The sequence below is a fragment of the Bubalus bubalis genome, chromosome 9 (assembly GCF_019923935.1).
Source record: "Bubalus bubalis isolate 160015118507 breed Murrah chromosome 9, NDDB_SH_1, whole genome shotgun sequence".
In the NCBI taxonomy this organism is placed as follows: Eukaryota; Metazoa; Chordata; class Mammalia; order Artiodactyla; family Bovidae; genus Bubalus; species Bubalus bubalis.
This window is the reverse complement of record NC_059165.1, coordinates 91,304,817-91,365,764: the sequence shown is the minus strand read 5'-3', so window position 1 is coordinate 91,365,764 and position 60,948 is coordinate 91,304,817. Positions and strand designations below refer to the sequence as shown.

The 60,948-nt window shown below is 48.5% G+C and overlaps 3 protein-coding genes across 9 annotated transcripts in view; 2 read left to right on the top strand and 1 right to left on the bottom strand.

The window, feature by feature from the left end:
* Positions 1-6,724: 6,724 nt before the first annotated feature.
* Positions 6,725-15,028, top strand: SIRT6 (sirtuin 6). Of its 2 annotated transcripts, XM_006042523.4 has the most exons (8): positions 6,725-6,872; positions 10,526-10,653; positions 11,929-12,111; positions 12,450-12,509; positions 13,044-13,139; positions 13,214-13,294; positions 13,898-14,021; positions 14,108-15,028. In XM_006042523.4, the coding sequence occupies exons 1-8, from the start codon at positions 6,807-6,809 to the stop codon at positions 14,447-14,449; spliced, it is 1,080 nt and encodes a 359-aa protein (XP_006042585.3). In that variant the 5' UTR covers positions 6,725-6,806; the 3' UTR covers positions 14,450-15,028. The 2 variants fall into 2 exon arrangements, with proteins under 2 accessions (XP_006042585.3, XP_006042587.3); XM_006042525.4 differs by lacking the exon at positions 10,526-10,653 and having other exon boundaries at positions 6,740-6,872.
* A 749-nt stretch (positions 15,029-15,777) lies between these two features.
* Positions 15,778-26,989, bottom strand: CREB3L3 (cAMP responsive element binding protein 3 like 3). 4 transcript variants are annotated; one of them, XM_006042526.4, is made up of 10 exons: positions 26,834-26,989; positions 26,200-26,328; positions 25,458-25,749; positions 24,501-24,613; positions 22,928-23,065; positions 21,772-21,878; positions 18,335-18,403; positions 17,088-17,172; positions 16,791-16,887; positions 15,778-16,601 (listed from the first exon to the last, which is right to left on the bottom strand). In XM_006042526.4, exons 1-10 carry the CDS (start codon positions 26,858-26,860, stop codon positions 16,288-16,290), a joined length of 1,371 nt encoding a protein of 456 aa, XP_006042588.4. In that variant the 5' UTR covers positions 26,861-26,989; the 3' UTR covers positions 15,778-16,287. The 4 variants fall into 4 exon arrangements, with proteins under 4 accessions (XP_006042588.4, XP_044803889.2, XP_044803888.2 ...); XM_044947954.2 differs by having other exon boundaries at positions 16,791-16,843; XM_044947953.2 differs by having other exon boundaries at positions 22,928-23,062.
* A 29,590-nt stretch (positions 26,990-56,579) lies between these two features.
* MAP2K2 (mitogen-activated protein kinase kinase 2) overlaps positions 56,580-60,948 on the top strand; it is a 23,090-nt gene continuing 18,721 nt past the window's right edge. Inside the window, exons 1-2 of one of the 3 annotated variants that reach the window (XM_044947947.2) lie at positions 56,580-56,997; positions 60,611-60,821. In XM_044947947.2, the coding sequence (XP_044803882.1) occupies positions 56,906-56,997; positions 60,611-60,821 (303 nt within the window). In that variant the 5' untranslated portion in view covers positions 56,580-56,905. The remainder of the gene's footprint in view (positions 56,998-60,610; positions 60,822-60,948) is intronic. The other 2 variants (XM_025293222.3, XM_025293223.3) reach the window with 2 other exon arrangements.

Genomic DNA, 60,948 nt, shown 5'->3' with positions numbered 1-60,948 from the left:
CCATGTGATTGATACTTGGATTCCTGGTTTCTCTGAATAGAAATTGTAGATAAAAAATATGAGATGCTCTTCCTGATTAAAAGCATTCTCTCAATTTACAACAAAATTAAAAACCAATGATATGGTTTGGTCTAACACTGACTTCAAGTTCTCAGGAATTCTTAGGGGTAAATGTGAACACTAACTAGGAATTGATTCCAAACGGAATGAAAATTGTAGGATCAGTCTGCAATACATGAAGCTGAAAAGAAAGTGAAAGTGTTAGTCACTCAGTCGTTTCCAACTCTTTGTGGCCCCATGGATTGTAGCCTGCCAGGCTCCTCTGTCCATGGAGTTCTGCCAGGTAAGAATACTGGAGTGGGTTGCCATTTCCTTCTCCAGGGGATCTTCCCAACCCAGGAATTGAACCTGGGTCTCCCCATTGCAGGCAGATTCTTTACCATCTGAGCTACCAGGGAAGCCCCAAATGAAGCTGACCCCATGCCAGATTTTGTAGGGATTAACAAGCCATTTATTCCTTGTTCTCTTTCTCTCTCCCACCCCAGTCCCTCTTTCTCTTAATCAGTGCACTTTCCTCACAGTTAAGGCCCTATCCTGCTCCTAGTAACACAGCCCAGGGAGAAGGCGGGCCTCTCATTTGCTAGCTGTGTGACCTTGGGCAAGTTCCTTAACCTCTCTGAGCATCCTTTACTCATTTAAATAGTGGAGATAATAAAAGCTCTCATCCCACGTGATTGTTACGAGGATTAAATAGACTGACGTCTGCCAAGCACCTGGAAAGTTCCTTATAGTGTTTGAAAATAAAAACAAAAATAGGATGAAATAAATAAAAATAAATTCAACAACATGAAGTTTAAATTTTAAATAAATAAAATGAAGGAATGTTAAAATTGATAAATAATAAAAATACATTTAAGAATTGGTTGGGAGGGCAGAATTTCCTGCTCTGAGTTTCCTCTACAGGGGGTACAGGTTCAGTTCCTGGCCAGGGAACTGAGATCCTGCAAGTTTTGAAGCACGGCCCAAGTAAATGAATTAATGAATAAAACTAGGCTTTTTCCTCTGCCCCATTTTTTATGTCACTTTGTCGACAAAGGTCCATATAGTCAAAGCTATGGTTTTTCCAGTAGTCATGTACAGATGTGAGTGTTGGACCGTAAAGGAGACTGTGCACTGAAGAACTGATGGTTTTGAAATGGGGTGCTGGAGAAGACTCTTGAGAGTCCCTTGTACAGCAAGATTGAACCAGCCAATCCTAAAGGAAATCAACTCTGAATATTCACTGAAAGGACAGATGCTGAAGCTGAAGCTCCAATACTTTGGGTACCTGATGTGAAGAGCTGACTCACTGGAAAAGACCCTGATGCTGGGAAAGGCTGAGGGCAGAAGGAGAAGGGGACGACAGAGGATGAGATGGTTGGATGACATCATCGACTCAATGGACAAGAGTTTGAGCAAACTCTGGGAGAAAGTGAAGGGTAGGGAGGCCTGGCATGCTGCAGTCCATGGGGTTGCGAAGAGTCGGACACAACTGAGCAACTGAACAACAACCGGCATGTTCCTCTGCCTGGTTTTCGACATTCTCTGCTCCAGCCAAAAGAACTTCTTCATCATCCCATAATGCCTCTGTATCAAACAGGCTCAGCCCAGCCTCCAAACCTTTGCCCATACTGGTCCATATCCTCATATCCATATCCATATCCATATCCATACATATCCATATACCTCCCCTCCCCCTCGCCCGCCATGGGTCTTCACTTGTCTGAATCTTCCCTGTCTTTTGAGGCTCTGCTCCAGCACCACCTACTCCAGGTAGTCTCCCAGATTGCCTGGGGCCACACCTGGCTGATGGGGAGGCCCCATCATGGTAGAAAGACTAAGGGCTCTGAAGTCAGACACGTGTGGGCTTAAATCTCCCTGTTGCTGCTTTGCTCTGTGACAAGAAAGTCAAGTTAACCTCTCTGGAACTCAGTTTCTTTGTGCTGTTATTGCAGAGTTTAGCCTGACAGAGGGCAGCCACAAAGACCAGTGCTCAGGAAGGCTGGCTGCCTGACTGTGTGTGAATTCGCACTCAGCTTCCATCACTCTGCCCTGGACTGCCCTCCACCCTGGCAGGGACTAGGGAGAGGAGAGTTAGGAGGGAGTAAGGATGACTGAGGAAGTTCATAGTCCATGATAGAGCTGCAAGGGATGCCAACTGGATCCTGACTCAGGGCCTTTGCACTGGCTGTTCCCTCTGCCTGCAATGCTTGTCCTTCAAATACACACACAATTTCCTCCTCCTTTCCCCTCTGATCTTTGCTCTTGTATTAGCTTCTTGGTGGGGCCTTTCCTGACAACCTGCTTCATTTTTTAAATATTTATTTATTATTATTTTATTATTTATTTTGGCAATTTATTAATTATTATTATTTTTTTTCTTTGGCTGTGCCGGGTCTTAGCTGTGGGACTCAGGATCCTCGATTTTCACTGTGGCATGCAAACTCTTAGCTGCAGCATACGGGATCTAGTTTCCTGACCAGGAGTCAAACCCAGGCCCCCTGCACTGGGAGCGTGGAGTCTTAGCCGCTCGATCACCAGGGAAGTTCCCCGACAATCTGCTTTAAAACTGAAACCATCTCCACTCTCCTGGATGCTTCTAATTCCCTTTCTTTACTTTCTTTGTCTGCCTGGTACAAAGCATGCCTTTTCACTTATTTATCTTGTTTATTAACAGCATCCATCACCCACACGCGGCTGTCAGCTCCACAGGGGCAGGGGTTTCTGTTTGCCCTGTTTACTGCTGTCGCCTTTGTGTCTAGAACAGCACTGGATACAAGTATTTGCTGAATACTCAACAGCAAGATATCCGGATCCCTGCGAAAGTGAGACCCCAGAAGAGCCAATGGTCACTGTATCTGGGAGTAGAGATCTCCCAGAAGAAATGTTCTTGGAGCCAAATTGTGAAGAGTGGGGAGGATTTGATGGGGAGCAGTACAGGGAAAGGCCAGATGGAGGGAACAGCCTGGGCAAAAGCATGGTGGCTGGAAAGCTTGAGCAGGAGGCAGTGTGGAGATGAGGGCAGCAGGGGGCAGTAGAGAGAAACGGGAGAGGTGGCCAGAGGATAAAATGGTAAACTTGAACCTGTGGCTGGTAGGGAACCAGGGAGGGGCTTGGTCATAAGGAAGTTGCCAAAAGAATGTGATGAGTGACACAGGACAATGGTGCAAAGGCCCAGTGGATCTTCAGCCAGGTCCTGGGAGACAGGAGTCTGAAGTTGAGAGATAGCGGGCATCTCAGTGGCCTCAGACTCACCTCTGTCTTCTTAAATCGTGCCCGGAGGGTCTTCATAGCTAGCGTCTGGTGTTTCTCCTCTCCCCAGGCCTCCTGAGAAAAGCCAGGAGGTGAGGGACGTCAGTTCTGGGGGCAGGTGGGTCATCTGCCTCTCACTCCTCAAAAGTACCACTTCCTCCTCCCCAGGCCATCCCAGCCCTTAGAGCAGGTCACAGACCTATCTCATCTTCTAACTGCTCTGTGTCCTTCATCGGGTCACCTCTCCTCTCTGAGTTTCACATCCCTCTTCCTTAAAATGCAGGAGATAATTTCCTCTGCTTTCCCATGAGGTCTCTAACATAGAGCCTGGCAAACAGTAGGTGCTCAGTAAATTCATCCTACCAGTTTTCCCTGTTGCCCAAGTAGGTACAAGCTTTTTCTGGTCTTCAAGCTTTTATCTGTGCAGTTATGTCTGCCTTGTCCCCACCCCTCCTCTGGTGAACTCCTATTCATCTTTCCCAGCCTAGTTCCAAAATCCTGTGGTGTTCTGATCAGCTTTGCCTCTTACTAATGGGCAGAACTCTAACTCCCAAATTGGGTCCCTTCAGCTCTTCTTCTGCTCCATCCTTGGCTCCAGAGGCTAAAAGTGTCTGGACTGGTTCTGTTTTCCTGAATACTTAGTGGATCCTCAGGGGCCAGGCACAGAGTTGACGCCTCTTAGTACAGAGCATGTTCTTTGGGAAGTCAGAGAGAACATCCTTGAGACTAAACCCTTTACACCAGCCTGGTTCCTGCGTGAATAAGAGCACAGAGGCAAGTCGCCCGAGGTGGGCGGAGGTCTAGAGTGATTGATGGCTCCATGCATGTGTGTGCACAGCTCAACACAAGGTATGTCTGTACACGCATGTCTGTCCAGCTTAGCCTGTTCTGTGTTTTGTGCACCTGCAGGTACAGAGGTCAGGCAGTGATCTCAAGGGGGTGTTTTGCTGGGTGTCTGGCTAGGAATTCCTTCCTATGTCAGAGTGGGATTGCTGTAAAGGTGTATCCCTCAGCTTTCACCTGCCCACCTGCCCATGAATTCTCCAAGCCTTCCTTCCACCCATTCACTCACCTATGCACCCATCCTCCCACCAATCATTTCTACATCCACCTACTGTCCACCACCCATCCAACTCATATTCTCATGGTTTTCTGTGCACCCTTCAACCGTGCTTTATCCACCACCCACCCATCATCCACCTGCCTACCCACCCACCTACCTACTCACCCATCCATCCATCCATCCATCCACCATCTACCCACCCATCCATCCAACATCCACCCACCATACACTCACTCATTCATTCATCTATGCAACCACTCACTGGCCACCACCCATCCACTCATCCACCCAACTCATCTTTTCATGGTTCTTCATGCACCCTTCAACCATGTTCCATCCACCATCCACACACCTGCCTATCCACTCACTCACTCACCTATCCATCCATCCATCTACCATTGACACACCCACCCATTCAACATCCACACATCCACTTGTTCATCCACCCACCATCCATTGATCCATCCACCCACCATCCAGTCACCCATGCATTCATCCATCCAACCACCCACTGGCCACCACCTATCCACCAAACTCATCTTTTTATGGTTCTCCATGCACCCTTCAACCATGCTTCATCCACCACACACCCACCATCCAGCTGCCTATCCACCCACCCAACTAGTCATCTATCCACCTCAACTATCCAGCCAGCCAGCCAGCCAACACCCACCTACCAGCTACCCACCCATCCATCCACCCTCCCATCCATTCATTCACCCCTTCAATTTACCCCATTCATCAATGTACACATTCACCCACCACCATTTTTCTTTACTCTTGTCTAACAGACTCAATCACACCTACAGCAGGGTGTAATTGACACCCAAGAGAGGAGTCCACAGGTTGTCTGGGCAGAAGGGAATCTGCCGGCTTGGGGGAGGGGAAAGTGCCCTCATCTAGGGAGCTGCTTCCGGGAAGAGGTGATGATATATCCACAGGGCCTGCTGGCCGGGCAGGACATTGAGCTGCAGCAGCAGGAAGAGAGGGTACGAATCCTAGACAAAGAAGTAAGAGGTGCATGCATGAATCAGCGCGCGTGCGCGCGTGTGTGTGTGAGAGACGGTGCCTCAGCGTGGCTAGGACACACTGGCCTTTCCTTTCTCCCACCTGCAGGGCTTGCGGGGCAAGGAGCCTGAGGCCCTTAGGGGAGCCTCCATCCTGGGCCTCCCTCACCTCCTTCCCTCCTACCTCCTGCAGTTCCAGTGCCGCCAGCACTAGGCCACGGTGTCCACTGCCGGCTCTGGTTACCTGCTCCCAGCCGGGCCACCAGCTTGCACCCGCAGCTCCCAGCACTCAGCCCTGACACCTGATCAGCTCTGAGCAAGCAGCTGCCCCAGGGGGCCCGAGGATGAGCAGAGGGAGGAGACAGGGTGGCAGCCGGGCTGTCTGTTGGCCAAGGGGCTCTGGCGGGAAGACACGGAGGTTCTTCCCTAACATCGCTGGACTTATTTCAGTTTCTGGAATGAGCCACCTTCTTTCTCTCCTCTCAGCCTTTGTACTTGCAGTTCCTCTGCCAGGAGCCTTCTTTCTGTACCTCCTGTCACCTCCAACTGGCTGATTCTCACTGGTACTCACTGTTCAGATAGTTGCCGCAACATCCCTTTTCCAGGAAGCCTTCCTGGTTGCCCCCAGGCTGGGTCAGGCGCCTCCTTGGAGCCCCTTCATTGTCCAGGGCCCTCATTACAAGCCAGTCACACCAAGTCACCATTGCCCCATCACAGCGGGCTGCCTGTGGTCTCCAGCGTCTCGCCAGCACACAGTAGGTGCTCAATACATTTCCTGAATGAGTCCTCAAGCCTCCACAACAAGGACATAAGCAGTTTCTCCAGCCTCTTGGTGCGGTCAGGACTTGTCTTGCTGAGTGATTATCACACATCTGGATAACGTTCAGGTAACTTAGAACGGCGTCCGTGAGCCTCCCTAGTGAGGGTCCAAATTGCCTCCTGACTCCAGCGCACATGCACAGGAGCCCTGAATTTGTATATTTATAAACTTCTGAAATATGCAGGGGGAAGAACCTTGGATTGGAAGCAAGAGTTTGGGTTTCCTCTCTCAGGCTCTGTCCTGGGATTGGGGGACGCGGGGAGGGAAGTGGGCGTCAGTTTACTCGTTTTCAAAAGGGGAAAGAGGGAACCGATCGCTTGCGCCCTTCATTTTACAGGTGACTGGAGAACTTTCACGTGGGCAGTCCCCTAGTATCCAGCCCGGGTCATTGAACAACCCTTTCCCAGGCCCCCACCCCACATGACCAGCGTATAAGAACCCGCCAGGCCATTGCCAGCAGTTAATATGGCGACTGCGGCGACAGTGTATGGCGCATGCGCCTTGCGAGGAGCGGCCGGGTACGAAATATGAGAACACGGCTCCTCCTTCTTCCTCGTCCCACCCTATTTCCGGCGGAAGCGGCCGCAACAAGGGAAACTTTATTGTTCCCGTTGGTGCAGTGAGGATGTCGGTGAATTACGCGGCGGGGCTTTCGCCGTATGCGGACAAGGGCAAGTGCGGTCTACCCGAGGTAAGCACAGCTGGGGGTCCCGACGGCAGCCGTCAAGGCCGTGGGCTGGGCGGGACCGGCTGGCAGTGGAGCATTGTGGGAATATCAGGAGACACTGAGGCTAGACAATGGGAGGGACTTCCCAGTGAGGAGGGGGCGGGAAGTGACGACCCAGTGCGCCTGGGGATGCGACCACGCCCAGCTCCGGGTCGGTCCGGCAGGGGACGGAGGAGAGGACCCACTTCGAGAAGTCCTGAAGTTCTGATGGGGGAACAAGGCTTGTAGTTTCAGGAGGAAGGCACCGGGGCAAAGGCGGGAGGTGGCAATAAACAAACTTGGAGGGCAGATTTGGGCAGAGAGGTTTCCAAAATTGGGGCAGGATGGGCCTCACGTGCCAAGTTGAGGACCTGACACTATTCTGAGGCTGGTGAGGATTTTTAGTTGAGGAGGAACCTGGAGGATGGAAATCAGAGCCTTCCAACCTCGTTGAGAGAAGTCCCCGCCATGCACTGAGACCTTGGCGGGATCCCTTCGTTCTGGATCTCTTTCCCTCCTGTAAACTGGAGAGAAGCTTGCCCCCTCCCACAAAGGTTGGTCCGTTCCTTCTGAGTCAGTCATTCACGCGCTCTCAGATGGTGTGAAGCCCCACCCTTCTCTCCTGCCAGTTTTTTCACTTTATCCCACAAACATTTATTAAGCACCTACGTTCACCCTGGGACCACATGGGGAACCAGACAGGCCAAGCCCCCTCGTTCCAGCTGGGAGACAGATGAGCAGCAAATAAATGTAAGGAGTCAGTCAGATAGTGGTCAGCGCTAGGCAGAAAGGTAAAGCGGATAAAGAGAGCTGGGGGCTGCATTGCAAACTAGGTGGCTGGTAATAGCCATCACTAAGATAACTCAGCAGTATGAAATACATTTAATGTTATGCAACCATCATCACCATCCATTTACAGAACTTTCTCCTCTTCCCGAACTAAAACTCTGTCCCCGTTAAACAGTGACTCTCCATCCCCTCTCCCAGCCCCAGGCCCACCATCTACTTTCTCTTTGTATCTGACTCCTCTTGGGACCTCACATAAGTGAAATCACACAGTATTTGTGTTTTTGTGTCTGTCTGATTTCACTGAGCGTGATGTCCTCAGGTTTCATCTGTATTGAATAATGTGTCCAAATTTTCTTCCTTCTTAAGGCTGAATAATATTCGATTGTATGTGTTGCTGTTCTTCAGTCACTCAGTCATGTCCAACTCTTTGGGACCCCATGGACTGCAGCACGCCAGCCTTCCCTGTCCTTCACTATCTCTCAGAGTTTGTTCAAACTCATGGCCATTGAGTTGGTGATGCCATCCAACCATCTCGTCCTTTGTCATCCCCTTCTCCTCCTGCCTTCAGTCTTTCCCAGCATCAGGGTCTTTTCTAATGAGTTGGCTCTTCGCATCAGGTGGCCAAGTATTGGAGCTTCAGCTTTAGTATCAGTCCTTCCAATGAATATTAAGGGTTGAGTTCCTTTAGGATTGACTGGTTTGATTGTACGTGTAGACCACATTTGTTAGTATCCATTCATCTGTTAATTGACACCGGGGTTGCTCCCATATTTAGCTACTGTGAATAATGCTACTGTGAACATGAGTGTGCAAATGAGATAGCTTTTGAGCCAAGATGGAGAGGAAGTGCAAGGGGAGTCATGTAGGTGTCTGGGCAAAGGACATTCCAGGTGGAGGGCTTTGCCTCTGCAAAGCCCTGAGGCTGAACTGTGCCTGGTGTGTTGGAGGAACATAAAGGAGGCCTGTGTGGAGTGAATGAAGGGGAGAGAGGGAGGAGGGGAGAGCAGGAATGGGGCAGGTCCTGCAGGGCCTTGTGGGACTTGGTGGGGACTTGGGTTTTTCCATCGAGAGAGGTGGGAGCCCTGGAGGGCTGTGGGCAGAGAAAGGATGTGATTACAAGCTGCCTTTTCCCACCCATTCCCCTCCTCCTGGGCAAGGCAGTCTGTGGCTTGTGGGCTTGCCCACTGTGGGACATGTTGTAACTTCTCCTGAAACCATGAACTTGGAGTGGGATTTGAACCCACGGTTCAGTTGAGATCACACCCTTGTCTTAGGACTTAATGAAGCTCAGTTTCTTTATTTCTCACTGCAGAAAGAATTCAGTGCGAGACAGAGATATGTGCATGCATGCATGTTAAGTTGCTTCAGTTGTTTCTGACCCTTTGTGACCCTGTGGGCCATAGCCCGCCAGGCTCCTCTGTCCATGGGATTCTCCAGGCAAGAATACTAGAGTCGATTGCCATTTTCTTCTTCAGGGGATCTTCCCAACCCAGGGATTGAACCCGTGTCTCTTAGGTCTCCTGCATTGGTAGATGGGTCCTTTACCACTAGTGCCACTTGGGAAGCCCCAAAGTGATAGGTAAGAAGTGGATTTATTTAGAGAGAAACACTCTCCGCAGACAGAATGCAGTCTGTCTCAAAAGGTGAGAACAGCCTTGGGAGAAACACTCCACACACAGGGTGTGGGCCATCTCAGCAGGTGAGAGGTTCTGAAATATGGTGTGGTTAGTTTTTAGGGGCTGGATAATTTCATAGGCTAGTGAGTGGGAGGATTATTCCAATTATTTCAGGGAAGGGGTGGGGATTTCCAGGAATTGGGCCACCACCCACGTTTTCGCCTTCTGAACTGTCATGCCATTTATCATGCTGGTGTATTACAGTGAGCATGTAATGAGGCTCAAGGTCTCCTGGAAGGCTCGTCTTCCGCCATCTTGGACCTAGTTGCTTCTAATCAGTTTTAGTCACACTTTATTGATCTCAAATGGCCTGGGCCTAAAACTGCTTGAAGCGGGGCTTGAGTTCCCAGCCAGAAATTGAGGCTTGGCCAAGGTGGTGAAAATACTGGATCCTAACCACTAGATTAGTGGTCAGTGACAAGGGCCCTGGTCCTTCAGCTTTGCAGAAAAGAGTTTCCACAAAGACAGAAAGTAGTGAGGAAGCAAGTAGAGTATTTATTAGGAGGAAAAAGAGTACAATACCTAAGGATAGAAACACAGGCAGACTCAGGGAGAGTCCCTGAGTTGTGCTCTTGTGGTAGTTTAAATCACTTTTATGGGGCATTTCTTCTGGATTTCCTTTGGCCGGTCATTTTGATTTGCCTGGTTCAGAGTCCATGTTTGGTATATCTCAGGCTCCTCCCATATGTGCACGTGCATCTCTTAGCCGAGATGGATTCTACTATGAAGGCCCATGGGTCGATTATCCTTTGGCATCATTCACCTTTGACCTCCAAGGAGCCTTTCTGCCCACGTGTGATCGGTGAGGTCTCTTGACTTTGAGAATGAGAAATATGTGATCTGGGCAGGGCCCAGTGTCCTACCTTAATTGTCTTGCTGTTCTCACCTTAGAGTTTCTTTGGAGCACTGGGAATGAGTCTCCAATCGGTTAACCGTTAAGGTGGCGGTGGAGGGGGTTGGGGGTGGGCATGTACCTCCTGCCTCACTGTGGCTCTGTCATCTTTGTAGGAAATGGCAGCCCCCTCCAGTATTCTTGTCTGGAGAGTTCATGAACAGAGGAGCCTGGCAGGCTGCGGTCCATGGGGTCGCACAGAGTCGGACACGACTAAAGAGACGTAGCACCTGCCCCACTCCCTTCTGTTTCACTCCCTGCTGCTCTCCCTCACCCAACAGGTCTTCGACCCCCCCGAGGAGTTGGAGCAGAAGGTGTGGGAGCTGGCACAGCTCATCTGGCAGTCTTCCAGTGTGGTGTTCCACACAGGCGCAGGCATCAGCACTGCCTCAGGCATCCCCGACTTCAGGTCGGTGGGCAGGGCGGGAAGTTGAGGCAGGGCCTGCCAGGCTGCCACAGCCTTCCCTGTGAGCTCGCCAGATGAACAGGCATCAAAGCCCATCCTGCTGCCCTCCCTCCCACTGAGTCTAGGGTGACCCGTCAGTCCCCTAGGGTGTTGGGGATGTGTAAGACCCTTCCTTCAAAGCAGGTCCCTTTATATCACACCCAACATTGCCTTTCATTGGTGAGAACTGGGTCATGTGACTATACCTAGTTGCAAGTGGTGCTGGGAAACATAAGTCTTTTGTCTAGGCCCACTGTGCATGGCTAAATATTGGGTTCTATTATTACCATAGAAACCATCCAGACCTCAGTTTCCTAAACTGCAAGTGAGGGTGTGAGACCAGATAATGTCTAACTTCCCTCTACTTCGGGCAGCCTGTGTTAGACAAGGGTCTCATTGCTGAAAAGCAGGGGTCTCAAAATTGTGGCCTCCAAGTGGCCCCTGTAGGTGTGAAGTTTGCAACCCCACCCAGATGGGCAGGTCTGTTGCACTTGTATTCTCTTGCTGAGGCTTCTCAGGCCCCCAGCATAGACTCTCACAGCAGAAGAGCAGATTCCTCATCTGGAGGAGTGTTAGAACTCTAAGGTGTGAATCTCATCCCCCTTCCATAACCTGCCATCGCTCCCCATTGCCACACTTCAGAGTTCCAAGCACTTCGGGCTAGAAATTAAAGCCTTTCCCAACCTAGCCTTGGTTCAGCTCTCCAACCTCAGCCCCAGCAGCCCCCAGACTGTCTGAACAGCCCTGCCCTTTCCTCTCTGTTCAGAGACAGCTCCACCTCCTCCAGGAAGCCTTCCCAGAGTCCCACAAAGAGCCCTCACCACTTCCACTGGACCAGCCCAGCCCTGGGTTGCTCCCTCTGCCCTGGCCCCCAGAGGGTCTGTGTCCACCTGTGTCTCTCCCTCACAAGATGGAGACCTCCCTGAGGGCAGGGCCTAGGTGCACTAGGGCCCCGGCATCACCCTGTGCAGGGCCATGGACTCCCTGAGGGCAGGGCCTGGGTGCACTAGGGCCCCAGCATCCCCCAGTGCAGGGCCATGCCAAGTGCAGCAGCAGTAAGTGCTGGGCGAGTTGAATAGTTAATATCTCCTGTTATGTACCACGTTCTCACTGTTTCCTACCTCACCTCCTTTGTCTATATCGATCTCTCTGACTTTTTCTCTGCCTGTTTCTCTCTTTTTCTGTTCTCTCTCTCCTTGGTCTCTAAACTCTCTCTGTCTCTTCCACCTGCTGCCGCAGGGGCCCCCATGGCGTCTGGACGATGGAGGAGCGGGGCCTGGCCCCCAAGTTCGACACCACCTTCGAGAACGCCCAGCCCACAAAGACCCACATGGCGCTGGTCCAGCTGGAGCGTGTGGGCCTCCTGCGCTTCCTGGTCAGCCAGAACGTGGACGGACTGCACGTGCGCTCCGGCTTCCCCAGGTGCCCCCAGTGTCCAGCCCCCTGCCCTGCCTTGAGCAGGCCACCCCTCTCCCTGAGCCTCAGTTTCCTTATCTAGAAAATGGACATTGAAAAAAAAAAAAAAGAAAATGGACATTGATGGCAGCCCCTCCCTCTCCAGGCCCCTGGGGCAGTTCAGCGAGGCAGCCAGGGAGGGTTGGCGCTCAGCTGTCAGGTCTCTCAGTAGCACCTGGAGAGCTGGGCGGGATCCCCTCTTCCTGGTCCTGGGAGGATTCCAGCCCTGAGCCCTCTGGATCTTGGCTGGCTGGGGATCTGGGGATCCTGCTTCTCCACTGAGCCTCTTCCTTCTCCTCCCACAGAGACAAGCTGGCAGAGCTCCACGGAAACATGTTTGTAGAAGAATGTGTCAAGTGTAAGACGTGAGTGCCACTGCGGGAGGGGGTGGGACACAAGGCATGGATGACCCAGGTCGGGCTCCCCAAAAGGTCCTGGTGAGCTAAGCCTGCTGCATCTAGAGTCAGGGGTGTGACCCTCCCAAGGTGGGATCTGGGAGTGTATTTTCCTCCTGGGAGGTGTGTTCATTTCCTGCAGCTGCCAAAACAACCACAAACCTGAGTAACTTAAAAACAACAGAAATTCATAATCTTATGGGTCTGGAAGCTACAAGTCCAACATCAAGGTGTTGGCAGAACCATGCTCCCTCCACAGAGTCTTAAACACTAACCTACCAGGGAAGTCCCCAGGCCAGCTTTTTCATGGAAGGCCCCCTCTGCTTCCCCATCCCCAGCCCCTGCTGGGTTTGCCAGCTGTCACCTCATGTTTAGATTCTGGTCTTATGCTCCCGCACTTTCCTGGGAAAACAGCTCTGTGTAAAAAGCATGAGCTGCCCAGGTGGGCTGCAGGGTGGCTGCCTGGGAACCAGCAGTGAGCCGACCCTTTCCTCCTCGGCACAGGCAGTATGTCCGGGACACTGTGGTGGGCAGCATGGGCCTGAAACCCACGGGCCGGCTCTGCACCGTGGCCAAGTCCAGAGGGCTGCGGGCCTGCAGGTGAGTGACCCCTCCCCATGCCCTGGACCCCAGGGGAGGCCACCAGTCTCCTGACTCCCCTGCCCTTGCTACAGGGGGGAGCTGAGAGATACCATCCTGGATTGGGAGGATTCCCTGCCTGACCGGGACCTCACCTTGGCCGACGAGGCCAGCAGGTCTGACCCCAGTGGGTCCCGGGTGGGGTGGGTGAGGGAGGGGCAGAAACACAGCCAGCTCCAGCCCCGAGGGACCTCAGGAAAGGATTCCAGAGAGGAGTGATCAGCACCCTGTCTGGGCCTCACTTTGCTCGTAATAGCTCTTGTACTGAGCCCTCACATACCATCCTTACCACACCCCAGGGTGGGTGCTGCTCAGGCCCATTTCACAGAGGAGGAAACTGAGGCTGGAGCAACTGGACTCCTCTATCCAGGCTGCCCAGCCCAGAAGCGACTGAGCCAGGATCAGAACCCAGGAGTCCAAGTATAGATGGCCTGCTCCCCACCAGCAGCTCCACTTCTGCCGACAGGGTTGGGGGGTGCCCAGCAGAAGGGAAGCATCAGAGGCAGGCCATGGCTGGGCCCACAGCAGAGGTGGGTGCTGTGTGAGCAGGTCTCCCGGGACTGGCCCCGTTGTGTTGGCAGAGCATTGAAGCCATGGTGTTTGAGCAAGGGTCAGGGAGTGTATGTGCTGGCCACCACACGCCCCTGCCTCATGGGGCAGGAAGAGGGCTGCAGAGACCCTTGCCAAGGGCTTAGACTAATCCTGCCTCCTGGCCCCAGGAATGCAGACCTGTCCATCACACTGGGCACCTCCCTGCAAATCCGGCCCAGTGGGAACCTTCCCCTCGCCACCAAGCGCCGTGGAGGTCGCCTGGTCATCATCAACCTTCAGCCCACCAAGCACGTACGTGTGGGAACCTACCCCTGATATCACCCCTGGACCCCCCCTCAAGCCTTCTCCCTCCACCTGACTGGTCCCCGCCTCCACAGGACCGCCACGCAGACCTGCGAATCCACGGTTATGTTGATGAGGTCATGACGCGGCTCATGAAACACCTGGGCCTGGAGATCCCAGCCTGGGACGGCCCCCACGTGGTGGAGAGGGCACTGCCGCCCCTGCCACGCCCACCTGCCCCCAAGCTGGGGCCCAAGGAGGAGGCCTCCCCCCAGCTCAACAGCCCAGTGCCTGCCAGCCCCAAGCAGGAACCCACAGCTGAGCCCTGCGCCCAGCACAATGGTTCTGGACCCACCAGCCCCAAAAGGGAGCGGCCGGACAGCCCTTCCCCTCACAGGCCTCCCAAAAGAGTGAAGACCGAGGTGGTTCCTAGCTGACCAGGGGCCCTGGGGAGGGCGGGGTTTTTTTAAATAGAAACTGTGGGTTCTTTTTCTTTTTTCTTACGGTCTCACTTTGTTACTCATTTCTGTCCTTTGGGGGAGACCTCAGGGTGCTGAGAGCTGGGCTCCAGGCCCGGGGGCAGACTTGCCGTCCACTGGACCTCCCCTTAACTTGGGGCCTATGGAGGGGGCTTGGCAAGGAGCATCCCTGCCCCGGATCCTGAACTTGGAGCTGACAACCCCACACCTGCTCCACCCCCAGTCTCCAGCCCCTGACTCAGGGTGTTCTTGGGAGGCGTGACTAGGCCCTCCCCGATTTCCAGCCTAAACAGGAATCAAGCCTGTCTGCCCCCTGGACCCTCACACTCCCCAGCCCCTGCCTATCCCCACACGGCCTTCACAGCCCCTCTAGGAGGGAGGGGACACACAGCCACCCTTTAGGAGCCAAACTTCATGGCAGGACAGGCAGCAGAGGCTCACACTGCCTTTGTGGCTGGAGGGAGACAAGTGGGTCCCCCTGACTTCCTCCAGGCTTCCAGAAAAGCCTTCAATGCAATAAAAGCAGAATTTCTTGCATCGTGAGTCTGTGTTTACTATCCACAACCTTGCCCAGGGTCCAGTCCCTGGGGGTAGGACTGTGTGGTGCCTGCGGCTCCTGGTATGCATGTGTGCTGGGACGTTCATACAGTCCAGCTCTGGTGGTGAAGGAAGGCCTTACCAGCTGTTGACATTCCTTGAGTCCTCCATTTGTAAATATTATTTCTGTGATTCTTTAATCCATGCCCTCTGCTACTAGGCTTTGAGCCCCTCCAGGAGAGAGGCCACATCTAATCGCGATTGCAAATTCCCCCACCCGACCCCACATCCCCACACCTGCACAAAGCCGGCAGGGGTCCGGGTGTGACTCTTTAAAGGAAGAGTGTGGGTGCAGCGGGGGTTCATGCTCCCCAGCTGTGACCTTGGGCTAGTCCCTTCATTCCCGACGGTTCAGTCTCCTCATCCATAAGACAAGCCGGGTGGGCAGCCTAGTCCCCCAGGAAAGCAGCTGCCCCAGGCCTTCCGCGGACTCCCTTGAAGGGTCTGGGCAGGGGCGGGGCCAGAGCCGTCAGAACCTCGCGCTCCTGGCGCACCCTGCCCTCCATCAGCCGCCGCTCTCCAAGGTCCTGAAGACAACCCTGGCGCCTCTCGTCGCCACTCCAGCCTCGGGGTCCAGGGACTCCCCCACGTCACTCCTCTATCTTCGGCTGGCCCAGTCCTTCCTTCTGTGGGTTGGGGAGCTCCAGACTCTAATTAGCCCCCACCCTACTCCACCTCCACGCCAGCCGTGTTCTGCCAAGATACTTTATTAAGGATCATGGCAGTTTAAAAAAAAGAAAAGTTTGTGGGTCATGGCAGCGCCGAAGTTTAGGGCTCACCCCGTGCTCTGGGGCCGGGGTCCCTGCAGACTTGGCTGCTTTCTCCTCCGTGTGTACGAGGGGGCAGGGAGGAGTCCCCAGGGTCGGGGGGCGGGGGTAGTTATTGAGGCCTGGTGTGTATCGATCTGTCCAGGTCAGGGATCAGTCTGTGCGTGTGTCCCTGTTTCCTTCCGCACCTCGGTCTGCATGTAGATTTCTCAGGCTTTGTGGCATTATGGTCTGTGTCTGAGAATCAGTTTCAGTGTGTACCTGGGTCCCTGGGTCTGTAGCTGTGTATCTGTGCATCTCCACCCTAATACCTTCTCCAGGGTCTCTCTCTCACCTTGGATCCCCATGCCTGTCCCTATCCACTACAGCACCTATTGAAGCACCCCTGAGCAGAGGGGCCAGGGTGGAGAGGGGGGCAGGGACCCATGGTGTTCACAGCTCCCCCCCTGCTGCCTCCAGCCCCACGCGGCCCGGGCTGACTGCTGGCTCAGGCGGGGCACAGTCCAGTAGGGTGGCCCGGTCCAGTTCCTTCACAGAGTTGCCCTGGACCAGAGTTGAGTTGTCCAGATCCTCTGTCGAATTGTCCAGAGCACGTGTGTCCTGGGATTCCCATTCCCCCGGAGGGCTGCCTGGAGACCTTTCCTGAAGTGCGCCAGTGTTGGGCCCGGGTCCGGGGGCCTCGGAGCCTGGTGCAGTGTCGGGAGCCACCCGGGATGCCGCGTCGTTGTGTAGAGTTCTGGAGAAAACTGAGCAAGGGGTGGGGGAGGGTCATGAGGGATGGCCTGAAGGCCAGTTCCCTTCTTTCCTTAACTCCCAGCCCCAGGGAGCACTTGCAAGGGGGCACCTTCCCCTCCTCCCCCCAGTGGGGACTGGGGAGCCAAGCAGAATGTGCCCCAGAGGGGTTTTGAAGGAAGAGCAAATCCGAGTCCACCTACCTCGCACAGGTGCGAAGTCTCCGGGGCTCTCGGCTCTGTTGGAGGCGAAAGGGCTGATGGAGGGGAGGACGATGAGGGCGAAGGAGAAGAGCAGGACCTGGTGGAGATGTGGGCGGGGTCACCCCATCCCTCCCCAACCCCTGAGCACGCTTAAGCAGGAAAACAGAAGCCCAGAAGACTAGATCGTGCTTGACCCGGCGCTCAGGGCTCTGCTCCTACTCATGCTCTCCTCCCTCACAGGCCCCTCTGCCAAGGTTGAGGACACCCTCCCACTCAGAGCTGGGGGTCAGGACTCACTGCTATGCAGGTGCCCGTCTGTGCTGATTTGCTGGTAGACTGGACCACAATGGCCTGGAGTTTCTTCAGCTGTTCCAAGAGAGACCTTAGTGGAAATGGGAAGCCTTGGCTGAGCCCTGTATGGCCTTCACCTGGCTCCCTGTCCATTTCTGTTATCTCCCAGCCTGGCTGAGGTCTGAATCCTATCCACCCCTCAAGGCCCTACTGCTATTAAAAGTCCCAGAAGTTCCCTCAATAAATCTCCACTGAACATCTCACCCACTTTTCTGACACCCAGCCTCCTCCATCCAGGTTGCCATCATCATTCACCTGGACACCAGCCCCCACCTCTGGTCCCCTCAAGCCTCTCGTGCTCCCTCTAGGGTTCACGCTCCATACTTTTCAAATGTGATTCAACCCCCAGCCCTCCAGGTTCCCACCTCCCTTGGGGTAAAAGCCTGAGTCTTCATTGTTGCCCACAAGGCCCTGCATGACCTGCCTCCCTCTCTCCTCTCCCCTGACTCTGCCCCTCACTCACACTGCTCCAGCCACACAGTCCCCTTATTGTTTCTCCTACATACAAGTATTCCTGCCCTAGGGCCTTTGCACTGGCTGTGCCCTCTGTACCAAGGACACTGTCCCCCCCCACAGGTCTTTTTGTAGCTGCTTCTTTCTTATCTTTCTTATCTTCTTTCTTATCTGTTGGATCTCATCTCAAATGGCACCTTATCTGACTTCCCTGCCTAATATAGCGCCCCCCCCTCACTCTCTAGCCCCTTCCCCCTAGTTTATTTTTCTTCCAAGTGGCTATCACTGTTTGAATGATCTTTTACATAGTTTTATTTGTCTTGAGTATGTTTCTCACTAGAGTATGAGTCTTTTAAGTGGAGGGACTGTATCTGTTTTGCTCACTATTGAGGTATCAGTACCCAGAACTATGCCTGGCACTGAGTAGATGCTAATAAAAACTGAATTAGTACATGTACCCCATAGATGGAATCACCTGCAGTTCTCCAGCACACCATATTCCTAGCCTTTGGCCATTCATATACCATTTCCTTCCTTCCCTCTATGGAACTCTTATACATCCTTCAAGGGCCCAAGTCTAAATCCCCTCTTCTATGCAGCCTGCCCCCTCTCTGGGTGGAATCCTCACCTTCTGCTCTGTCCTGCTATCACACAGCCTGTCCCCCCTTGTCCACCTCTCCTGCAAGAGACTCCAGGGTCAGCTTCCCCCTGTCCTCAGTCCCAGTCACACCAAGACTCACAGGTTCTGCTTTTCGAGATGCAAGACCTTCCTCTGAAGTTCCTGATTCTGGGCGGTACAAGCTGACATCCTGCAAATGCAACATCACAGTGACATTCAGAATATGCCTGTCACCCCTGCAGATCCACGAGCTGCAACTGCTGAAGCCCAAGAACCTAGAGCCCAAGCTCTGCCACAAGAGAAGCCACCTCAGGAGTTCCCTAGTGGTCCAGTGGCTAGGACTTCACATGCTCCCAATGCAAGGGGCCCAAGTTTGATCCCTGGTCGAGGAACTGGATCCCACATGCTACAACTAGGAACTCACACAGCCAAATAAACATTTTTAAAAAAGAAGAAAGAGAAGCCATCGCAATGAGAAGCCTGCACATCACAACTAGAGAGTAGCCCCCGCTTTCTGCAACTAGAGAAAGACCACGCACAGCAATGAAGACTCACACAGCCAACATAAATAAATAAATTTATAAAAAATAAAACATTCAAATCGTGGCATGAGGGTATGTTAGTATCCAGGGAAGAGGATAAATTCCCCCACTAAAAGGCCCTCCTAAATAACTCATGGGATAAAGAAGAATCCACAGTGAAAAGTAGGGAAGACCTAGGAACCAAGTAATGACAACATCCAAATCAAGATGTGTGAGATGCAGCTAAAGAAGTGCTGAGGAGAAAACAGATAACCTTATTACAGTTTAAGCAGCTGAACATGTGCCGTGCCTAGTCGCTCAATCATGTCCAACTCTTTGTGACCCCATGGACTGTAGCCCGCCAGGCTCCTCTGTCCATTGGATTCTCCAGGCAAGAATACTGGAGTGGGTTGCCATGCCCTCCTCCAGGAGATCTTCCCCACCCAGGGATCAAATCCAGGTCTCCTACATTGCAGGCAGATTTTTTACAGTCTGAGCCACTGGGGAAGCCTGAAGCTGAACATACACATTTAAAAATCAGCAAAAGAACAACAGAATAAACTCACTTAAAAAAAAAAAAGAAAGACACAATAAAGCTAAGAGTAGAAATAAAGGAACTAGTACACAAAAATACAATTGAGCGGGAGGAAAAGTCAGAAATTCATTCTTTGAAAACAGTAAGTAAAACAGACAAAGTTCTGGCAAGATTGCTCAAGATAAAAAACAAGTGAAGGTGCAAATACACAACATGAGTTATTACTAAGGTCCCAGCTATAGATGATTCAAAGCTTAAAAAAATAATGGGAGAGAACTATGAACTATCTTATGTCGATAAATTTGAAATGGACAACTTTCCAGAAGAATCAGTTCAGTTCAGTCGCTCAGTCGTGTTCGACTCTTTGTGACCCCATGAATCATAGCACATCAGGCCTCCCTGTCCATCACCAACTCCCGGAGTTCACTCAGACTGACGTCCATCGAGTCAGTGATGCCATCCAGCCATCTCATCCTCTGTCGTCCCCTTCTCCTCCTGCCCCCAATCCCTCCCAGCATCAGAGTCTTAGAATAACACATCCCAAAATTGACTAGGGAAGAAATAGAAAACGCAGATAGACCTGTAACATTTACTAAAATCACTTTTGGTTTAAAAAGTGAGTGAACTAAGTTTTTATGTTTCCTACCCTGATGCTGGGAAAGATTGAGGGCGGGAGGAGAAGCGGATGACAGGGGATGAGATGGTTGGATGGCATCACTGACTAAATGGACATGAGTTTGAGCAAGCTCCAGGAGAAGGTGAAGGGCAGGGAAACCTGGCGTGCTACAGACCATGGGGTCACAAAGAGTCAGACATGACTGAGCGACTGAACAACACCACCACATTAAAGAACAATGAGGACCCTGTCTCTCAGTATCCTGTATGAGTTTAGAGAGGTGATTGGATGGGCTTAGAGTGCACAGGGATTAGAAAAAATGGAGACAGTGACAGACTTTATTTTCTGGGGCTCCAAAATCACTACAGATGGTGACTGCAGCCATGAAATTAAAAGAAGCTTGCTTCTTGGAAGAAAAGCTATGACCAAACTAGACAGCATATTAAAAATCAGAGACATTACTTTGCCAACAAAGGCTCCATCTAGTCAAAGCTATGGTTTTTCCAGTAGTCATGTATGGATGTGAGAGTTGGACTATAAAGAAAGCTGAGTGCCAAAAACCCGATGCTTTTGAACTGTGGTGTTGGAGAAGACTCTTGAGAATCCCCTGGACTGCAAGGAGATCAAACCAGTCAATCCTAAAGGAAATAAGTCCTGAAGATTCATTGGAAAGATGATCCGGAAGCTGAAACTCTAATACTTTGGCCACCTGATGCGAAGAACTGACTCATTGGAAAAGACCCTGATGCTGGGAAAGATTGAGGGCAGGAGGAGAAGGGGATGACAAAGGATGAGATGGTTGGATGGCATCACCGACTCGATGGACATGAGTTTGAGCAAGCTCCGGGAGTTGGTGATGGACAGGAAAGCCTGGCGTGCTGCAGTCTGTGGGGTCACAAAGAGTTGGACACGATTGAGAGAGTGAACTGAACTGAGAGTGCACAGTTTTTAAGTTGAGGAAGTTCCTCCTTCCTTCCACTCCCTGGAAGGAAGCCATGACAGCTCTGAGGACCAGAGAGGCTCAGACAAGGGAAGTAAATGTCCCACCTACAGGCAAAGAGCCAGGACATAACCTCCCTTCTTGGCATAGCATCATCTAGGGCAGTGGTCCCCAACCTTTTTGGCACCTGGGACTGGTTTCAAGGAAGACAGTTCTTCCATGAATCCAGGGTGTGGAGGGGATAGTCTTAGGATGATTCAAGCACATTACATTTAATTTTCACTTTATTTCTATTTTCTGGAAATCTCAGGATATTCCACCTTGACTTTAGGGTTCGGGTCTGTGCTTCCAGGAGAATCTAGTGCTGCTGCTGATCTCACAGGAGGTGGGGCTAAGGTGGTAATATGAGTGGGGGGCAGCGGCTGTAAACACCCATTACTCCCTTGCCTGCTGCTCACCTCCTGCTGTGCGTCCTGGTTCCTGACAGGCCATGGATTGGTACCAGTCCGTGGCCCAGGAATTGGGGACCCCTGTTCTAGGGGATTAGGGGCCTCAAAATTGAGCCCTGTGCCACCTCTAGGCATTTTTCCATCCTTGCAATTCACAGACAAAACGGTCGCTCCCATGTGGCACAGTGGTAAAGAATCCACTTGCCAATGCAGGAGACTCAGAAGACATGGGCTCGATCCCTGGGTTGGGAAGATCCCCTGGAGAAGGAAATGGCTACCCAGTCCAGTATTCTTTCCTGGAGAATCCCATGGACAGAGGAGCTTGGCAGGTTGCAGTCCATGTAGTCGAACATCACTGAGCAACTGAACACACACACACACACACACACACGCAGATTGTTCCACTTGGCTCCACTTTGCTCCACTGCATGCCTCTCTCAGGCCTCAGTCCCCACCCCCCTCACCTCAAGTGTGGGGTCCTGGGCCTCCAGCCTTACCGAGTCTCCAGGCCATCAATGTATTCCTTCTTCTTTTTCCGACTTTCTTGAGCTGACTGTTTGTTTCGGATTTTCCGGCGGATCTTTTTCAGCACTCGCTCCTCATACTGCAGAGTGACATGGGGAGGAGACTGAGTCAGTCTGAAGGGTCCACTCTCTTGTCCAGACCCCACAGTTTCACCCCCAGTATCCTCCCAAGGGAGCCAGACTCAGGGACTTGAGGGCAGACCCTTCATGGCTTGAAGGCCAGATTTTCTGTCTTCAAATTCCCTCAGAGTCTCTAGTGGTTGTGGCGGTGGGGAGGGGCGGGGGGATGGGAATGGTCCTGGTTTCCTGATGGTCTTCTTGCTCCCAATCCCAGTTCCATTATTAACAACTAGATTTTGTGCACTGGTGCAATCGCACCACCGTCTGGCCATGTGTGGGACTGGCGCCTTTTCCCAGGCCAGTTATCACTAAAAGAAGTCTTTCAATTGGAAAAGGCAAACTCAGGTATTGATGCTGAGTGAACAGGCTGGGTGGAGGCCGCGGCCAGCTAGAAAGCCCCCACTGTGTTGGCTTTGACGATGAATTTTCTGGTTCTGGTGACAGACACATCCTAACACTCTAGTTATGTGTGCTGTGCTTAGTCACTAGTCGTGTCCGACTCTTTGTGACCCCACCGACTGTAGCCCGCCAGATTCCTCCGTCCATGGGAATTCTCCAGGCAAGAATACTGGAGTGGGTTGCCATACCCTCCTGCAGGGGATCTTCCCAACACAGGGATCGAACGTGGGTCTCCAGCATTGCAGGCGGATTCTTTACCGTCTGAGCCACCGGTTAGGGAGACGTAAAGGTGAGACTCAGGCTTCCCAGGTGGTGCAGAAGTAAAGAATCCACCTGCCAATGCAGGAAATGCAAGAGACATGAGTTCGACCCTTGGGTCGGGAAGATCACCTGGAGTATGGAGTGGAAACCCACTCCAATATTCTTGCCTGAAGAACGCCATGGACAAAGGAAACTGGTGGGCTACCATCCATAGGGTCACAAAGAGTTGGACACGACTGAGTGTGTGCACACACACACACACACACACATGCACACAAAGGTGAGACTCGTGGGCATGTTGCTGCAGGAAGTGGGGTGAGCCCCAGAGCCAGGGGTCCCACGGACTCACCTTGGTAAGGGGCAGCTGAGTGGGCAGAGTGATGCCTTCTTTGGCTAGTAGCTTCTTCTCATCCTCCGTCAGCACCAGCTCCTGGCAGTGCCCAGTCCCAGGTCGCAACAGGTGGGGGGCTGCCAGGTGATGTTGCTGCTGTGGGGAAACCAGGAGAACTGTTTTGGGGGCAGAGACAGTGACTGCCTCTGGGAAATAAAAGGCATCGAGAAACAATTGATCCAGTCACTGTAGGGTCCACACCGGCACTAGGGCGCCAAACAACCAGCCCACAGCCCTCTGACCCAGCCATTCCGTTTCCAGGAATTCATCTTACAGATACAAGTGTGGTTTTTTGTTTGTTTCACAAATAGTCATTTGACAGTTATGTGTTTAGCATCTACTACAGGCTACGCACTGCTCCGCGCTCTGAGCATTCCTTGCAGCTCTTGTCTGCAACAGGAAAAGGAAAATCCAACAAACAGGGGGTAGGATAAGTGAGCCTCTGGGAAAAGAGGGTGAGAGGTGGTTCTTCCCGTGTACCTGTTTGTACCTTTGGAACTTGGACTGTGTGCATGCATTTGACTATTCAAAAATTTTTCAAACTAAATTTAAATCACGAAATAGAAACACTGAAAATGAAAGAAGCGTGTCATCAGACAGCCAAGTCCTAGGAATGTCACACCATTACTCAGGAATAAAGGTAGAGATTGGGGCAACCTGCTATCTATCGAATCAAATTCCAGTCCCTGGAATTCCAGGCCATTGATTAGTCCAACCATTTTCTCTTCAGGGCTCAAGCCTCAGTGTGTTCATCTGCAATATGGGAATAAGGCCTCCCACTTCCACAAAACAATGATATTAAGCTTGATATTTTTACAAAATCCAGTTAGCATTTCCAAAGCAGTCATTTGTCTTTCCTATCCTTCAAGACCTGCTGAAGTTCTGTCTCCTTCAGGAAGCCTTCTTGGACCTGCAATGCCCCTCTAGCCTCTCTCCCTAAGCAGTCATTGTCCCCTCTTGACCATGAGGTCCCCATAGACTGAGCACACAGCTGATGCTCACCACAGGTCTCTCAAGTCAAGAGGGATGTTCTGGTCTTTTTTAGAGGTTGTCAGGACTACTTTAGGCATCAGGAGATCAAATCCTGACTTGGCCACATGCTTGCTGTGTGACTTTGTGTCTGTGGCTTAACCTCTCTGGGGACTGGTTTTCTCATCTGTGAAAGGGAGCAGGGCACTAACTGGGTTCTCAGGCCTGGTTTGCCCATAGTGGAAGCTCAGGGCAAGATAAGATAGCCCAAGGTAAGCATACAAAGGGCACAATAGACCCAATAGGTCAGCTCAGGAAGTGGGCCTGTAGCAGCTGTGTGATTTAAGGCAAATTACTAAACCTCTCTGTGCCCATTTAATCATATGTGAAATTAAGATAATAGCCTCAATTTTCACGGTTGCTTTGAATTAAAAGACCTGGGACCAATACCAATTCCTGTCTGTGACTGTCTTCCAGTCTTCAAAATGGGTGTATTGGGGCCCCATGAGCCCAGTGCCCCTCCCAGCTCTGATGCTCCAGGGGGCAGGTGGGGGCTGCTCACCAGGTCCCCGCTGCTGCTGGAGAGGAGGAGGTCCTTGACTGTGAGGTTGTAGCGTGAGGGCGAGTCAGCCAGGTCGGCCTGCTCCTCAGCATAGACGCCTGGGCTCCACATTTCTAACAGGGCACATGGGGATGGAGACGGGGTGGGGGTCAGGCAGGGGGCCTTGAGCTCCCAGGTCCTACCTGCCTCCTCCAGCAAAGCTACAGCATTGGCCCTAATGTGCTAGGCATTTGTTGCCTGGCCTGGGACTCCAAGACCAGGTGCCTCAGTCTCCCCTCTGCCATAAGACGGGGACCCCAGTTCATCAGGACGTTATTAGGGACCCACGGCCAGCCCAAGAGGGAGTGGCTGTTATCACTCAGGATTAGGGGCTGGATCTGCAGCCGGCCTGGCCTTATCTCCTCCTGGGGGCAGGGACCAGTTCTGATTCACCCGCAGTTCCCTCCCACCAGCTACCTGGCACCCCATAGGTGAGCTGCTCTGGACAGCACAGTCTTCCAAGTCAGATGGCCCTTGCTTCTAATCCCAACTGGGTGGAGTTGCGTGACCTTGGGTAAGGGAGTAAACCTCTCTGAGCCTCAGTTTTGTCAAGTCTCCAATGGGACTAATAAGTACTCCCACGCCATCGCGGGGCTCAAAAGACAAAGGATGCCCTCTTGGTGGAGTCTTCTGCATCAGGCCTTTCCTCAGGTCTGTAGGAGCACCCCAAGGCCTGGGATCCCACAATCTCACGAACTTTCATTGAGTCTCCTATGAACCAGGCATGGAAGGTATAAAAAATGAGGTTGCCAGCTCAATGCTTGAGGCAGACTGCATCCCAGCTCTGCGGCTCTGACTCATCTCTTAACCATCCGGAAAATGGGTCCATGACAGCACACCAGTGCCCATCTCAAAGGGTGGATTTGTGCGGTCAGTACCTGGGACAAGGCAAGGATAGTCAGCTGACACAGGACTCACCCAGGTCTATGGCAACAGAAGTCTCAAGCCTTGGGGCCACTGGCCCGAGGTGCCTGGCAGGGCAGGTGGGGCCAGGATGGTAGGAGGGGCAGGGCCCCTTGCCAGACTCCACACTATGGCAGCCGGCAGTGGTGGCAGGCACCCCACCGTGTGGAGGTGTGTCCTGGGTATCAGAGGGCAGATCTTCTGAGATGCCACTGTCACTGGCTGCGGGGGACCAGGTTGGGGAATCTGAATCTCCAGAACCCAGGATGGAGTTGAGGAAGTCATCAGAGTCCGTACCTGGCAGGACCTGTTGGGACAGAGAGCACCGGTGGGAATTAGGAAGTCTATGCTTTGCAATGCTGTGTCTCTGGGCAAGCCGCTGACCCTCTTTGGGCCTCACGTGTCCTTTCTGTAATATGGAAAGAGCTAATGTTTGTTGCCCATTGGCATGGCTGGAGCCTGAACCCAATCGTGTAGCTCGGGAATAACATCAAACCTTGTCGAGCGAGGAACAAGCCCCAGTTTAAGTCTGGAGCCAACTTCAAACTACTGTGTGACCCAGGACAAGTTACCACTCCTTTCTGGGCCTTGCTTTCCACTCCTTTAAGAAGAAGGCGATGTCATCTGGCCCTTAGGGTCGCTGAAAGGGTTTATACAACGTGCTTTGCTAAAATCACATGTGTGTGTGGTAAAGGCACAAAGCTGAGCGGAGTCCCGGCTCTGACCTGGGGGTGGGGATGACGCATTGGGTTATCACCTGGTCCTCCCCATGGCCCCAGTCCTCTCCCAGCTCTACGTGTCTCAGGACGCCGTCCTGCCGGTCAAACAGTAGATCCAGGAGTTCCAGGCTGTCGATAGGGCCCATGGGACTGGTGGAGGAAGCCATCTGGGGCGAGGAGGGGACACCTGTGAGGGTCATGCAGCCCCTCTCCTGCCCACCGCCCACCTGCTGCCACCTGAGGTACCTTCCCCTCTGCTTCAGTCTCAGCTGCAGCCTGCCCCTCCTGCCTGCGGAGCCTCAATCTCCAAATCTCTGTTATGGGGCCAACCCAGAGGCTCCTGGGCCTAGGAGCCAATTTCTTTAAAAAGCGCTAGACAGCTGCCCCGTGGGGATGGACAGCAGATGAAGCTAGCCCCCTCTTGCATTCCCATCCTGTCAGAATCCGCCCCCCCCCCCCCACACACACACCCTTTTCTGGAAGGCAGGGAGGCCCAGAATAAAGTCCAGCAGCGGCCCGGAATAGAGACACAATCTTAGTCATTGTAGTCTCCCTCTGGGTCTCAGTCTTCCCATCTGTACAAGGCGGTGTGAGGTGCCTGCCAATTCTGGGAGCTTGGGGAGAGTTCCTGGCATAAATCGTCCCTCCCCTGGGGACCCGTGCAGGTCTCACCTTTCCAATAGCTAAGTCCCCATCCATGAGTCCCTCTAGCTCCTTCTCCAGACCTCCTACGTCTGCCTAGAGCTGGAGGCTGTCTGCCATCGGGTCTCCCAGGCTCAGCTGCGTCTTCTCTGTGGTTGTCACCACTCCCCAAAAGATGCTGAAATAGTCCCGGGGCTCTCCCAGCCCACCCCAAGGTGCTGATTGGGCAACAGGCAGGACGGACAGAGTTAAGGGCCAATGACAGCGGGGCAGGCTAGGGGGAGGGGCGGGAAGACCGTTATCTCGCATGTTTTGTGCTTTTCCAGTCGCAGTGGGCAAAGGCCAAAGTCTGGGGTTCCGAGGCTCCATGACCTTTCCCCTACTTTCGGGGACTGTGTCTTTCCATAGTCCCCGGATGTCAGCTCCAAGAGAGCCCAGGGCCCTTGGCCGGGTCCCGTCCACTCCCAGAACAAAACAGAACCCAAAAGAATAGCCCAGACTTTTGGGGGCGCCCTTCCTTCAGCCAGGAGTTCCCTTCCTTCATCACAGCTGGCAGCCCTCAAAGCCCCCTTCCCCCAGGCAAGGTCTCTCCGGCCAAACCAGAGCAATCAATTCCTTCTAGAACCTTCTAGCGTTCACTTATTCTCAACAGATATTTATTGCAAACCAAACTGATTCCTGCCTCAGGGCCTTTGCACTGGCTGTTCCCTCTGCCTGGAAGGCATATCTGCTCAACCCAACTCTCTCACTGTGTTCACACATTCCTGAATGTTTGCTATTTGTGGAACCCAGCACAGACAACTGAGAAGCCCCTCTCGGATTCCATCCACCCCCAACACACACAACCAGGGAGGAGCTCCCCACCCCTTACCACTTGATCACATCACTGTTTTCATGGACCTCACTACTGGAAATTTTCTTGTTTACTTACCTATATTCTTCTCTCATTGCTCCTCTGCCCTTTCATGTGAGCACCTTCAGGGGGAGAATAGAGGCTCTTTTGCTCTCAGCAGGGTCCCCAGTGTCTTAAAGATGCCCAGCACACAGGAGGCACTCCATCAACTCTTACTCATCTGGCAACTCCTAGGGCAGTGGACAAGCTAGATCATAAAAGCATAAACACACCAATAGCTGACAAATGGGTGAATGCTACCAAGAAGCTGAATGTAATCATGTACAGAGCAACACAGGATGGGCAAAGACTTTATTTTTTATTTTTTTAATGCTTTAAAAAAATAGTGTGCTTTCTTTGAACTGCATGCCATGAATTTTTTTTGGGGGGGGGGCCGCATTTCATGTGGGATCTTAGTTCCCTGACCCAGGATCGAACCTGCATCCCCTGCATTGGAAGGATTCTTAACCACTGGACCACCAGGAAAGTTCCAGGATTCTTTCGGAAGGTGACATTTAAGTATGTTCCTAAATGATGAGCAAGAGCCCAGCCACTGGAAGATCTGGTGAAAGGCTGTTTCAGGTCAAGGAACAGCTCATGCAAAGGCCCTGGGGCAGGACTCTACCTGGTGTGTGGGAGGAACAGCAAGGAGGCCCGTGTGTCTGGAGAACAGTGAGTGAAAGGCAAGAGGAAGGAAAGGAGGACACGGAGGGAACAGGGCAGGTCATGCAGAGTCTTGTGGGCTGTGGCAAGAAGTTTAAGTTAGTCGCATCTTTTTGAGATCCTGTGGACTTTAGCCCACCAGGCTTCTCTATCCATGGGATTTCCCAGGCAAGAATACTGGAGTGGGTTGCCATTCCCTTCTCCAGGGGATCTTCCCAACACAGGGATTGAACTTGGGTCTCCCACATTGCAGGCAGACTCTTTACCATCTGAGCCACCAGGGAAACCCACTGGTTTATACTAAATACAGTGGAAGCTCTTGGGAGCTTAGTGAATGGATGACAAGCCTTCTGTATGCTGGCCAAGATGCTAGGTGCTAGGTTTACACGGTAACTCAAACACTCTCCTTGCTCTCAAGAAATACACATCTTGGTGTATGTTTCTCCATGGGCCAGCCATTATTTATTCAGGCAACAAAAATTTAAGACCTACTATGAGCTGTGCCAGAGTGTTGCTCTTATCTCACAATAACACCTGTGGTTGTCACAACTGGGGGTGTTCCTGGAGTGAGTGGGGGCTTGGGATACTGCTCCATACCTCACAGTGCCCAGGACAGCCCCTCACAGGGAATGCCTGACCTTGATGTGAGCAGTACCAGGCAGGAGGACCCTTGCATTACCGTAACTGCCCCCCACACACACACACACACCGGATACCGGTAATATTAGCTCACTCTTGGCCTCTGCATCTTTCATTTCCTTTTTCACTACTCTGGGTTGGATTTTTAAGGGGTTTGTTTGGTTTGGTTTGGCTTAGTGTTCTCAGTCGTAATATTTATTCAGCCTTGGCTTGTGGAGGCACCTTTCCAGGGCTGTCTTGGCAGGTGTAGAAAGTAGGTGAAGGTTGACTTCTGGACTTGTCTCTGCCTCCTCCTCACTCCCATTTATGACTCTCAGGAGCCCCGGTACCCTTGACATAGAACTTGTCCTCATCTTATCCAAATCTTCCTGAATAAATGATCTGGCATTACTCACTTAACACCTACATGGGTATTTAGACCCCACAGTCTTCTCCGCAGGATATTTGTTACTTTTTTGTAATTTTATTTTAATTCATTCATTCATTTATATTTTCTTGGCCATGCCACATAGCATGTGAGATCTTAGTTCCCCAACCAGGGATTGAACTCACGCCCCTTGCATTGGAAGCACAGAGTCTTTTTAACCACCAGACCACCAGGGATGTCCCGTTTTATAATTTTATAGTCATGGGCTTTAGAAGGCTTTCATATGCCCTAGTGAAAAGATGGGGCTTCCAGGTGGCACACTGATAAAGAATCCGCCTGCAATGCAGGACGTGCAAGAGACATGCGTTCGATCCCCAGGTCCAGAAGATCCCCTGGAATAGGAAATGGCAGCGCGCTCCAGTATTCTTGCCTGGAAAGTTCCATGGACAGAGAAACCTGAAGGGTTAGAGTCCCTGGGACCGCGGAGATTCGGACAGGACTGAGCACAATGAAGAGATACCTGAAAGGATAAGATGAGGATAAGCACTTGAGGGACAAGAGGACTTTCTGATGCCTTTGACATCATGATCTAATTTACCAGACACAAACACATCCTTCAGAGCAATGCTAAGTTGGAATCTAAAGTAAAATTCCCACGATAGATTCCACCAATGAGTTTAAGTATAAAACAGAACACAAGACACAAGAGGATGCTGTGGCCAAACAAGACTGAGGGACACTGTGTTAACAAACAGCTTTGTGAAACTTGTCAGAGCCTTTACAATACTCTGTAACACTCTCAGAAGGTATGAATTTGTAGCATTTCTCAAACATCATTGTTAGGTGTGAGCTTTGCTTCCAATTGTTACTTCATTCATACAGAACCATTTCTGACACATGAAAACATTTAAAGATACCCATTAGCCTGACTCAGAGAAGGCAATGGCACCCCCACTCCAGTACTCTTGCCTGGAAAATCCCATGGACGGAGGAGCCTGGTGGGCTGCAGTCCATGGAGTCACGAAGAGTCGGACACGACTGAGCGACTTCACTTTCACTTTTCACTTTCATGCATTGGAGAAGGAAATGTCAACCCACTCCAGTGTTCTTGCCTGGAGAATCCCAGGGACGGGGGAGCCTGGTGGGCTGCCGTCTATGGGGTTGCACAGAGTCGGACACGACTGAAGTGACTTAGCAGCAGCAGCAGCCTGACTAGGGGCTTCCCTGGTGGTTCGACAGTAAAGTATCTGCCCGCAATGTGGGAGACCCGGGTTTGATCCCTGGGTTGGGAAGATCCCCTGGAGGAGGAAATGCCAACCCACTCCAGTACTCTTGCCTGGAAAATCCCATGGACGGAGGAGGATGGTAAGCTACAGTCCATGGGGTTGCAAAGAGTTGGATATGACTGAGCAATTTCACTAGACTAGCCTGGCTACAATAAAAAAAGACAACATCAGATGTTGGTGGAAAATATGGAGCAACCAGAATTCTCACCTGTTGGTGGGAATCAAAATGGTCCAAGCTCTTGTGGAAACTTTGGAAATCTGGGCAATCTCTTACAGTTAAAATTGCATTTACCATATGACTTAGCAATTGTATTCCTGGGTATCTACCTAAGAGAAATGTAAATATATGTTCACAGAAAGACTTGTACATGAATGTTCATAGCAATCTTATTCATAATTGTCCCGAACAGTAAACAACTCAAATATCCAATAATAGGGGAGTAGATAAACAAACTGGTATATCCTTACAACACAATGCTACTCATCATTAAAAGGAATAAATTACTATTAATTATACATTCAACAACACATATGAATTTCAAATGCATAATGATAAAAGAAGCCAGATGCAAAAGCATATACACTGTAAGATTCCATTTAAATGATACCCAGAGAAGAGGCAAAAGTAATTCTTGGTGGGAATTCCCTGGCAGTCCAGCAGTTGGATGCTGCATTACCAATGCAGGGGGCACATGTTCAATCCCTGGTCAGGGAACTAAGATCCCACATGACTTGTGACTTGACAAAAAAAAAAAACAAACAGTAATTCTTGGTGATAGAAAGTGGTTCAGTTCAGTTCAGTTCAGTCGCTCAGTCATGTCCGACTCTCTGCAACCCCATGAACTGCAGCACGCCAGGCCTCCCTGTCCATCACCAACTTCCAGAGTTTACCCAGACTCATATCCATTGAGTCAGTGATGCCATCTAGCTATCTCATCCTCTGTTGTCCCCTTCTCCTCCTGCCCTCAATCTTTCCCAGCATCAAGGTCTTTTCAAATGAGTCAGTTCTTCGCATCAGGTGGCCAAAGTATTGGAGTTTCAACTTCAACATCAGTCCTTCCAATGAACACCCAGGACTGATTTCCTTTAGGATGGACTGGTTGGATCTCCTGGCAGTCCAAGGGACTCTCAAGAGTCTTCTCCAATACCACAGTTCAAAAGCATCAATTCTTCGGCACTCAGCTTTCTTTATAGTCCAACTCTCACATCCATACGTGACCACTGGAAAAACCATAGTCTTGACTAGGCGGATCTTTGTTGACAAAGTAATGTCTCTGCTTTTTAATATGTTGTCCAGGTCGGTCATAACTTGCCTTCCAAGGAGTAAGCGTCTTTTAATTTCATGGCTGCAATCACCATCTGCAGTGATTTTAGAGCCCCAAAAAATGAAGTCTGCCACTGTTTCCACTGTTTCCCCATCTATTTCCCATGAAGTGATGGGACCAGATGCCATGATCTTAGTTTTCTGAATGTTGAGCTTTAAGCCAACTTTTTCACTCTCCTCTTTCACTGTCGTCAAGAGGCTTTTTAGTTCTTCTTCACTTTCTGCCATAAGGGTGGTGTCATCTGCATATCTGAGGTTATTGATATTTCTCCTGGTAATCTTGATTCCAGCTTGTGCTTCTTCCAGCCCAGCGTTTCTCATGATGTACTCTGCATATAAGCTAAATAAGCAAGGTGACAATATACAGCCTTGACGAACTCCTTTTCCTATTTGGAACCAGTCTGTTGTTCCATGTCCAGTTCTAACTGTTTCTTCCTGACTTGCATACTGGTTTCTCAAGAGGCAGGTCAGGTGGTCTGGTATTCCATCTCTTTCAGAATTTTCCACAGTTTATTCTGATCCAAACAATCAAAGGCTTTGGCATAGTCAATAAAGCAGAAATAGATGTTTTTCTGGGACTCTCTTGCTTTTTCGATGATCCAGCAGATGTTGGCAATTTGATCTCTGGTTCCTTTGCCTTTTCTAAAACCAGCTTGAAGAAAGTGGTTACCTGGAGTAGAATGGGGAATTGAGTGGACACAGGCATGAAGAAACTTTCTAGGGTGGAGCAAATATTCCATATCTTATTTTTAGTTGTGGTTACTTGACTGTCCAGAATTGTCTGAACTCATCAAATCGAACACACCTAAGATCTATGCATCATTATTATAAATTAATTCTTCCTCAATAAAAAGCATACTAAATGTATAATGAACAATTAGATACATAATACACTTATACATAAATTTACACATATGTAAAACATTAGAAACAACCAAAATATTCACCCATAGGTAATTGATTAATAGAGTCTGATGTGTTAACAACTGGAATATTACATAGCTGTGAAAGTGAATGAGGATTATCTTTATGTGCTGGTATGGTACAATATTGAAAACATATGGTTATTTATATTTGAGAAATCAGTGTTTCTCAATATTTTTTTATCCTGGCCCCTCACAAGGAGCATTTGAAGACATTTTCATAACTGCTGCACCATGAAATTGTATATCCACAAGTATACTATATATACACTTGTGTACCATATGTTTATCTGGGTGAAAAAAAAAATCTTACTCTTTTAATGTATAAAACACAGATATAGAAACTCTTTTTTTTAATGTATAAAACACAGATTCTTGGGTGTTCCATCCATTAAAACATATGGAGAGACTTTGCTGGGTGGTCCAGTGGCTAAGACTTCACCTTCCAACGCAGAGGGTGAGAGTTCAATCTCTGATCAGGGAACTAGATCCCACATGCCGCAGCTGAGAGTTTGCATGCTAACTAAGATCTGGCACAGCCAAATGAGTGAATGAAAGAATACATAAAGATTTTTAAAAAGCAACATGGGTTTGTTTGTGCTGTGTGCTCAATAGTATCTGACTCTGTGACCCCATGGACTGTGTAGTCCACCAGACTCCTCTGTCCGTGACATTCTCCAGGCAAGAATACTGGAGTGGGTTGCCATTTCCTCCTTCAGGGGATCTTCCTGACCCAGGAATTGAACCTGCATCTCCTGTATTGGCAGGCAGATTCTTTACCGCTGAGCCACCTGGTAAACCCTAAAAAAAAAAAAAAAAAAATGGAGGGCTCAGAAGAGACCCCCCACACACAGTTAGATCTCCAACTCTGCCCATTTTTAGTGTTGTTGCTATTATTACTACTATATGCATCTGTGAGAAACATGCCAGGCTCCAGTCCCGAGGCACTCCTCAGGCAGACACCCGCCTGTTACTTTCCGACTGCTTCAGCCCTTTGGCCTCACAAGTCTGGTCGTGACGACAGTCCCCGTTCTGCACAGGACACAGGCGCTAATAAGGGGTTATGACTCACTGTGACCACTCTATGAGTCAGCCGGCATTGAGACAACGCCCAGGTCCCCCACTGCATATGGGGACTTGCCTCTTGTCACCATGTCACCTCCCCATTCCTTGGACTGTTTGCCAAAAAGTCCTCTCTACACTTCCCTTTAGATCAGTTTTGGGGGGGACAGGTAAGGGAGTCCAAGATCATCAGCCTCTCCCCTTCCTCTTTCTCCTCCTTCTTCTCTGGGACCCTCCCTTGGGGTACAGCCAGGCCAGGCAGTGAGTAAAACCCTTGTGACATGGGTGTGGCAGGGGCAGGCAGGGGCTGGGGACCAGGGGACTCTGATCGGCCTCTTGGGCAATGCCAACTGATTAGCACCTAATTCTCTGGGCTGCCTAGTCCAGGGGGCTACCAGCTCTGGAGGGGGAGGGGTGAAGACAGGAAGTTTGAACCAGGGCCTCCCAATGCCACCAGGGAGGAGACTTTTTCAGGGAGTTGGGGGTGAGGCTCCCTACTTTCAGGCATTCATTCATTCATTTAAAAAATTTTTTTTATTATTTATTTATTTGGCTATGTGAGGGTTTTTTTTGTTTGTTTTTTGTTTTAATTTTTGGCTGTACTGAGTCTTCATTGCTGTGCCCAAGCTTTCTCTAGTTGCACCAGAGGCTACTCTTCATTGCAGTGAGGGCTTACTCTTTGCTGCTTTGAGCAGGCTACTCATTGCCGTGGCTTCTCTTGTTGCAGAGCACGGGATCTAGGTACTCGGGCTCAGTAGTTGTGGCTCACAGGTTTAGTTGCTTCACGGCATGTGGGATCTTCCTGGATCAGGGATCGAACCTGTAACTCCTGCATTGCAAGGCAGATTCTTAACCACAGGACCATCAGGGAAGTCCTGTTTGAGGTCTTAGTTGTGGCACACAGGATCTTTAGTTGTAGCCCATGGAATCTAGTTCCCTGACAAGGAATAGAACCTGGGCCCCTTGCACTGGGAGCTTGGAGTCTTAGCCACTGGACAACCAGGGAAGTCCTCATTCATTCATCATTCTTGTGACCACTACTTCTTGAGTGCCTGCTGTGTGTCAGGCCTTGGGGACCCAGCAGAGAACATAAACCATTATTGCCCATGCCCCACCCCCGTGGAGCTGATGTTCCTAGGTGGGGGAGACAGATACTAAGTAAAATCAGTTGTGCATAAGCAAGTAAATAAATACATTGAAGAGAAACACAAAATTGTAAAGAAATTATATTTGAATTTAAAAATTAAAAAATAAACAAATTGAAGAGACCAGATACAGAGGAATAAAGCAAGAAAGAGACATGGTGAGTATGTGGAGGGGGAGGCGATTTGTAATTTTATATTAGGTGGTCAGGGAGGGGGCCTCACCACAAAGACCCTGAGGGAAGAGTGACGCCTTGTTCCAGGGTGAGAAGTCCAGTGAAATGTCCTGTGATGGTTCTACAAGTTTCTGCATGGGGCTGGGTGGACTGTGTTTGTGGACAGGGCTGGGAGGTCCCTTGGGTCAGGGGTCCTGTTCTCCAAGCTTGGTGCCTGGGTTTAGGCCTTAGCCAATCATAGGAAGGGGGTCTTCCAGCTTCCCAAGACCAGGTGGTCTTTGGGGTAGTGTTCCCTGAGTGAGGGTCCTGAATCTGGATCAGCAAACAGGATCAGTCCTTCACCCATCTCGAGATCCACACCCCTAGGGCCCGTCCCCAACCCCACCCCCTCCAGGTCTCACCACCATCTCATCCCATCTCTGTGATTGTTTTATGGCTGGTGGGTCCAAGGGTCACAGCTGACCCTCTCACCAGGAAAAGGAGGCCTCCCTTGGCTGCAGATGTGGTCAGCTCAGCTTCCTTCCCCTTGTGGGGGAGGAGACCAGGCGTCAGTCTCCTCCGGCTCAGCCCCGAGGGATTCTGGGATGGTGCTTTAGAGTGGGGGAGGAAGAGGCATGTAGGGGCGTCTAGATCCTGAATTGGTCCAGGCCCTCCATCCCTCACCTTCTAAATTTGTTTGCTGTAGCTGCCAAGACAAAGTCCCAAGACCTGGGAGGCTTGGAGCAACAGAAATATCTTTTCTTCCCAGTCTCAGAGGCTAAAAGTCCAAGACCAAGGTGTCTGCAAGGCTGGTTCCTTTTTTTTCAATTGACTTTTCTCACCTCATGGGCTTCCATGAGGTGGCGCATAAGAGACTCGAGTTCGATCCCTAGTTGGGAAGATCCCTTAGAGGAGGAAATGGCAACCCACTACAGTATTCTTATGTGGAGAATCTCATGGAGAGAAGAGCCTGGTGGGCTACAGTCCATGGGGTCATAAAGAGTCGGACATCACTCAAACACCCTAGTTTTTTTAAGGTTTATTTTATGTATTTTTATTTTTATTCTTTTGGTCATGCCAACTGGCATGAGGCAGGATCTTAGTTCCCCAACCAGGGATCGAACCCATGCCCCCTGCAGCGGAAGAAAGGAGTCCTAACCACTGGGACACTAGGAATGTTGGACGGCTGGTTTCTTCTGAGGCTTCTTTCATTGCCTTTTAGATCGTGGCTTCTCCCTGTGTCTCTGTGTCCACATGTCCCCCATTTACAAAGACCCCAGTCTTATGGATTAGAGCCCACCCTAGTGACATCATTTTACTTTGATCACCTCTGTGAAGCCCCACCCCACCCCATTTCCAAATACAGTCACATTCTGAAGTCCTGGGGGTGAAGACTCCAATATATGAATTTTGGGCTGGGGATACAATTCAGCCCCGAAACACTCCTCCAAGTTGTGATGAAATCCAAGCCTGGTGGTCACCTCCTCTAAGAAGCTGCCTTGATTACCCTGCCAAAGCCACCTTCCACCCAAGTCATACCCAGTATAACACCATTGATGGGACAGAACTCTCTATCCATCTATGTTGTCTGTTTACACCAGGGAGCAAAGACCTGTGTATTTTGATCACTGAGCATGTGGGCTCAGTCACTTCCGTTGTGTCCGAATCTCTGTGACCCTAAGGACCAAAGCCCACCAGGCTCCTCTGTCCATGAGATTCTCCAGGCAAGAATACTGGAGTGGGTTTCCATGCTCTCCTCCAGTGGATCTCCCCAACCCAAGGATCGAACCAGTAACTCCTGTGTCGCCTACATTGCAGGCAGATTCTTTACCACTAAGTCACCTGGGAAGCCCCACCAATATACCCCCAGCCTCCAAAACAGTCCCCCTCACACCACTGAAGTGGCTCCAAACACATCTGTGGATTGAACTCCATGACAGCGTGCTCCATGGACCTCAGGACAAAGACACCTACTCGAGCCCAAGTTGGGGTGTCTGCCTCATCTGTGATCAATTCATAACTTTCCCATTTTGTGCACAATGGCTTTCTGGACCAAGAGTTCGAAGTTGGTCCCCAGCTCAGCAAATGACTTGGCTGTGACATCTCAAGTCACTTCTCCCCTCCAGGACTCTGCTTCTTCATCTGAAGAATGTGAGGATTGATCTAAAGGTTATATAAAATGAAGTCTCTGCCAGATTAAACATTGGGGTTAATGTTTAATCTCTGGGGAAAGCTGACCGGGAGTGAAGTTTAATACGAGTCATGGGCCATGCACGCTGCGTATGTACTCATGGGAGAAGCTCACCAGGTAGGGGACAATCTGTCCATGCATGAGTGAGGTTGGTCATGCTGTGCAAGGGTGAAGAAAGCACTGCACCCTGATCCTTCTTAGTGGGACCGTGGTTGACCCCCAAATTTCCTTTCTGCTCAGGCAGAACACCATAGAACTCTCAGATCACTAGTAGCATCTCCAGGTTAGAATACTCTTAAAAGATCATTAACAGGTCTTCCCTCATGGCTCACTGGTAAAGAATCTGCTTGCCAATGCAGGAGACGTGGGTTTGATCCCTGATCCAGGAAGATTCTGCATGCCTCGGAGCAACTAAGTCCGAGAACCGCCAACTACTGAGACTCTGCTCCTCAATAAGAGAAGCCACCACAAGGAGAAGTCCAAACACCACAACTAGAGAGTGGCCCCCACTCCCTGCAACTAGAGAAAGCCCACGTGCAGCAATGAAGACCCAGGGCAGCCAAAGTGAAATACATAAAAATTAAAAAAAATAGAAGATCATCAACAACCCTCCACAGAATTTAGTAACATTTATTTTTGTTAACTTTTTTTTTTTTTACAATTACCTTCTGCTTGGGGCATCTGATACTGGTCTAATTTACCATCATGTTACCAAGAATCTTTCTTTTTTTTAAGTTTTACAAAAATTTTTTTTAATTTATTTATCATTTATTTTGGGCTGCCCTGGGTCCTCGGTGCTCCACGTGGGCCTTCTCTAGTTGTGAAGCACAGGCTTCTCCTTGCAGTGGTCCCTCTCATTCCAGAGCACGCACTTTAGAGCACAGGCTCAGCAGTTGTGGCACAGGGGCTTAGTTACCCTGTGGCGTGTGCAATCTTCCCGGACCAGGGATTGAACCCATGTCCCTTGCATTAGCAGGTGGATTCTTAACCACCGGACCACTAGGAAGACCTACGTGTCTTTCTAAAATGAAGTATTGAAGAAAAAAAGCCAAGTACATAATAATGCAGAAGGTTGTACTAAACTTTCCTTTTTTTTTTTTTAGGTCAGTCTTTATTTTTAAATTTTTTTTATGTGAAGCATTTTTGAAGTCTTTATTGAATTTGTTACAATATTGCTTCTGTTTTATATTTTGATTTTTTGGCCTCTAGGCATGTGGGATCTTTTAGTTCCCCAACGAGGGATCAAACCCAAACCCCCTGCACTGAAAGTTGAAATCTTAACCACTGGATCATCATGGAAGTCTCAACAAATATATCTTGAAAGAAAATATAACACTGGGATAATTTTTTTTATAAGTATCAGGTGCCTACAACAGATGCAAAGGAAAGTAAACAGTATTATTAAATTCTGGGCAGCTGCTTTTGCCTGTGGGAGGTTCTGGATTAGGTGACTGTTAAAGAAGTCAGCAAATACGTGTTCACGACTCAGCAGCACCCAACTTGAGTGCTTCTTGGTAGAATCAGTTTAAAAGAGGACTGAAAAGGAAGTCATTTCTTACCTTTCATTAGGTTTATTTCGCATATGCAGTTTGCATCCAAACATGCATGGAGAACCCCAGTGGGGTTTCAAAACAAACAACAAACATGCGTGGAGAACTCTGTGCATAGAATTCTCTCAAACTATTCCCTGCCAGCACCTGCCCCCAACACACACAGACTTCCCTTCTCCAAGAAAAACAGTGCCATTCCTCCTAGACCCAGCTCTTGGGTATAAGCACCCAGTCTCATCAAAACCACAGCTAAAGTTTATTGGTCACTCATCTTGTCAGAGACTGTGTGAAGTACACAAATAAACTTGATCTTCCAAAACCCCCAAATGAGCGAGGGACTTTGTTATATCCATTTTGCAGATGAATAAACTGAGGCTCGAGGAAGGATGCTCTCACCCAAGGTTGTGCAGCTTGTAAGCAGGGATGCTGAAATCCCAGGCAGTGATGCTAAGTTGGAGCTGCCCCCAGGGGGAGCCAGGACTAACACCAGGTGGCAATGCCTGGGGCAGTATCAGGCAGGATGCTGGCTTCTTTGTCATCTTTCTGCACAGAGGGGATGTCAAGGTTACCCCTCTCCGGATTCAATGCCAGCCCCTTCTCTTGCAAGCTGTGTGACCTTGGGCAAGTCATGTGGCTTCTCTGTGCCACTACTTCCTCCTCTCTAAATAGTAAAGATCTAGTGAGTTCTCATATGTAAGCAGTAGCATACCATGGCTGGGGCCAAGGGAGCAGCCCACCCCAGGTGCTATCAAAAAAGAGGCCGATTCATGATCATTCAATGGATTCATGATCATTCTGTGGATGAAAAAAAAAGAGATATGCCACACATACACTATAGAATATTACTCAGCCATAAAAAAAGAATGAAATAGTGTCATTTGCAGCATCATGAATGGACCTAGAGGTTGTCACATAAGTGAAGTCAGACAGAGAGGAAAATGCCATATGATGTCAACCATATGTGGCATCTAAAATATAATATGATACAAATGAACTTATTTACAAAACAGAAACAGACTCACAGACATAGAGAACAGGCTTTTGGTTACCAAAGGGGAAAATTGGGGGTGGGAGAGATAAATTAGGACTTTGGGATTAACAGATACACACTACTATATATGCAATAAACAGAGGTCCTACTGCATAGCACCAGGAACTATATTCAATACTTAAAATCATAAGGGGAAAGAATCTGAAAAAGAAAATAAATATATGTATACCTGAATCACTCTGCCATATACCAGAAACTAGCACAATACTGTAAATCAACTATCCTTCAATTTTTAAAAAAATCTGGAAAAAAAGGAGGGCATTGTAGAGAATTCAAAAAATGATAATAAACCTTATTTTATTATTCGCTTTGTTCATATCACCATGTATAGACAATTCTGAGCAATGTCAGAATAACCTCCCTTAAGACATCTCTTATTGATCTAAACCAGTAAGAGGGTCTGCAAAGTTGACAGCTTCTCAGCTTGTGATCCCAGTGAGAAAACTGTCAATGAACACGGCCCAGTGCCAAAAAGGTTTTTTATGGGCGCTGAAATTTGAATCCTCTGTACTTTGCACGTGTGAAATATCAATCTCCTTTTGATTCTTTTCCCAAGCAGTTAAAAAAAAAACAAAAAAACCCTCCTTAGCTCCTATAAAAATAGACTGGATTTGGCAAGTCGTGGTCTGTCCAGTCCTGGTCTGAACAATTGCTGTGGTTTGGCCACTGGAAGTTTTGAATTATCACATTTTATTATGTATCCTTTAATAAACATTGTCTTGTACACGGAAGTGAACTGGGAGAATTTCAGGCAATGCATTTGGCCCCAGACTCACACAGGCTCAGTGACACACATTCATTTGGAGAGTTAGTTCTTATTGATCCTAATTCTTTGGAATTCCCTTTGGACACAGTTCATATTTCCAACCCTTGTGGTGATACACGAGCTTGTGTTTAAACAATAGATTTGAAACAAACAATGATGGACCAGTGACTTTTAATGCCAAGAAAAAGAGTTTGAACTGCTTCACTTTTTTTTTTAATCTAACCACTTGCACTTTCTATTTCTGTTTAAAAGTTTAGTTGTTGTTTGCTGATGTTTAGTTGCTAAGTTGTGTCTGATTCTTATGACCCCATGGACTGTATAGCACTCCAGGCTCATCTGTCCATTGGATTTCTCAGGCAAGAATACTGGAGTGGGTTGCCATTTCCCTCTCCAGGGGATCTTCTTGACCCAGGGATTGAACATGTGTCTCTTGAGTCTCCTGCATTGGCAGGCGGATTCTTTACCACTGGACCACCAGGGAAGTATAGACAGTGCATCAATTGGAAAAGATAATATTCTTGTTTGGTAAGCTCAATTTTTAATTCAAACCCAGGTCATTTTTACTGGATTTGAGCCATATCTTTAAAATAGAAATATTTTCTTCCTTTAAATTATTATTCTTATTTAATGATTTACTTCTAACTAAACTGTAATGTTGGACTTCCCAGGTGGCCAATGCAGGAGAGTTCGATCACTGGGTCAGGAAGATCCCCTGGAGAGGGAACTGGCAACCCACTCCAGTATTCTTGCCTGGAAAATTCCAAAGACAGAGGAGTCTGGTGGGCTACAGTCCATGGGGTCACAGAGTCGACATGATTGAGCACAACTCTAATGTTATTATTCATTATTGTGATAGACCGATAAAGACATGTACAACATGTGAACACATGTAAAAGAAGTTTTTCCTTAAAAAAAATTCATTAATGAAATTAAAAGGTATTCATTCATTACCATTTTTCCTTTACTGGACTGGATATTTTTTTATGTATATTAATGGTGTGATTATATAGCTGGTGTCCAATAAAATAAAAAAATTCACTCAATATTTCTTTCTAGGCTATTACAATTATTGGTTGTTTTTAATAATTTTTACTGATAAACCTTTTGGCTTAAAGAGGAGTAAATGGTAAAACAAGATTTTTTCCAGCTTTTAAATGTGCTATGTAAGCCTCCGCATTTAAGCACTTAATACCTGGTTCCCAGTGTCAGACAAATATTTATTAACATCCATACTTCATTGAGGGTTTCCCCGGTAGCTCAGAGGTAAAGAATCTGCCTGCAAAGCAGGAGACACAGGAGATTTGGGTTCGATCTCTGGGTCGGGAAGATTCCCTGGAGAAGGAAATGGCAACCCACTCCAGAATTCTTGCCTAGAAAATCTCATGGACAGAGGAGCCCATGGGTTTGCAAAGAGTCAGATATGACTGGGCAACTGAGCGTGCGTGCGCACACATACACACACACACACACACACACATACACACACATACTTCACTGACAAACTATACCTCCATTGTCTGTCTTTAAAAAGACTGAGAGCAAAGAGCAGCTTTCACATTTTTAAATAATTTTAAAATATAGAGTAAAGCAATCCAATCAAATTAATTAGATAAAATATGGAGTAATTATTTAGGAGAAACATTATTTCACAACACAAGAAAACTACCATGAAATTAAAATTTCAGCCTCCAAAAATAACATTTCATTGGCGCACAGCCACGCCCTTTTGTGGACTGTATGGCTTGTGACTGTTTTGGAAGCTAAAAGGGCAGAGTTGACTAACTGTGACAGACTGTGTTGAAGCTATTTGCTGCATGGCCCTCTAAGAAAAAGTTGCCAGACTCCTGCTCTAATTTTTCAACTCCTGTCCTCCAAACTTCCAGCTCTGAAAGCACAGAAATAGCCCTCCAGGTGCCAAGACTTAGACCCTCGCCTCTTCTTCCAGCCCTCTGGATCCCCAATGGACCCCTCGCCTTACCCAGGCCAAGCCTGAGGATGGGGGAGATGGGTCAGCATATCAACCCCTGGCGCCCTCTAGTGGGCGCCATGAGCAATTGCCTCTTCAACCTCCCTCCCTGGCAGCCGACACCTCGCCGCCGGCCTGCCAGGTCTCTTTGCAAGTGGGAGGTTTACTTTGTGCGCCCTTCTGGCCCTGATTCAGCTCCCTGCCCCGGGCCAACGTCTCCAGGGCTACCCCTCCTGGGACCATGCTTCCACTCTCCCACATGCTTTACACACTAGAAGGACTCTGAATGAATTAAATCCCACTCTGTGACATTCTGCCAGTGTCAGAGATGTTGACTAATTTGAATAGCATTGTGTTGTTACTTTCCAAAGCTTCCTGGTGCATGAACACACCATGTCTTAACTTGTGCTTTTTACCTGTATGTATGCCTTGCATCTGTGTAGAATGGCAGTTTTTCCTTCTGTTGTTGTTTTCATTTTAATATTTATTTATTTTTTGGTTGCACTGGGTCTTAGTTGTAGTATGTGGGATCTAGTTCTTTGACCAGGGATCAAACTCAGAACCCCCTGCATTGAGAGCTTGGAGTCTTAGCCACTGGACCACCAGGGAAGTCCCTCCCCGGAAGTGTTTTGACCTGCATCATTTCAACCAATATCTGCAGGGACTGGCTGGTGTTTCACTGTGAAAACATAGAAGGTCGGAGGAGGTGATATGTATGCTCAGACTGACAGAGGATGCTGGCACCAAGGCGAGAAGAGACCCAGGTACAGTGGTTAGCTGGAGCTGGCTTCCTCTGGCTGGTGAGATTCAGTGACATCACAAGGGTAGCTTGAAACTGGCCATGGTTGGGGTATTTACACCACAGGAATTGTCAGGCGCTACAAATTACAGATTTTCTGTGTGGTTCATGTAAGGGAAGAGCTAGCCATTGCATTTTGTGATGTGAGCCAAGCATCACCAGCATGGCAGCCAGGTAGGAAGATGGTCCTCCTGGCAGAGGGTATCCATATCAGTTGTGCCAGGGACTGTTTGGAAGATAAATCACTCTTCTTCAGAGCCTTCCTTTCTTCATCACTCATTCATTCATTCAATTCACTCATCAAATATTTATCAAAAAATTTAATATGTTTATTTATTTGGCTGCACCAGGTCTTAGCTGCAGCATGTGGGATCTAGTTCCTTGACTAGGGATGGAACCCAGGCCCCCTGCATTGGGAGCAGGGGATTCAGTTGCTGAACCACCAGGGAAGTCCCAAATATTTATCAAATATTACCTAAAGTAACAAGAGGGCTTCCCTGGTAGCTCAAATAGTAAAGAATCTGCCTGCAATGCAGGAGAGCTAAGTTTGATCCCTGGGCCAAGAAGATCTCCTGAAGGAGGGCATAGCAAACCACTCCAGTATTCTTGCCTGGAGAATCCCATGGACAGGGGAGCCTGGTGGGCTACAGTCCATGGGGTCAAAAGGAGTAGGACACAACTGAGCGACTAACACTCACTTTCACTTTTTTCAGTGTGATAAGACTTTACCCATTCCTTCTCAAATATTAAAATAATGCTTTGATATTTCTCCTAACCAAAAAAAAAAAAGCAGTGATTATTTATAAAGTCCAGTACTTTACCTTTCCAAGATATCAGATGTGAGATTTTAGACTAGCTTAATCCCTACCGCAAATGCAGCAAGTGTTTCTGCTATGCCTGTCATTTCTAGTAAGTCTGAGCTTGTTTTGGGGGTCTGCTGTGGAGGGTTGGAAAATGGTTTGTATACCTGATTGCCTTTTGACATCTCCGAGTGCGGATCTCACAAGCCTCTAAAATCCAACCTTGCTGACATCACCTTCCCTTCCTCCCAATCTGCTCCTCTCTCTGCCCTTCCTGTCTCCCTAAATGGAAGCTCCAGGCTCCCAGGGCTCCAGGTCAAAATGTGGGGTTGTCCTTGCGTTTTTTCTTTCCCTGACACCCTGACATCCATCCATCAGTGGTCTTGTCCACTCTGCTTCACTCTGTTCCAGCCACTAGGGCCTCCCTTCTGTTCCTCCTACACTCCAGGCCTGGTTCTGCCCTAGGGCCTTTGCACCTTTCTGTCCACCTCTAAAATCTTCCTCCAGGGACCTCCCTGGTGCTGCAGTGGTTAAGACTCCCCCTTCCAACCCAGGGGATTTGGGTTTGTTCCCTGGTCAGGGAGGTAAGATCCCACATTTCCTTGGGGCCAAAAAAACAAAAAACAGAAGCAAAACTGTAACAAATTCAATAAAGACTTTTAAAAAATGTCCACATAAAGAAAGTCTTATTAAAAAAAAAAACACAAAACCCTCTTTTTCCAGATCTCAATGGGGCACACTCCCAACTTTCTGTGCTTTTGCCCAGATGTCACCTTCTTGATGAGACCTTCCCTGTTGTCTTATTTAAAACTGTGACCTTTGCCCTGTTCCCACCTTCTGTGCATCGTCCTTCCTTACCTCTGCTCTTTTCTTCCAGGGCGTTTAACCAGTGTGGGACATGGTCTTTATTTTGCCTGTTTGTGGCCTATTTCTTCCCTCATCAGACTGTGAGCTCCGTGAGAGCTTAGTGCAGAGTAGGGGTTCAATAAAAACTTGTTGGGACTTCCCTGGTGGTCCAGTGGTTGGGAATCCGCCTGCCAGTGCATTCAATTCCTGGTCCGGGAGGATTCCATGTGATGCCAGGTGGCTGGGCCCTTGAGCCACAGCTACTGAGCTCGAGTGCATGCATGCTAAGTCACGTCAGACCCTTTGTGTCTCCGTGGACTATAGCCCCCACTGCACAATCTGAGAAAGTCTGCACACAGCAATGAAGACCCAGTGCAGCCAATAAATTAATAAAAATAAAATAAAATGAAAAATCTTTAAAAAAGAAATGAAAGGTTAAGATAAATAAATAATGATGGACCATTCAGCTACTACAATAGGGGAAAGGAATCTGGATTCAAAGCACATATGACATACAAAACTGATGAATTAGAAATCTAATTGCAAATTATAAATTTAATCATAAGATGTAAAACAGGAAAATGTCTTTAAAAATATTTTTTGAGTGAATGAACGGTATAGTTGTTGAATGAGTGGCTTATTTGCCTTCACTTCATGAGGAACATGCCATGTTTATGCTGCAAATGCCTCCTTGTGGAACAGATGTTCCAATGCCCTAGACCAGGGATTGGCAAACCACAGCCCAGGACCAAAGCCAGCTCACCACCTGCTGTCATACTGTCTTCAAGTTAAGAATGAATTTTACTGAGGGAGGCTCAAGGCGGACGGGTATGTGTATACTTACTGCTGATTTGTGCTGTTGCACACAGAAGCCCACGTAACACTGTGAAGCAATTATCTTCGTGCATTCACGCATGCTCAGTCGCTCATGTCTGACTTGTGACCCCCATGGACTGTAGCCCACCAGGCTCCTCCTCCAGGGGATCTTCCCCACCCAGGGAGGAAACCTGCGTCCCCTGCATCTCCTGCATTGCAAGCAGGTTCTTTACCACTAACGCCACCTGGGAAGCATGAAGAAATGACCCTCCAATCAAAAATTTAAAAAAATGGAGAAGGAAATGGCAACTCACTCCAGTATCTTGCCTGGGAAACCCCATGGATAGAGGAGCCTGGTGGCCTACAGTCCATGGGATCACAAAGAGCCGGACTTATCAACTAAACAACAACATGAGATGGATAACCAACAAGGGCCTACTGTACAGCATAGGGAATCTGATCAATGTTATGCGGAAGCCCGGATGGGAGGGGAGTTTAGGGGAGGGTGGACACATGTGTATGTATGGCTGAGTCCCTTTGCTGTCCATCTGAAACTATCACAACATTGTTAGTTGGCTATACTCCAATATAAAATAAAATGTTTAAAAAAAGTATTTAAAAAAAATATGCTACAGGAGTACACTGATAGCAAAATCTCTCTCCTACTTGGGAGTTGAGGACTGACCTAGTTGTAATCAAATAAATACTATAGAAATAAAAAATTTATGAATTTTACACTATTTAACTGCTTGAAAAAAATTTAAGAATGTTTTCTGATACTGAAAATTATATAAAATGCAAATGTCAGTGTCCCGTGGTCATACCCATTTGTCTACAGATTTTTTCAACAGAGACTGGCCCTCAAAACTGAAAATACTTATTATCTGGTCCTTTACAGAAAAAGTTTGCAGAGCCCTGTTCATGTGTCAAAGGAGAAAATCATGTTGCCCAAGGGGATGCTGAGACCTACAGGGTTGAAATGAGCTTTCAAAGGTCCCCGTGTTTCCTTTTTAAAAATACTTATTTATTCATTTGTTTGGCTGCATCAGGTCTTTCTTGCAGCACTTGGGTCATGCAGGATCTTTCATTGTGGTGCACAGGCTTAGTTGCTCCGTAGAATTTGAGAATCTTAATTACCTGACTAGGGATTGAACCCATGTACCCTGCATTGCAAGGAGGATTCTTTTTTTTTTCTTTTATATATATATATATATATATATATATATATATATTATTGCAATGTTTCAGGTACGCAGCAAGGTGATTCAGTTATACATATACACATATTATTTTTCATATTATTTTCCATTATAGGTTATTACAAGATATTGACTATAGTTCTCTGTGCTATACCATAAAGCAAGGTAGATTCTTAACCACTGGACCACCGGGAAAGTTTCCCAGGGCCCCACATTTCTGAGGGACTCTGCATTTGCTGAATCACCTGAACCGTGTCTCTGATGCTTTACAGGAAACAGAACTCAGACTGATGAAGCCATACCTTCAGAAACTGAAGGTCACCTGAGGTACTGTCCTTGAGAGATAAATCTGCAACCAACCATCTGATCTTGCCTAGCCCCAGAGATTTTTAATTGCCCTGTAAAAAGAGAAGAAAAAAAAGTCATCACTCTTTCTAGAAACTTTGAGTTTGGGACTTTGATCACAGTGATTACAATATCCGATCAGAACTCTATTCTACTTCACTGCTTCTGCAGGCATTTATGGGCAGTCAGAAGCTGGTGGCAAAAGCAGCGCTGCCCCACGGAGGCAGAAAAATGGGTTTCTGGGGGCTGCGGAGTGACTGCTAATGGGAAGGGGTTTCTTTTGGGGTGATGGAATGTTCTGGAGATAGTTAAGATAGCAGTGAGGGTGTCACAATACCGTGAATATGCTAGAAAATCACTTATCTGTATACTTAATTTTTAATCTTATTTATTTATTTTGGCTGCACCACAGGATCTTAGCTCCCCAACTAAGGCTCGAACCAGCACCCGCTTCAGTGGAAGCTCTTATCCACTGGTAAAGTAATGTAATGTTAGTCTCTCAGTTGTGTCCTACTCTTTGTGACCCCATGGACTCTAGCCTGCCAGGCTCCTCTCCCCGTGGAATTCTCCAGGCAAGAATACTGGAGTTGGTTGCCATTCCCCTCTCCAGGGAATCTTCCCAACCCAGTACCACCAGAGAAGTCCCTGATCCACGCATTTAAAAAATAGAGTGGATTTTTACTGTTGTATGAGAATTGTATACATTGTAATTAAGTTGAATGGGTTCATGGTGCTTTTCAGGTCTACTCTATCCTTCTACTTTTCTATATATTCATTCTAATTTTTGAGAGTTTGATATTGAAACTCCAACTGAAGATCTTAATTTATCCACTTAAACATAATTTTAATATAAAGTGAAACTATATAACTTAAATGGCTTCCTTGGTGGCACTAGGGGTAAAGAACCCACTTGCCAATGCAGGAGACCCGAGAGACACAGGTTTGATCCCTGGGTTGAGAAGATCCCCTGAAGAGGGGCATGGAAACCTACTCCAGTTTTCATGCCTGGGAAATACTATGGACAGAGAAGCCTGGTGGGCTATGCTCCATGGGGTCACAAAGAGCTGGACATGACTGAAGCAATTGAGCCCACAGGCATATGTAACTTTGTTCTGTACTCTCCAAGTCTCCTGTAAGTGTGTTATCAAACTTTCATAATTTAAAAAATAAAAAAGAAAGAAAAAAATAGAGTGCATTTTACATTGCATTTATGATGCCTTAATAAAAATAAGTTATTTTAAAATAACTTTTAAAAATAATTAAAAAGGCAATACTATCTCTTTCTTACTAAGTAATAGTGCTATGAAATAAGTAAATAATAGTAAATAAGTAAATAATGGTAAATAGTAAATAAGTAAATAAATGTCACCTATTAAAACTCCTGCCCCAAATCACACTTCTTTTCTGTGTTCCCTCCTGATTCTTGTCCATCTGCATGGGCTCTTTTTGCACAGCTATAAAGTAGATATCATCTTGACCATCCATTGGTCACGACATGGTACAATATCATTAAAAAAGAAAAACAACTCCAGGGCAGAGGGTGGGAGAAAGGGGTGAAGTGGGTCACAAGGACAAACTTACAATCCCCCCCCCCAAAAAAAAAGGGACAAACTTGTAGTTATAAAATAAGTCCTGAGGACATCACGTACAGGATGGTGACTGAAAGTAAGAACACTGTGCTGTGTATTTGAAGGATGCAAAGAGCGGAGATCTTAAAAGTTTTCATCACAAGAAGAAAAAGAAAAACATGTGTGTTAACTGTGTATGGTGATGGATGTTAACTAGTCTTGCTGTGATGATCGCTTCTCAATATATATTTACATAAACCAAATCATTATGTTGTACACCTGAAACTAATATAATGTTGTATGTTAATTATATCTCAAGAAAAATACTAATATAATAAAAGAAGGACTCCCTGGTAGTTCAGTGGTTAAGAATCCTGCCATTGCTGGGAACCTGGTTTCAATCCCAGGCCCGGGGAAGATCCCACATGCTGTGGGCCAATTAAGCCCGTGAGCCACAGCTGTGAGCCCATGTGCCTAGAGCCCGTGCTCTGCAACAAGAGAAGACACAGCAATAAGTCCTCGGGTGAAGCTAGAGAAAACCCCTGCATGGCAACAAAGACACAGCACAGCCAAAAATCAATTAAAAAAAAATAAAATGAGGTAAAAATAAAGAAAAAGGGAAGATGGAAAGAAAGAAGAAAGAAAGAAGGAGGAAGGGAGGGAGGGAAAGAAAGGAAAGAAAAGGAAGAAAACTAGGGATGGCATGTCAGAGATGAACCTCCATGCTTCTACACATATTAGCTACTTCCTGAGTCCCTGCCCCACCCCACACCCCTTCTTCTGTCTGGGTAGTTAAGCATCTGGAGCGATGCTGATGCAGGGCAGGATTACAGATATTTCTGCTGAATGGAGCAATTCATGAATATCCACATTCCCTGGGGTAGGTCTTTACTTCTGGCAGGGAGTGGACACTCAGTACATGTTAGATGAATGAATGCACACTGTGCTGGTGGGGGAAGATCTCAGCTCGCCAAAGTGTTAACAATAGTGGTGGGCTGGTCAGTGTTTAACAACCAGCTCTCTTGGAGGGGAATTTAGATACCTCTATATATCTAATATGGGGCTTCCCTGGTGGCTCAGCAGTAAATAATCTACCTGTGATGCAGGAGATGCAGAAGTCTTGAGTTCGATCCCTGTATCGGGAAGATTCCCTGGAGGAGTGCATGGCAACTCCCTCCAGTATTCTTGCCTGGAGAACCCATGAACAGAGAAGCCTGGTGGGCTACAGTCCATGGAGTCACAAAGAGTCGGACATGACTGAAGTGATTAAGCATGCATATATCTAATACACATATAAAATACATGCATTATAGACATCTCTACATGTCAAATATATGTTACACATATAATAACATGCATGCATGGTGGGTATCTATATGTGTAGAATATACATACATGTGTGTAACATACATGCATTGTGGGTTTCTCTGTATGTTGAACATACACTACATGTGTATAATATACATGTATTATATAATATACAACTTTATTATAAATGTTTTCAAAATAAAGGAGGTATAGGATACAATTTACAAGTAATAATCACAGGACTTCCCTGGTGGCCTGGTGGTTAAGAATCTGCCTGCCAATGCAGGGGATGGGAGTTCAATCCTTGGTCCAGGAGGATCCCACATGTCACCGAGCAACTATGCCCATGTACCACAACTACTGAGGCCGTGTACCCTGGAGCCTGTGCTCTGCAAGAGAAGTCACCGCAATGAGAAGCCTGCACATCACAATTAGAGAGTAGTCCCCGCTTGCCACAACTAGAGAAAAGTCAGAGAAGCAACCAAGACCCAGCATGGCTAAAAAAAAATTTTTTTAATAAAAGAAATGTTTTAAAAGAATGTCATATGAATGAAACAGTGCACCATGTTACTTTTTGAGACTGCCTTCTTTTGGTAACTGTAATGTCTTTGATACTCACCCAAGTTCATGCATGTATCTATAGTGTGCTCCTTTTTGTTACTGAGTAGCATTCCATTATGTGGAATTAATCCTCATTTTCTTTTTAAACTTTATTTATTACTTCTTTTTGGTTGTGCTGGGTCTTCACCGCTGCCCAAGGACTTTCTCTAGCTGTGGCAAGCAGGGGTTACCCTCTTGCTGTGAAGCACAGGCTCTGGGGTGCGAGGGCTTCAGTAGTTTTGGTACAGGCTTAGTTGCTCCTTGGAATGGGAAACTTCCCAGAGCAAGAATCGAACCCATGTCCTCTGCATTGTCAGGCAGATTCTTAACCACTGGACTACCAAGGAAGTTCTAATCCACATTTTCTTAATTCATTCTATTCACAGTTTGCTTGCTCAGTTTACCCATTGAAGGACTTCTGGGCAGTTTTTATGAATATTCATGTTCAGGTTTTTGTGCGAACCTGAGCATTCTTTTCTCTTAGTAAACACCCAGAAGTGGGATTGCTGGGTCATTTGTGTGTTTAACTTTCTAAGAAACTGCCAAGTCATTTTCCAGAGGGGTTGGACCATTTTTGTATTCCCACCAGGAACACAGGAGGGTCCCAGGTGAACTGCAGCTTCACCAGAAGTTGGTATTGTCAGCCTTTTTTATTTTAGCCATTCTAACAAGCACAAGCTCCAGGAGACAGTGAAGGACAAGGAAGCCTGGCACACTGCAGTCCATGGGGTCATAAAGAGTCGGACACGACTGAACGACTGAACAACAACAAGCATATGGTAGTATCTCACTGTGGTTTTTAATTTGCGTCTCCCCAATGGTGATAGGTTTTCTAGCCATCTTCATTTTATAAAAGCAGTGTCATAAAATGTCTTCTGTAACTTCCCGTTTCCAAGACTTTTTTACATTGTTGTTGTCATTTGTGAGTTTTGTTGTTTCGCTGCTAAGTCGTGTCTGACTCTTTTGAGACCCCATGGACTGTAGTCCACCAGGCTCCTCCGTCCATGGGACTTCCCAGGCAAGAATACTGGAGTGGGTTGCCATTTCCTTCTCCAGGGGAACTTATAGACCCAGAGATGGAACCCGGGTTTCCTGCATTGGCAGGCAGATTCTTTACCACTGAGCCACCGGAGAAGCCCAGTATTGGTGAATTTACTATTGCCTAATATTTCTTTAGGGGCTATACGGGAACATGTTTTTCCATCAGTGGCTGTTTCTGTTGCTTCTAGATTTTTGCCATGGAGAACATTAGTTCCACTCGCATTACCATGTAAGAACTGTGCGCTAACCGATTGTGCCACTGGAGCTTCAATGGAGAACATTAGTGTATGTTCCCTGGTTACACAAGGGCTTGTGCCTAGAGGTAGAATTGCTGGGTTGTAGGTAATCTAGATGGAGTTCAACTGCAGTATTCAAAAGGGTCAAGTCAGCCGTTCCTTCAGTTAATCCCTTGCCCAGGTGAGAGAGATAAAGTTCAGGGTGCATTCTGAGATAGGCAGCATGTACCCATGTGATATTAACACTAAACTGTGCCTGAGCAAGATAAATGTCACTGTGGATTGAATCAACAAAGCTATTAGAAATTAATTTCCAGGATGGGGGAGGGGAGATTTCAGAGACCAAGTCTCTGTGACCAAGGAACAGATGTATTACGAAAGATGTGATTGGAACTGAAGTAAAGAGATAGGTAAGAGGGTGAGGTTACAGAACAAAATGTCCTCAGCAGGTCAAGATAGAGAAGGGGGTGGAGGTGACAGTCTGTTGTAATCGCAACAATAAAAGCTCGTGTTGCCTGACAAGGGCTGAGCATCAGGTGATTGGCAGGAAATGTGTCTGCTGAGGACAGAAGCATCCATTTCTTTCATTCAGATAGTCTATATTCCGAGCTTCCACCATCCAAGGAGCTGGGCTGGGAGAGAGAGAGACAAATGCAACATCTTCCTTGCTTTCAAAATGTTCATAATGAGAAGGGAAAGGAGAGCAAGACAGAGGGGATGGGAATTAGAATACAGCAAGAGCCAAATGCCAGAAACAAGCAAGTGTATTGGGAATTCCAAGAAATAGGGAACTGGTAGAAATGGGGAGAATTGAAATTTTTTTGCACCGAGCCCCCAGCTAGGAATCGAGGAGAAAATTCTGCCTGTTAGAAAAGGTCTGATCCCTTGATCCTCCTCAAAATTGGGGATCCCTTGATTCCCAATTTAACTCAGCCATAAAAAAGAATGAAATAATGCCATTTGGAGCCACATGGATGGACCTAGAGATGATCGTACTAAGTGAAGTCAGGCAGACAAATATCATATGATATTACTTATCTGTAGAATCTAAAATAGGATACAATGAACTTTACAAAACAGAAAGAGACACAAAGACGTAGAAAATAAACTTATGGTTGCCAAAGGGAAAAGGGGGAAGATAAATTAGGAATTTGGGATTGACAGAAATATACCACTATGCATAAAATAAGCAACAAAGATGTATAGCACAGGGAAATATATTTAATATCTTATAATAATCTGAAATGGAAAATAGATTCATATACATATATATAGATATTGTAAATCACTTTGCTATACACCTGAATCATTGTAAATCAACTATACTTCAATTTAAAAAAAAAAGAACTGATTTATTGTTCTACTTGAAGGGCAGTCCCCAAAATACACATGATGGAGTATCATACAGCAAGGGAACAAACAAATTACTGTTACATGCAATCACATAGATGAATAACAAAAATATTTTGCTGAGCAAAAGAAGTTGGATACAAGAGCACGTACTGTACAATTCCATTTTCACAAAGCTTTAGAACAGGCAAAACTAATCTCTGGGGATAGAAATCAGAATCTAGGATGCCTGTTGGGGAGTGGGGGGGCTTCAGCCAGCTTGTCCTGGCTCATAAGTGCCTTCCGGTACCATCCTTTCCAACTTCATTGTAGTTGGAAATTAGTCTTGGTGGGAATATACACACCACCGAAAATGACAAATACTGCAAATTAAAAACCAGCCTTTCTCTCTCTCTCTCTGTTCCCCCACCCCCTCCTATTTCACAAGCCCATTGTTAAACATTTACCAGCAAACTACTGCTGCTTGGGGCAAGGGAGATTAACTGAACAGGACACTGAGAAAACTTTCTGGACTAATGGAAATGTTCTGCTTCTTGTTTCCGGGAATGGCTTCACGGGTATATATAATTGTAAAAGCTTAAGGAATTGAACATTCAAGAACTGTGCATTTATTATATGTAAGTTACAGCTCAATAAAAGAAAGACTATAGCCTTTCTTTTATATATAGCCTAAAATAAAATGGTAGAGAAATCATTTTGCAGAACAGAAGGACTCTGCAAACGCCCACATCTGGGAAAGGTCATGGTGTTTTTTGAAGCTAGATGGGCATTCTGAATTTTGAGTGAGTGACTGGGAATGGTGAGAGGCAAAATGAAAAAGGCTCAGATTGGAGAAGTGGAGGGGCAGGTGTGTCTGGTAGCAGTTTTCATCAGGGGAGTGATGGTTATATCTTTGTCTTTTTAAAGCATTGTCACATTTTCCAATTATGTTTACTTAGATTATGTAGCTATTTTTTAAAAACATTGTATCTCTCAGTGTCTATGGGGTCTAATACTTAAAAGGCTTGCAAATTAACTGTTAAAAGAATGACTGCAGGAACTTCCCTGGTGGTCTAGTGGCTAAGACTGGTCATTGGGGTCCCAGGTTTGATTCCTGATCAGGGAAGGAGATTCCACATACTATGAGTAAGAGATCTCATGCAGCTTAAAAAAAGATCCCTCTTCAATGACGATCGAAGATCCCAAGTGTCACAACCAAGACCTGGTGCAGCCAAATAAATAAATATGAAAGAAAAAAAAAAGACTGCAGGGTGGCCGGACAGGAAGTGGGCAAGACTGAGCCAGGGGAACCAGGGGACCTGAGCTGGACCTAGAAGAAGTGGATCAAATCTCCCTGTCTATTTCTTCCCACGTGAAGCTGCACCCCACCATGAAACATGCACAGGTGCTCAGAAATGTGAGCTGCCTCAAAACAATGTGGTGAGTTTTTCAGGAAGTCAACATTTTCCTATTTAAATGACTGTCCTTTATTCTCTCCCATGTACTGCTTTTTTTTCTTTTTTTAAACTGATGTTAAAATCACTTTTCTTGTAAAATGGTTTAGCCATTGTGGAAAACAGTACGATAATCCCTCAAACAATTAAACATAGGGACTTCCCTGGTGGCCCAGTGGCTAAGACTCCACCCTCCCCAATGCAAGGGGCGTGGGTTTGATCCCTGGTGAGGAAACTAGATCCCACATGCTGCAACTAACAGCACAGCTAATAATAATGATGATGTAAATTTTATTTAATTATGCAGCTAAAGATCCCACATGCTGCAATGGACCTGGTGCCGCCAAATATTTAAAAAAAATAAAAACGTAGAAACGCCACATGATCCAACAATTCCACTTCTAAGTAGATATCCAAAATAATTGCAGACAGGAATTTCAACAGATATTGGTACACCCTTGTCCATAGCAGCCCTATTTACAACAGCCAAAAGGGAGACATACCCAAAAGTCCATCAGTGGATAAACCGAGAAACAAAATGTGGTCCAACCATGCAGTGGAACACTGCTGCTGCTGCCGCTGCTGCTAAGTCGCTTCAGTTGTGTCCGACTCTGTGCGACCCCATAGACGGCAGCCCACCAGGCTCCCCCATCCCAGGGATTCTCCAGGCAAGAACACTAGAGTGGGTTGCCATTTCCTTCTCCAATGCATGAAAGTGAAAAGTGAAAGTAAAGTGGAACACTATTCAGCCTTAAAAAGGAAAGAAATTCTGACAGACGCGAGAACGTAAGTTGGACCTTGAGGATATAGACGGACCTTGAGGATATTACACTGAGTGAAATAAGCCAGTCACAAAGGACAATTACTATAGAGTGGAAGTCTGGGGGAGTCAGTGTTTCATGGGGACAAAGTTTCAGTTTGGAAACTGAGAAAGTTCTGGAGATGTTTGCGGGGATGGTTGCAAAACAATGTGAACGTACTTAATGCCACTGAGCCATGCATCTACCAGTGGTAAGTTTTATATTAGGTATACTCACAACAACAAAAGTTTTTAAATGACGTCTCTCTCATGAAGGAATGAATGGTAATTGACATTATGAGTTTACAGGACATGTTCATAATTGGCAAAAAGTCTTCAGTTGACTCTGACAACTTAAGTGTCCCACAACTGTTGAGGATTTTGCTGGCTCACGCAGTCCCAGTATGGAAACCACAAGGTTCTAAGGAGGTGACCTCTCCCCCACGCACACCTGCCCACACATTCTCCGTCTCGCCCTGCCTCCCCCTGCGCCCCTTCCTGGTGCCCCAGGCGCATGCGCACTCGCTCGGTGGGAGGTGAGTGAATGCGCACGCTCCGGGCACAGTCTCGCGTCAATCTCCGCCCCTTTTCCCTTCGAGGAGGCAGCCTCAGGCTGGTGCGCACGCGTCGGGGCGAGGGGCGGGTCCCAGCGCGGCTCCCCCAGGTGGTGGCTCTCGCGAGAGGCCGGCCCGCGATCTTGTAGCTCCCCCTCCCCTCCCTCCGCCTCCCGGGCTCCTGCTGCAGCGTCAGCCCCTGTTCGGCTTCGGTGGCTGCGGCGGCCCCGATCCCGCGGCTTCAGCCCCGGCGACCTTTGGGGCCCCTCGGCCCAGATCCGCAGCACCGCCCATCTTCGTCGCCTCGGCGCCGGCCTAGGCCGCGGCCGCAGCCCCGGGCTCGCGTCGGTGCCGCCCGCTCCCGGCCCGCCCCCTATGGGCCCCGGCTAGAGGCGCCGCCGCCGCCGCCGCCGCCGGCCCGCGGAGCCCCGATGCTGGCCCGGAGGAAGCCGGTGCTGCCGGCGCTCACCATCAACCCCGCCATCGCCGAGGGCCCGTCTCCTACCAGCGAGGGCGCCTCCGAGTGAGTGGGCCGGGCAGGGGCCGGGGAGGGGACAGGATGTGTGTGTGTGGGGGGGTGTCCCAGAGTCGCGAGGTCTGGGGACGGGGTCGAGGAGAGAAGAGGGGAGAGGCCCCGAGTAGCGAGATCTGGGAAGGGGGAGTCCCCGAAAGGAGGGGAGAAGGCCCAGGTAAGGTCGGAGGAGGGATCCCTGAAGAGGAGAGGAGAGGATGAGGGACTCTGAGTATGATATTGGCGGGAGGGGGTCCCTGAATGGTGAAATTGGGCTCTGGCAGGGTTCTTGCTGGGAGATGATGGTCTGATAGTGAATCGGTCCCTGCGGAGATAAGACGGGGATATGAGACCCTACAGAGTGAAGCTATGGTAGTGATCCTCACCTGAGGGGAGAGGATGGGTCAGGGGTCCCTAGTGGTGAAATCGGAGGAAGGGGGAGGAGTCCCTGAGGAGTGATGTAGAGGGAAGGAAGGGGTTCTTGCATTCTAAGAACAGGGCGCATGGGGTTCCTGAAAGGAGAGGATGGGGCTGGCAGGGTCCCCGGGAGTGAGCATGGGGTAGGGGGGTCCAAGAAAAGGGGAAGAGGGTGTCTGAGAGATGAGGGAGGATCTTAGGGAATTTGGGGGGAAGGGAGCCTGAGAAGATTTTGCTGGTGGGGAGAGAAGCTGCTGAACCTGGGGAGAATGGTGAGGCATCCTGACAGGGGCAGAGAGGCTGGAGAAGTGGGGAGCGAGAGGGATTTGGAGGGCCAGAGGTGGGGAGAACTCGGAGCAAGAAAGAAGTCAGGGGGCCTGCTGGGACCCCTGAAAGCAAATGAACAGAGATTCTGAATTGAATGGATTAACAAATCCTTGAGGGGCTGGAGAAGTGGTGGTGGTGGTTTGAGGCCATGGAGGGGGATGGGAGGACTTGAGGGGAAAGAAGGGGACAGAGAAAGAACCTGGGCCTTTGGGGGTTGCCCGATGGCAGACTTGTCTTCAGAGCACATCCCTGACCTCCCCGCTTCGGTTCTCCATGCTGGAGTGGAGCAGGACAGTCCTAGAAACCCCTGGCCTGGGTCCGTGCGCCTTGTGCAGGTGTGATCTGTGAGAACCCAGAGGTGATGGGTGAATGGCATGTTTGGGGCCTCTCAGGGGACTTGGCCTCCCTGTAACCAAATGAAGGAGGAGCGCCTTGATGCACATGTGTGTGAGTTCACATCTTTCTCTGTCCCTGTCAATGTGGGGACACATTCCTGATTCTCAGAAAATTCGCTTGTTCTAGGGACTTCTCTGGCAGTCCAATGGTTAAGACCCCGAGCTTCCAATGCAGGAGACACAGGTTCGATCCTTGGTCAGGGAACTAAGATCCCACAGGCAGTGTGGCTCAGCACCCCCCACCCTCCAAAAAAATCCACTTATTCTTACAAGAGAGCTCCTTCATCATAGTTGCTCTCTCTCTTTTTTTCTTAAAATGTGATCTGTGATTTCCATCCCTTCAAAAATTTCCCTAGTAGAAGCCAGGCATTGGAATTCCAGAGTGTTGTTTTGTTTTTTAATAACCACAGTGGAGTTGCCATTAAATGTAAGATGGATTAATCAGCTGACTCCAGAATGCATTTTAGATGTCTGTTGGGCAGGCTGAAGACTTTCCAGGGTCTGAGGGTCTGGCCACAAAAGCTGCCTCTTCAGCCCTTCAGTGGAGGAGTTGTGGCACATACATTTACTCCTTTGCCTCCCCTCCTCTGTCCATCGCATCCTTCTTCCCCCTTTATCCAGGTCCCGGCTCAGGCGGCCGCTCCCATGAGCCCGGGCTTTGCAGGCAGACTGGACACAGGTGTCATTCACTCCAGCCTGTGCCACTTCCTTGCCTGTGATCCTCAGGCAGGTTACTGACCCTCTGAGCCTTCTCCCTCCCTTGTGGGCTGGGGTCTGCAAGAGACTCGCCTCCCAGGAGGATCATGAGAACTCAGCAAACTGGTTAAAGCTCTGGTACCTGCTCGCGATGTGGCACCTACCTCCCAGCGACCTCTTCTTGCTACCAGCTCAGGTTGACATCACCCAGCAGCAGGTCATCTTGCTCCAGGGTGTCCTTTTGCTCACATCTCTTTAAGTTGTAGGCAAGTCATGATTGATCTTGGGGATTGAACTCCACTCTACCCCTTTATCTCCTGCTTGAATCCCCCTACAAGATCTCCCCGAGCTGGGCAGTCAGCTTTGGCCTAAATGCCCTGGAGACAGACTTCCCTGGATGCCCAGTGGTTAGGGCTTGGAGCTTCCACTGCAGGGGACACAGGTTTGATCCTTGGTTGGGGAACTAAGATCCCATATGCTGCACAGTGCGGCCACTAAATAAATTAATAAATTGTATAAATGCCCTGGGGAGTGGTGGCTGGGGGGCCTCTTCTCTAGAGCTGCACTCACTGTTTGGCTAGAGCCCCAGGCCATGCCAGCCCTTGACACATGGCATGTTCAAATTCAGGGGAACTGTAAGCATAATATGCTTTCCAGATTAGTTCATTTCACCTGTTTTTTTTTTTCAAATGTGGCTAGAAAATTTTAATTGCACACATAGCTTATGTTCTTTTTCTTAAAAAAAAAAAAAAAAAATTATTTGGTTGCATCCGGTCTTAGTTGTGGCACGTGGGATCTTTAGTTGTGGCCTGCAGGCTTAGTTGCTCCACGGCATGTGGGGTCTTAGTTCCCCAACCAGAGATTGAACCCACCTCCCCTGCATTGCAAGGCGGATTCTTAAGCCCTGGACAACCAGTGAAGTCCCTGTTCTCTTTCGGGCAGCCCCGAGTTAGTCCTCCTGGGCACTGAGCATTGAGCTGGCGTCCACCTGCCTGTTACAGGGAGCTGCCTTCAACTCCAGGATTTGATTCAAAGTCAAGTCACCAGGGAAAATAGCATACTGTCAACATTTCCTTTGAAAGTTCCCTGAATCACCCAATAAAGTGCCATATATGTGGTTGGTTTTTAATCACCGGGTCTAGGAATGTGTGTGCGTATAAACGCTTAGTGTTTACAGTAATGCTTGGGATATAATAAGCGCGTGCTGGCGGAACAGAATGCCCTGCATTTGTCCGCACCGTTTATAAATTATGCCCCTGTCTTTACCCATCCAGTGGCTGTGTGTAATCCATTTAAATTAGAGGCACAGGTGTAGCAGCTTATTGTCGTCCTCCCCTAGGTTCTGGTTCCTTGCTCTGAGGCCACTCTGAGTCTCAGTTTGCTCCTCCATCCTCATGAAAAATCCTGGGGACCTCCACTCCCTGACACCTAGGCTTCTCCCCATGGTTCCTTCATCTCCTTCCCTTGTGGTCCAAGCCTTTGTGTCAGGAAAGAGGCCTCCTGGATCTGATATCAGAGCCATCGACCTACAGCTCATCCCCGAGATCTAACCTTTATGATGTGGTGAGGGGTGGCTGGTTCTCGGGGAGGCCGGCTGTGTGTCTGTGGATTGTCTGTCTTTCCTACCAGATGATAGGCTCTTGAAGCACAAGAGTCAAGTCTGATTCACCTGCTGGCCCCAAACCCCAGGGCCCAGGATGCAGTGGTGGCTCGGTGACCCTGGCTCAGACTGAGTCATCTCCTGGTGGCTCCCACACTCTCGCTCACCCTTGCCCTCGGGGTCTCTGCAGAGCACACCTGGTGGACCTCCAGAAGAAGCTAGAGGAGCTAGAGCTCGACGAGCAGCAGAAGAAGCGGCTGGAAGCCTTCCTTACCCAGAAGGCCAAGGTTGGCGAGCTCAAGGACGATGACTTCGAACGGATCTCCGAGCTGGGAGCCGGCAATGGCGGAGTGGTCACCAAGGTCCAGCACAGACCTTCGGGCCTCATCATGGCCAGAAAGGTGAGCCGCAGCTGGCAGTAGGGCGACTGCTCTGTCCCCATGCTCTGTGGGCGCCGGTGGTCAGCGGTCTGGGCAGGTTCCCTGGAGATAGGAGGGAAGGTTAAAGAGTGCAGGCACCTGCTTTCTG

Coding starts and splice junctions, on each gene's coding strand:
- SIRT6 (XM_006042523.4), top strand. CDS start 6,807: ATGTCGGTGAATTACGCGGCGGGGCTTTCGCCGTATGCGGACAAGGGC. Junction 10,654..11,928: donor TCAGGCATCCCCGACTTCAG/GTCGGTGGGCAG, acceptor CTGCTGCCGCAG/GGGCCCCCATGGCGTCTGGA. Junction 12,510..13,043: donor GAATGTGTCAAGTGTAAGAC/GTGAGTGCCACT, acceptor TCCTCGGCACAG/GCAGTATGTCCGGGACACTG.
- CREB3L3 (XM_006042526.4), bottom strand. CDS start 26,860: ATGGATGGGGACTTAGCTATTGGAAAG. Junction 23,066..24,500: donor CCAGCAGCAGCGGGGACCTG/GTGAGCAGCCCC, acceptor GTTTCCCCACAG/CAGCAACATCACCTGGCAGC. Junction 16,602..16,790: donor AGACTTCGCACCTGTGCGAG/GTAGGTGGACTC, acceptor CCCCTTGCTCAG/TTTTCTCCAGAACTCTACAC.